We start from the raw sequence: 70,560 nt of genomic DNA, 5'->3' as shown, positions 1-70,560 counted from the left end.
GTGCCAAAAGTCTCCCCATTAATTCAGTGGCTATCACAGGAAATGGTCTGAACTCAAAAAGTTTACAAGGTTTATTAATGCAGATTGTATGGTTTAGTGATAATTGTTGTTATCAAAACGCGCACTTTCGTAAATTTATTATGATTAGAAGTATGATGAACTTCAGTTGAAGATAAGGATATACATAAAATGAAGTATTTCATTATACTGGTAAATATGTTTGACTTTTTTTTCAGAATGTGATCTTCGGCATACCACTCAAGCATTTTCGCCAACAGACTTCTGATTTGGCAGCATTGACGAGAACAATTATTTTCATAATGCGCATCTTCTTGAAAGTTAAATAAGGATTATGCTGTCTTTTTATCACTATGTGTTGCACCACTTTAATTTAAATCAAAAATGTTTATGGAAAGAAAGCATTGAAGACATGCACATTTCACATATATTATTGATTATATTGCAATTTTTTAATTGATGAATATAGAATAAATTCGTATGACCTTTTGATTGTTAACAATACAATTGATAAATATTGAAAACCTCTACAAAAGTAAATTTTAGTTTCTTCATAATATTTGAATTTATTAACGGAAAATTTGAGAAAGGTACTTTATTAATCATGACAGTTTAAATTACAAGTACCGACTATTGAGATGATAAGGTCACAAATACGATGTAAACACCTCCGTACTATTAAGGATGTCTGCTGGTGTCGTTTTTGATACTTTTTACGCACCGTAATTTATAAAGAAAGTCGTAACAATGTAAACAGTGTTTGACAAAACTAAATCAATATCCTGTAAATTATTGAAATAAGCTATGCACCATATAACATTGTAAAAAAACAAAATTCGAAATACTAAGGATTGTCTACCACAGGAGTACATGTAGATTACCTTAGCTGTATTTGACAAAACCATTCGAAAATTTCGGTCCTCAATGCTCTATCATTTGTTCTTTACTTTGTCTATTTAACTTTAATTATTAGAGCGCGTCACTGATGGGTCTTTCGTACACGAAACGCTCAAACTGTTATAGGTAGGTACACAATCTGTGATCACATAGATGTGATAAAAATAATCATTTTCGGTCCCGCGAATTCGAAAATCAGAAGGAATGACAAATTTATAAAAAAAATCTTCAGAGGTTATCAGACAAAATACAAATAAGAAGGTGTTTTATGATTTCCAATGAAACAATTTCCTTCAAGGACCATAACCATACCGCATAGTAAGCTATAAAAGTCCCCGAAATGACAAATGCAAAACAATACAAACCAGAAAAACTAACGACCTGTTTTATGCACAAAATAGTCTGTCAGCCATCGTCATTTATATACATGTATATGTAAATAAAATCTCCGATATTTACATTGTATAAAATTCTTCAATTTAGTTATCGAAACCTGTAATAACTGCTAAAATCGTATCATTTTCAGATCTTGTCTCAAATATTTAAATGTTAGCCGATCCTTTACCAAAAAAGATATTTACTACAAGATGTATTTACAAAGATGTTAATGTGTATTAAATCATTTTTTGGTAAGAGCCTTGTTCATATCCTTCTGGGACACAAATGTGTAAAATTGCCATTGTAGGTTATTTATGTCAATTTCAACATCACTGTGACTTTGCTCTAATACATCCTTTAATATATCTGACATTTGTCTCTAAATGCAACAGAGTGTGAAGGGATCACATTTCTATAACTTATATTTACGGTACTTTTTAGAATTTGTAATATTTACAATATTCGCGTCACGCATTGTTATTTTTGTACAAGCGCATGAAAGTACTGTTACTTAATAACTTTAACAAGGATCAGCTATTCATGTCCTCCTCGAAAATGTTTGTCTACATTGTACAAACTCACTGCGTCATCTTCCTTCTTTGTAGTGTGTATTTGGAATTGTTTGGTGTACCAATTATCATTTAAGAAGAAATACCAAATGTACCACATCACATGACTGTACTTCATCCGCACCTTGCTGTAGAGATGCTAACAATCAAAAACTTCCTCACCAGCTAGGATACTTACGTATGTAACTGCTTTACTGTTGTTGAATTTTTGTTTACAATATCTCTTACTAGTAAGAAGTCACATTTATCAATCTTGGAACGGCAAACATGACCCACACAGTGAGTGGGTATAATGTATTAACGTTAGTGTAAATACTAAAAAAAAGACTACAAACGCATATTATCATTGATTTTAAATACCGGGAGTATTCCAAAAGGAAAGTTAACGTTTTGTTTAAATTTTATGGTTTAAAATCCGATTTAGCCTAGTTATCGGTTACGTAATGATCAGTCAGGGGCGTTACTTTAACAAGTTAATTTTTTTAATTACTTATATTAAGTAATTTTTGTTTTTAAAAATGATAAAATTACTGAATAGAGTTATTTTAATTTTCAATAGAAAAATAGACTAAATGTAGTTTTCATGATTTTAAACAACATTTTATATCATGAAATAAAGAATTTATCAGATTTGAGAGGAGTATAGAGATAAAGGGTTACTTTAAAAATGATGACAAAAATATTACTTGAATAAGTTATTTTATACATTTCTGAAAAAAATAACAATTACACTTATCTGAGGCACATATGTAATTGATTTGGGTTACAAATTATAAATAACTTCAGGTCTTAATTAATTCAGAAGTATCTATCTATTTATATCAGTCTACTTTCAAGATTTTAGAGGGAAATGATAATTTAATAGTCCCAAGAGACCAATCTTTGACCCAAAAGCGTCGGTATGGAAGATAAGTGCGTCAGAAAGTTAATTAGTGTTTCGGAAGAATAAGTTGTTATATATCAAGGGAAAAATAACCAGATGACTGTGAAAATTATCTAAAGCTAGTAAAATCTGTATTATTGGACACCTATAAAAATAATATTAAGAAAAATAACTTATATAAGTTATATTTAAATTAGCCTCGTTTTCAACATTACTTGCATAGGTAATTTTAATTGTTACTTGTTTAAGTAATACCCCTGACTGATGATACAGAGATTTTGACATGTTCTGACAAATTAAGTTTTTAACATTACTTTTAGTATCTCTTATTATTTTTACAATTACACTTTTTCATAATTATTTTGTTTCAAATGCCACGTTTTATATCTGCATATTCCTGAATAATATAATAGTTGTTTTATAAATTTCGAATCATATAAGAAACAGATTCTACAATTTTACCTTCTGATTATGATATTTATGAACTCGATGTGCCTTATATGCAGTAGAGATCTACTAACCCTTCCGGGGTAGCTGCTTTTTGGGGGTTGGGTTCGTTTTGCTTAGTCTTTAGTGTTGTATTTTTAAATGATGAAGGCTGTTGGTTTTCTTTTTCTGTCGTTTTTCGCATTTTGTACGATTGGCAGTCTCTCTTGGACTCTTTAGTTTTTATTCTCCCTTATGTCTCTTTCGATATCTTTCTTTTCTTCAACTTCAAGCTTTAAATTTCAAATGGGAATTCTTGAATGTCTCATTCGTGGAGTATATCTCTTAAAATATGCATTCAAATTGAAATAACATTATGAAAGGTCTACACATTGCCTTCTATAATCTAAAATTAAATATATACCTCATTTACCTATTAGCTGCACCCCTAGATGGTGCAATTGGAACTTGTTCCAGTGTTCTTGGAAAGAAAGGTGATGCGTGTGATTCTTCTTGTGGATGCGAATCAGGTAAGTTTATTTAAAAGAAATGAATGAGGCATACCCATTCTTCCGTCATATTATACATGCGATATTTTTATATGCGTACAACAAAGGAAAGTCGTTACTGAAACAGAATATCATCTGAAGTAAAAATGAAAGGCAGTCTAAAAAAAAGGCCATGTTTTCCTTCTCTGTTTGCATTTCGTCAGAACTCACAGTATTGAAAAATGGAAGTTTTTTTTTCTATTCGTGTAGTTTTTAGGCGTTTTATTTTTATCAACATATTTCAACCTCAATGGACATGATAGATTTTTAATAAATGACTATGTTTTTAAATTTAACAATGACAACGACTAAAAACACTAAAAAGAAGAAAAATCGCCAGTACAAAAAGAAAGCGCGGTCAGGAAGTCTTTCTTACAAAAGGCAAGTAGTTCCTTTTAAGATTCGGCCGATACATGTAATTAAAATAGAGTAGAATCAGAAACAACATTCATCCCGATGCTAGATTTTCTAATTTAAAGTGCATTCGCGCATGTTTATAGTTTAAAAGATCCTGTGCACATGTCAAGAATAAATTATGAACAGTCACACATAAGTACATTTTTATTCAGTCGATGTCACCAGTTTTTGCATCAAATGTTAAAAAATTGACTGGATGTGTTAACATGTTTTCCGTTCTAATGTTTATTTCAAGGTTAAAGTTGTCTTTTTGACCTTGATACACTGTTTTTATTTATATCATTTATATTGTGTCCTAGATCAAACTTATTCGTTCTGTGTATATTTACATGTTTTGTGTCCTTGTTATTTTATTGTATGTCTTAGCTTTTTATGTTATAGTGTTACACCACTGTTTCAGTTTAGGGTGAAGGTTGGCGTCTTTTAAAACGTTTAAACACGCTGCATTGTAATGTACCTGTCCTAAGTCAAGAGCCTATTGCACAGAATTTATCGTTTGTTGGTGTGATTAATCAGTGTTTCTCGTTTCTCGTTGTTTATATCGATTAGACCGATGGTTTTCTTGTTTGAATTGTTCTATTTAGTCATTTTGGGGCATTTAAAGCTTGCTGTTCGGTGTGAGCCAAGACACCGTTTTCAAGGTCGTACTTTGACTTATAATTGTTTACTTTTTCCCATTGTGACTTGGGCTGATGGTTGTCTCATTGGCACTAATACCACATCGTCTTATTTATATGTCACAATTTTCATATCTAACTATGTGTTTAATTGATTGATTAAATGTTGGTGTTAAATAACAACACTTTCAACACTATGGCTATATGATGGTGAAAAGCTTGTACTGGATGGAGGCAACTGGAGATAAGCACAAACCCTCACAGGGAAACTCAAAATACTAGTCATTTAAGATAAGAGTTGAATGCCCTGCCACATGCGGAATTCAAACTCATAACCTCTGTATTGACAGCTGGCTAGTGATTGCTGTAAATGAACTGCTTATACGACTCGGCCACCGTATCCCTTGATGAATGAACTATGCCAAAATAGAGGACATTAATCTTCACAGACCATCTAAATGCTTTAGTACCATCATTTGTATTTCACTCAAATTAAAATCCCAAATAAATACATGTAGCTGTATCTATTTATATCTTTGTATTATTCTATAGGTTATACATGTTATCGAACAGTGTCTGGGAGATGCTGTCCTCTAATGAGATGTTTTAATGCCACGTGGGTATATAGAACAGGAACAACATTACTGGGCTAATTGTAACCCACCAACATATTTTTATCCTCCATAACTCATACCATAACAAAATAAAATTACGAACCCGCGTATGTATAACTTACCACTTTATGGCGGAGAAAAAAATGTAAACTGTTTAAAGCAATCGGTTCTATTTCTTCGAAGCAGATTTTCACTTTTCCTGAACTATTACTTATTTCTTCTTTGTAATCGATCGTTTGATCACAATTTTTCATTGGTCAAAATTTGATTGTGACTTCATTTTGTCTTGCCTTTCTCTGATTTAGTCATTCGTTTTTTGTTGCATACACGCTTCTTTCGCGCTGATTTTGATAAGGAAAATACATACTTTATTTTATTAAATCGTTATGTTCCGGTTGAATACCTTGTAAATATGAAAAATGAGTGGGAAGATACCAAATTAAACGGACATTAAATCCATAAGTGGATAACAAACTTTTAACGTCATGTCAATAACCAAAAATGACTATAAGACAAACAAAAGTATACAAAACACAACGTAGAAAACAATTTTCGTTTTTTTATTTTGTATATGCGAAAATGATTTTCAGAGATGCAGTTTCTCTTGTTTGTCTTTTTTGGCGGCACTTTTGAAAAGTGTCTATGTGAAATGGACAGGGTTTTTTTTATCAAATATACTATATAAACATTAATTTTCGTGGGGTGAACATGTCGTGGTTTTGTATCCAAAAGTAAGATTGTGAGGGTTATTTTTGTGATTTTTAAGTTGAGAAAACAATTATGTTAATGCAACTTTATATTTGACAATACTCAATAAAACTGATCTTAACTTTCTCCGTTGGTAAAATCAGTAAATGCATTTCATAGTAACAGTGAGCACTAATTAATTGTTGTGACCTGCACAGGCTATTTAGCTTTTACAGACCTTTGGTGTGTTATCCCAGGACAATTATTGTGTAATAAATGTATTCCGACTTGAGGGCATTACAGACGCATTTGACTATTAATTGATATTGATTGACAACTCTTGATCATTATTTATTACTGAACAAACAAAAGATTAGGATTATCCTCTGACTTAAAGCAAACGTTTTCATATCGTTGCATATTCAATTAAGCTATTAATTTCAGTCGATGCATCTATGTACATCATTTATATAATTTATATAATGTCATGATTTTTTAGATCATAAACTAATGTAAATCTACAGTTAAATATTCGTTGGGGTTTTAATTTCGTGGATAATTACTATTCACAAAATAAACGAAATTAAATCCCCAACGAAAATTTCTGCTTTTACAGTTTGGAATATGAAGGACCCTTAAGTTAAAACTTGCTATTTATCATAAATGCAAATACTTACTTAACAATAGTCTGTAGAACAAATTACTTTTGAGTGTGTACCTCTAATAACTGACTAACATATAACAAGAATAACATGAATTACCAAAAATACTAGACATTACAACTCCCCACACCAACACCAGACCCCTCCGGAAGAAATAGACGAACATACAAAGATGAATAACACCGAACAAAACATAGTGCAGATAGCATGTCTTGGTACACTATAAGAATAATAATATGTGGTATGAGACAAGTATCCACCAGTACAGTTGGCTATAAAAAAAAACATGAAAAATAAAAAACAACTGAATTGAGAAAACTAACGGCCTAATTTATAGAAAAACAATATACGAAAAACAAATATGTCAGACATGAACTAACGACAACCACTGAACTACAGGCTTCTTATATGGGAATGCCACATAAAGAATGTAGCGGTATTAAACATGTTTTTGAACGTTCAACCATCTCCCTAATCTGCGACAGTGGTGTAACCTCACAACCTAAAAACAAACTATAAAAATCAATTGAAAAAGGATTCACTTATCAAGGCACAAAGCATACTTTGTGGTTGGGTTATACCACATGCAATGTGTTGTGCATAAATACTTAAAATTTGGCTTTCTAACTCTTATGTCGTACATGTTAAGAACGCAATGCAATTTTTGCCCTGTGCAGAGTGCAGCTTTCCATATATTCAATCTATCGTGGACTAAAGGATACCACAGATACAGTTCTCGTAGCTAAACTTACATTTGAAATTTTCAATGAGGGTGTGTTCAGAACACAACATTACCACAAAAGAAAAGATTTCAGGTTCCCAAATGTAAAATTTTCATTTCGATGTAGTAGTGCCTCCATATGGAGTATACATTTTCCTTCTTCTACTTTGTACGATATTCCAGAGCTTACATTACCTATCCCGATTTCCTTGATATAGATTGCTGCTAACAAGGATGATATTGAACGAAAGGTTCCCAGAGGTAAAGTTGGAGTCATCGTTTCAAAGATATGTCCCGATTGTCGTAGTTACAATCTCGTCCTCTTTCACCCGATTTTGACCTTAACTAATTTGTACTTATAATGATCTTCATGAAGGATGCCACTAGTGTAGCAGGATAGTCTTACCCTTCCGGAGTAAATGATATCAGCCCCAGTGTTTGGTAGGGCTCGATACGCCTCAGTCCTATAGTTTAAGACACAGAATTATTCGAGGACTTGTTTGTCTTTTCGACGTCTTTCGATTTTTGTTTTTGCCATAGATTTATCAAATTTCTTCCCCACTGAAAATTGAAAATAAAATGTTCAGTTTATTACTTTGTTGTGTTTTAGCGATTTACTGAATTTACCTCCATCAGGAATGTTAAAATCTTAAAATGGTAAAGCAATGGATGCAAACATATTGAGTATCATTTATCCCTCGGTATATTTCGCCTTTTTGTATCAACATGATGCCCACTTATGTCAAAACTAAGCGCGTTTTATTTTTCATTGGGATGTAACTTATCAAAAACTAAATATAAGTGTTTATCCCTACAAAAAATCGATTGTAAATCAATAATTTACAATTCAATTTTATTTGATATAATTCTAATTGAACGGTTTTTAAATAGAGGGCACTTTTAAAAATTAAAGTACATACACAATAATTGATTAAATTGAGGTGACATTAGTTTATATTTTTTTTTAATTTCATATATCAATAAAAAGAGATTAATCAATGAAGATACCAACAATCGTTGGAATTGGATGTTATCCCAACAGAAGCAAGACCGGATGAGCATACAGTTATTTGATTATTTCAACTTCAACTGTTAAAACATTATCGATACCATTTTTACTGCATCAGATTCGCAATTCGACTATTTACGCATATTCAGTGGTGCAGAAGGTTCTAAAAGAGGGACGAAAGATACCAAAGGGACAGTCAAACTCATAAATCTAAAACAAACTGACAACGCCATGGCTAAAAATGAAAAAGACAAACAATAGTACACTTGACACAACAAAGAAAACCAAAGAACCCCTCCAAAAACTAGGGGTGATTTCAGGTGCTTCGGGAGGGTAAGCAGATCCTGCTCTACATGTGGCACCCGTCGTGTTGCTTATGTGATATCAAAACCGGTAGATAGTCTAATTCGGTAGGTCACATTCATGAAAGGGAAGGGGATTGTAGTAACGACGTACGGAACATGTCCGATATCATTTGTGAAACGGTTATTCCATAACGGTCAACCAACTCGTGATGGCGTCCGTAAAATTTACGAAGGGATGATTTCAACTTCATCATTTGAAACTCTTGGTTTAATAGCTTCCTTGTGAGCAGCAACCCTCTATCAAGAAAATTATGATAGGAAATGCAAGCACGGGAATATCGTATCAATTGGGAGATATATACCCCGCATGCAGGTGCTGCTAGTATGTTGCTACTAAAAAATGGAAAGTTTACAATCGGAAAGCTGAAATCATCTCTTTTGTCGTAAAGTTTTGTTTTCAACCGACACTCATTGTCAATTTCTAGATGTAAGTCAAGATATGAAGCCTACTTAACTGTATCTGTAGTATCCTTTATCTCGAGTTCAATGGGAAAGATGCGTTCCACATAGTCACCAAATTTTGAATTATTTAGTGAAAGAACATCATCTATATAGCGGCAAGTAGAGTTAAAGGATATTGTTAACTTCTTATCTTTCTTCCTAAGAAGTTCCTGTATGAAGTGAGCCTCATACTAATAAAGAAACAAGTCGGCAAGAAGTGGGGCACAATTCGTTCCGATTGGAATGTCGATAGTCTGTTAAAACACGTCCTCCAAACGTTACAAATATGTTGTCAATCAAAAAATGAAGCATCTTGATAATGTCAGTTTCAGAGAATTTTTTGTTTGAATCAGAGTGATGGTTTACAAAGTAGGATGTATCCCTTACTTAGACAAGATACTTGTATCTTCGCTGGCTATTCATTTTAATTAAACAAAGCAATACCAAGTCTTTCAATTTGTCTTTTAGTTTGGAATGTATAGAAAAGACAAAAAGTCATCGTAGCTGATGTGACCACTCGAAATATTTTTTTTACATTTTGGACGACAGTGCCACGACAACTAATTTGTTGATCTTCCACGAAAAAAAATCGTACAATATGTTGTGAATTGGGTTTTAGGGCATATTTCATTGAAACATGGTATCGTCCGGATTGATTCTTGGAAAGAATGACCTATCGTTCTGACAAAACATTACTCCATATAGGTACATAATGCTCTGTAATTAACATAGTTAACGTAAAATACGCGGCACAATCTAATTCTTTTATTATGGTATGAATTAGGGAGGAAAGAAACATGTTGGTGGATGACAGTTATCCCAGTGATCTTTTTGTTGTTGTACCCAAGCGGCATCATAACATCTCATTGGAGGACAGCAAAATCCAGACATTGGTCGATAACATGTATAACCTATAGAATCATAAAAATTAAGATCAAACAATTTCTTTTGGATTTCATTTTGAATGACATAAAGATAATGTTATTGAAGAATGTTACGTGGTATGTGCCGATAAATGAAGATCTTATTATAAATTAATTGCTGATTTGTTTCTGTACTTCTGTTTTTTGCGTAGTTCATTTACCATAAAATACATTTATCATTTAATGAGTATTTGATTTAAAATGTCAGAGTTTTTATCCAGTTTCCAATTAAACAAATTGTAACCTTTGATGCCTGCATGGTTAAAGAAGTTCATCTTCAGCCATCACTAGCCAGCTGTTAAACACATATTATCAGTTTGAATCATCACGTAACAAGTGCGTCTAAATCTTGCTTTTGATTAACTAGAACTGTGAGTTTTCATTTGAAAAGAAAATTGAGAATAGAAATTGGGAATATGTCAAAGAGACAACAACCCAACCATAGAAAAAACAACAGCAGAAGGTCACCAACAGGTCTTCAATGTAGCGAGAAATTCCCGCACTCGGAGGCGTCCCTCAGCTGGCTCTTAAACAAATATATACTAGTTCCGTAATAATGAACGCCATTCTAATTTCCGAATTGTACACAAGAAACTTAAATAAGATAATACAAGACTAACAAAGGCCTGAGGCTCCTGACTTGGGACAGGTGTAAAAACACACTTTCTTTTTGTACCTTTGATGTTTCGTTTTTTTTGTGTGTTTTTAATATGTTTTTATCTTTATCATCGATGAATTTGAAAACAGAGGAAATCATTGTCATCGGGTTTCCTTCATCCAGTTCAAGCTGATCGCCATGGTATAGCAAATAGAACTGCATGTGTTGTTAATCTTAACATCAACAATAAATCAATCAATTAAACACATCGTTATATTAAGCTATATTTGAGACGTTTATACTGTATAAAATAAATATAAACACATCAAGTCGACTTTTTGACATTTGATGCAAAAACAGGTGATATCGACTTAATAAAAAATGTACTGATGCCTGGTTCTTCATCATATACGTTTTGGAGTATTCATGAACTGCTTTACGAAACACACTTTCTTTTTGTACCTTTGATGTTTCGTTTTTTTTAATATGTATTTATCTTTCTCATCGATGAATTTGAAAACAGAGGAAATCATTTTATGATAAAATTTCATGCTGATAAAAAAAAACACTACTGATATACCACTAATAAAACACATAGAAAGGACACATCATTTATTTCTTTAAAAATCTATAAGTTCTGTAAAAATCTTAATAGAGGAACAAAACTTCGCCCTATTATTGGACGGCCTTTTATTTTTACTTTAGGTGTCCTTTGTCAATAACGATCAAATTGAGGTTCTTCTGTTGAACACGTAAGACAACATTACATGCATGCAAAATTTATATTTAATGCATAATTAGTACTTTTTTAGTGTACTTACCAGATTCGCATCCACAAGAAGAATCACATTCTTCATCCTTCTGTCCAAGTACACTGGAACATATTCCACTTGATGTTGAACCTCCTGGATCTTGACCTAATAAACAAATGAGGTTTACATTCATATTTCTAGTTTCGTTAGTTCATTTCAACTTAAATACAGATTCTACGAAATCCCCCAGAATTGAAAATTGTAGAATAAAATAACCCAAACACAAAGGAAAGTTTTAAACGGAAACTCCCGAAATGGTAAAATCGAAATCTCAAACACATCAAACGAATGGATAACAAATATCTTATCCATGACTTCTACAGGCATTTTTTTGTATTTAGAAAATCTCGCATTTCCCTTAAACAACTTTATAACACAATAAAATTTATAATTCATGATGACAAGAGGTCCCAAAATAAAGTGCATATTAGGTAAATGAAATAAAAACTTAATCTTAGCTTAATGCGAGAGCTTGGAATTTAGTAGATTTTTACTAAACATAGTTTTTTTCTTCCTACCTCCTGAAAGTCATCCTAGATTTCAGGCTACATTATAAAGTAACCGATAACCAGCATAGATATGATTTGAAAATAAATCGGCATTTACATACTTCCAGTATATACAAGTATGCTAGTGTATTTATAATGTAAACTGTGCGGGACCAGTTTGCCATTCTAAAATTAGTTTATTTGACTTTTAATGGGTAATAGATATTTTACAACATTTTTTTCTACTACGGTAACATGGGAATGGCAATAACATACCGAATTGGGTTTCCTGTTCAGTAAGTGTATTATTGTTAGCATCTCTACAACATGGTACCGTTGAAGTACAGTCACTAGATATGGTACATTTTGTACTTCTTCTTGATCTTAAATGATAGTTGGAACACCACACAATTCCCAGTATACTCTGCAAAGAAAGGGTTTCCGCGCTATTAGTCATAACGAAGTTAACAAAGAGTTTCGCAATTGTACAAACTCAGATAGCAGATCCTTGTCATATTGATAACATTGTTCCTTTGTCTTGAGAAAATAATAATAATGTATTGATTTAGGGGATTGTTGCCCTATACCTTACAAAACAAGAAGCAAAACGACAGCAAATTGCACTAACTGCGGCATTTTATTTTCATTATGTAAATACATTAGTGTTTTTTTTTTTTTTTTTTAATGAACAATATTTCATAGCTTCAGTCCTTTTTGGGAAATTTTGTGAACGATAGTTTCGGTTTTAAATGGTTCTAAGTATGGAAAAGAAGATACACGTACCTTGTCATAGAATGGGTTAACTCCAACCTTTACTTTACCTTCCGCTATATACTTATACTTCTACTATATAGGTATCAAATCGGTTAAAAATGACATTCCGTAAATTTTACGGACACCATCAGAAATTGTTTTGTCCATACGAAGTGCCCAAACTAACTAAGGACATTAATATTAGTGTTAGATTGTGGTTTGACTTATTCCCGATTATGAATGTTTTTCTGAGTGTGAATCGAATTGCTATAAGTCGTGTCATGATACTTTTTCATCCCAAATTCATGTATTTATTTTTGGTGTTATATTTGTTAATCTCATCGAATGTCTTATCGTTTGTAGCTGTAAATCGTATTTTTTCTGTTGTATTCGTGTGTTATGGTAAAGATAATTAATTATTCAGTTCATTTATTATTTTGATAAGTTTAATCGAAACATTTTAGAATTATTTGTCTTCAGTGCTCTTCAACTTTGAACTTGCTTTGGCTTTCGAACTTTTTTCATCTGAGCGTCACTGGTAAGTATTGTGTGGACGAAACGCACGTCTGGCGTATTTAATGTTAAACCTCATATCTTTTTTTAGCTATTATTCGTGTGGTTTTTTTTCATAATGCACATTCAGTACAAAGCTGATTAAAAAGTATAGCGTTGTATCACTTTTTAATGCATACATGTAGCAATATAAATATTACATAACATAATGTTGTTTTTGTGTGTTGAAAATGCTCCCTGAAATAAGATTAAAATATTCTTACCAGTATAACTAAATACTTCATCTCCCTTATATCCTTATCTTGAGATGATGTTCACTTTCTATTTCTTATCATAAAATACTAAACAGAAGTGGGCGTTCTGATAAACCTAATGAGTCAGCTTGGAGTCAGTATCCTGTAATTCATCTGTTGTGGTTAATTGTTCCGGTTTTTAAACCCTTAACAATTTTAACAATCTATATACGCGCATGTAACTAATATTTCTTACAATTATTTGTACTGTATTCCTGTCATGTAATGTTGTCATTTTAATGTTATGTAATATTTATATTGCTACATGTATGCATTAAAAAGTGATACCACGCTATACTTTTTAATCAGCTTTGTACTGAATGTGCATTATGAAAAAAAATCTCGTAAAAATACTACCAACACATAAGTCTGTTTACGAATGTTGTTCTTGTGTGTTGAAAATGCTCCCTGAAATAAGATTAAACTATTCTTACCAGTATAACTAAATACTTCATCTCCCTTATATCCTTATCTTGAGATGATGTTCACTTTCTATTTCTCATCATAAAATACTAAACAGAAGTGGGCGTTCTGATAAACCGAATGAGTCAGGAAAAACGTATGATCCAAACTAATAAATTTTGTTATCACCATAAGTTCAGATTTTTATTGTGATAGCCACTGAATATTTGGTTGGGCTGTTTATTACAGTAGCGAGTTTATTTTTATCCTTTACATTTTATCATAAAATTACATCATATTACATCATAGCTTGTATTCAGCTATGTTCTTATAAATAAATAAATAAACTATTGATATTGAAAGCGTACAAATGTCCCAGCTTGTATTTCTATTTTTCCTTAGAAATCGAAATTCAGCACAATCCATGAATTTAAAATTAAGAAATATATCTATTAAGTGGCAACATTCTGGTGTATGAAAAAGATGCACAGAAGGTAGATCTCAACATTCTAAACAATCTTTTCATTTCGTATTTTCTATTTATCGATTTTTAATATATCAGACGGTTTTTAGTTTTGAAGTTTTGCCCTTTTTTATTATGTCTAGCCATGACTCTCATGTATGTTGGCGGAATGGGGTCATCGGACAATTATTTGAATATGAGACTCTCGCTGTAATTTGCTCGTTCGCTGTTTGATATGCAATATCTTATATTTCGCTCTTCAATTTCAAGTGATTTAGATTTAATTAATTCTGATATGTATGATGTGAAATTTAATCAAGTTGTAACATAAATATTATTCTCATTAGAACAAATATTGCAACATTTTCAAAACTCCCGTTGCTTTTGCTACGAAGTTGCAAATACCGGTTTATTTTAAAAGTGAATCTTAACTCGTCCGCTATGTCCGTGTCTGTTGTGACATTTTTTATTTCAATGGTATACACGCTAGAACATTTGACTCCAACGAATTAATGATTCTTTTATATTGAATTATCTTCAAAATTTCATTGTGAGTGCCAAAAAAACATAAAAGAGACACCTCGAAATATGTTCCAATATTATTGACTGAGACTAGGGTGAGATACAATACAGTATTAATGTAGAATAATGCTAGAGAGAAATAGAATTCAATGTTGGTGTAAAGTAAGAGTAGGGTGTGATACAATTTCTTCAAAAAACCCAAAATGTTTGATTTGTTCAGCCTGTCGACATTATACACAATGGCTGATATACAATCAAGATAATTTTTGACTCGTCTCTGTTTACTTTTAAGTAAAGGTTGTCGTTAACTAACGTCTTCCAGAATCCCATTATCTCCTGGATTTAGTTGTCAAGGATGCAGATAAAGTCTGGCATCATAATACGCATAACTGAAACAAAGTACAGTACCAACGTTTTACACTGCTTGTTATTGTTACACTTAATAAAATCAACGGTACCAATTTTGTTGCACCAGATGCGCATTTCGACAATATATGTCTCTTCATTGATGCTCGTAATTTTCATTCGTTTGATATGTTTAACTTTTTTTTAACATTTATTAAGGAATTTTCCGTTTTGATTTTTCCTTGGAGTTCATTTTTTGTGTAATTTTACTGTTGTTCTTTTTACTACTGTCAAATGTTGCATAGTGGATTTGGCGCTAGCAGACATATCTGTGCCCGCCACATAATGTAACTGTCAGCTTGAAGTCAGTATCCTGTAATTCATCTGTTGTGGTTAATTGTTCAGGTTTATAAACCCTTAACAATTTTAACAATCTATATACGTGCATGTAACTAATAACAGTATCGTCATGTGGTTGACAATTCATGGCGCGCCTTGCTGCAAGTAATGTATAACAAAATAGGATTGATTGTTCGATCACTGTGTGCGATATATCTGTAGATAAAAAGATACTTTTTTTTTAAATAGATTTTTTTTACAATACAATGATTGAGATTTCTACCGACATAATTTTTTCAAAAAATATATTTACTCATTCTAAACTTCTATCAAAAACGAATTGTTTTCATGTGAATAAATATATAATGTAATGTATTGAGTAGTATCCAGGTCGTTTATTGTCTGTCTATATACTCTATACATTTACTAGAATTATCACAAACATGTTTTGCAAATTGAGAGTAATTCATATTTACACATATAAAAATACCTGTCTTTTTTTACCTGTTTCGATATTTTGTCGTCGGCGCTGCAAACTCTTCGACTTAAAAAATCTACCGTACCTGTGGAATGACATAAAATCACATTTTTCATAGATTAGGCATCTGCCATAAATTTGGAACCTACTATATATTTAGGTTCTACATATATATTATTATACATGTAAGCGATAGCCTAAAATATATTATTACTCCGTTATTCACATAGTTAACATTAGATACGCGGCTCAATATTTTCATTTTATTATGGTTAAATTTTTGGGGGTAAAAAACATGTTGGTGGGTGACAATTAGCCCAGTGATCTTTTTGCTGTTTTACCCAAGCGGCGTCATAACATCTTCTTGGAGGACAGCATACTCCAGACACTGGCCGATAACATGTGTAACCTACAGCATAATAAAAAATAAATTATCATATACTGATATAAGAATTTTTTTTGGATCTAGATTTGAATGAAATATAAATGTCGTAACTGAAAAATGATTTATGGTCTGTACATTTAATGACGATGTTATTTTAAATACTGTGGATTCCTTAATATTCGTTGGATACCAATTTTCGTGGATTTCGTGGGAACAGGAATACCACGAATTCAAATGTTCAACGAATTACAAATTTTGTAAAGGAATGAGTGAAGTCTTTGCCAAAACCACGAAATTAAATATCCACGAATATGTAAGTTTTCCTCAAACCACGAAAATTGGTACCCACGAAAATAAATGAATCCACAGTATATCATTATTTTTCCCCTGTATTTCTGTTTATCGGCGTAGTTCATTCATCAAACAATACATTACTCATTTGATGAGTTTTTATAATTAGACATTTCAGAGTTATGTAGCCGGTTTCTCATTAAACAAATTGTAGGTATATGTGCCTGAGTGGTTAGTGTAGGTCATGTAGTCCATCACTAGCCAGCTGTTAGACAGAGATTATCAGTTGGAATCAGCATGTGACAAGTGCGTCTGATTCGTATTATAGTTTGCCGTTTCAGAATGTAATGCATCCTGGGTAATATTTTTAAAAGTGATCACCACCACGTCCTGATTGGTGAAAAAATGTCATACACAATGGTAATTTAACCAATGACGTCACGTTATTTTTATATATGGGTACGAACAATGAAATTACACATGATGCTTTAGATTCTGAAACGGCCAATTGACTAGGATTGTCAGTTTTCCTTTGTAAATTGTATGTTGTGGCTCGCTCCAGGCTTCATTCATCCAGTACAACCTGATTGTCACGATATAGTCAAAAAACTTAATGCTTTGTTAATTTTAACACCAACAATAAATATATAAAAAAAACACATGATAATCATTAGCTATATGTGAGACTTTTATACTGTATAAAATAAACACATTTTGTTTTTGTACCTTTGGTTTTTTCGGTGTTTTTTGGGGTTTTTTTTTAATATGTTTTTATCTTTATCATCGATGAATTTGAAAACATAGAAAATCCTTTTTATGATTCAATTGCATGCTGATAAAGATAAACCACTGATATACCACTGATAAACCACATAGAACAAAATCTTTTAGTTCTGTAGAAATCCAAACAGACAAACAAAACATCGCAATATTTTCGGATCGTCTTTCATTTTTACTTCAGGTGTTCTGTGTCAATAACAATAAAATTTAGTGTCTTCTGCTGTACACGTAAGACAACATCGCTTGCATGCAAAATTGGAACGCAAAGCTCATTAGTATTGTTTTAATATACTAACCAGATTCGCATCCACAAGAAGAATCACATTCTTCACCTTTCTTTCCAAGATCACTGGAACAAATTCCACTTGGAGTTGAACCTCCTAGAACCGGACCTAATAAATAAAGGAGTAGATATACTAGGAAGATGTGGTTTTAGTTTAGAATATTTTATTGTTCAAAAAGACAAAAGGATCAGACACAAGTTTTACAGCTTAGTAACGTCTTCTCCAAGATGTGGTTTGAGTGCAAATGAGACAACTCTTCATCCAAGTCAAAATTTATAAAAACAAACCGTTATAGGTCAGAGTACGGTCTTCAACAAGGAGCCTAGACTCACACCGAACAGCAAGCTATAAAGTGCCCAAAAACAACTAGTGTAAAACCAATCAAACGGTGCAAACGGTCTAATCTATATAAAAACAAGAATGTGTCCAAATTACACGGATGCCCCACTTGCACTATCATTTTCAATGTTCAATGGACCATGAAATTGGATAAAAAATACAATTAGGCATTAAAATTAAAAAGATAATATCATAGGGAACATGTGTACTAAGTTTCAAGTTGATTGGACTTCAACTTCATCAAAAACTACCTTGACCAAAAACTTTAACCTGAAGCGGGACAGACGACGAACGAACGGACGGACGGACAGACGGACGGACGGAGAGACAGACGAACGGACGCAGAGACCAGAAAACATAATGACCCTCTACTATCGTAGGTGGGGCATAAAAACGAGAAACGAGATGAAGGAAAACACTTATGAACTGAAATTCAGATTCCTGACTTAGAACATGTGCAAACATTCATATCATTAGTTTGGTTAGTTCATTTCAACTTAAATACAGATTCTACGAAATTGCCAGGTAAAAGAAAAATGTAAAATTTAAAAAAAACGAACTCCGAAGAAATTTCTAAACGGAAACCCCCGAAACAAATGGCAAAATCGGAAGCTCGAACACATCAAACGAATGGATACCAACTATCATACTACTTAATTGCTATCGGCATTTTCATGTATGTAGCTTGTGATTAAGATAAAAGATAAATTTTACTGGATATTTGTTGCGTTTTCCTACCTACTGAAAGTCATCGTAGATCTCAGGCTATGTCATAGAGTAACTGATAACTAAGCTAGATTGGATTGTAAAATAAAATGGTTTACTAAATTTCGTTTAACTTAATATTAATAATAATTTGCGTTTACATACTTTCAGTATATACAATTACACTGGTGAATTAATCATACATGCTGTGAGCGACAAATTTGCCATTCAAAAGTTAGTTAATCTGACTTTTTAGTGGTAACAGATCTTGTAACATTTCTTACTACAACAGTAACATACCGAAGTGGTTTTCCTGGTCAGTAATTGTATTATAATAAGCATCCCTACAACATGGTTCAGTTGAAGTGCAGTCACGTGATTTGGTACATGTTGTACTGTTACTTGATCTTAAATGATAATTTGAACACCACACAATTCCTAATATACTCTGCAAAGAAAGGTAATTAGCGCAGTTAGTTATTACGACGTGAACAATGTGTTTCTCCATTGCACAAACTAAGGAAGTCTATCCTTGCTATATCTTACAACATTGTTCCTTTGACTTGTCGTGTATTGATTTAGGGGATTGTTGCTTAAAAGAGGAACAAAAAATACCAAAGGGACAGTCAAAAGTTAAAAAAAATATTACAACACATAAAGCAAAACAACATCAAAAGGCAGGTTACACTAAGTGCAGCATTTTTCTTTAATTATGTCAGCACATTTGTGTTTTTTTTTATTTTTATTTTTTCTTAAATCAATATTCCATAGCTTCAGTTCTTTATTATGATTTTCGTGAAAGATTGTTTCAGTTTCAAATGGTTACAAGAATGGAAACGTGGAGAAAAGTATTTTTTCATAAGGAAAGATAACTCCTACTTTGAAAAAATATCACTCTGATTTGAACAAAAAAATATCTTAAACTGAGATTATGAAGATGCTTGATTACTTAATTGACAACATATTTGTTACGTTTAAGATATGTGCTATTCAACAACTTATTGGCCATCCCATAGGAACCAACTAGGCCACGTTTCTCTTTATTTTTATGATGCAGACTTTACACAGGAAGAAAGAAAACAAGTTATAAGTATCCTCCAACTTTACTTTCCGCTGTATAAATGATGTTCTCTCACTAGATAATTCAAAACTTGATGACTATGTTGAACGCATCAATCCCATTAAACTTAAGATAAAGGATATAACACATACAGTTAAGTTTGCCTCATACTTTGACTCACATATAAAAATTGACAATGCGTCTCAAAATTTTACGACAAGAGAGATAATTTCAGGTTTCCCATTGTAAAATTTTAATTTCTATGTAGCAACATTCCTTCCGTGCCTGTATATGGAGTATATATCTCCTATTTGAGAAAATGTTTCCAAGATGGTTTTTTTCTGTTATGATTTCCTTGATAGAGGGTTGCTGTTCAAAAGGAAACTATCTAACCAAAAGTTCTAAACGGTGCGGTTGAAATCACCACTTCGTAAATGTTACGGATGCCATCACGAGATGGTTGACCGTTATGGAATATCAGTTTCACAGATGATATCGGATATAGATATAGGAAGATGTGGTGTGATTGCCAATGAGACAACTCTCCATCCAAATAACAATTTAAAAAGTAAACCATTATAGGTTAAAGTACGGCCTTCAACACGGAGCCTTGGCTCACACAGAACAACAAGCTATAAAGGGCACCAATATTACTAGTGTAAAACCATTCAAACGGGAAAAACAACGGTCTAATCTATATAAACAAAACGAGAATCGAGAAACGAGAAACACATATATATATTTCATAAACAAACGACAACTACTGTAAATCAGATATGTTCATAATGTCGTACTACAATCTCGTCTCCTTTTCACGAATGTTATCTGCAGAATTATACTTGTTACCATGTGTGTATAAACATGATCAGCACGACTTAAGACAAGATATAAAACTGATACAATTAAATCAGTTTTTCAGGTTTCTGTTAGTTTACCAAAACAAAATAATGTGTTAACCTAATGCACATATGGCAGACTTAATTAAAGAATATGATTAATGAAGTCCGACAGAAATAATGTATGATAACATTTTGCATGTTTTTTGATAGACGAAATTTCTGATTTTCGATGTCTAGTTTCGAATAGGATTCGTTTTTCACATATAGTCATGTTATATTTTGTTAGTTTTTTTCCATTGATAAGTTGAGATATTATAAACATTTTTGAAGGATTAAAATTTTGTTTTCAAAAGATCCTTCAGAAATGGTAATTTATTCCTTGGGTAGTCAATTTTTATTAATTTCATAAATTTTTAAACATGATGTAATATTTGTATAGTTTTTGAAATCAATGATATATGGTGCATAGCTAACAAAGCATTGCGTGCAGTCAATTTTTTACTGGGTATTATTAATGCGGAGCCCGAAGTGTTTACATCGTAGTTGTGACCTTATTGACGTTATCAGTAGTCGGTGCTTACGAACTGACATGAATACTAAAGTGTCTTTCTTACAATCTACGTTGATAAGTTTAAATTGTTGATAAACTATTAGTCTAGCTTATTTATCCCAGACATAGATTGCCTTAGCCGTATTTAGCACAAGCTTTTGGAATTTTGGATCCTCAAGACTCTTCAACTTTTTACTTGTGTGGCTTTATAACTATTTTGATCTGAGCGTCACTTATGGGTCTTATGTAGACGAAACGGGCGTCTGAGGTACTTAATTATAATTCTGGTACCTTTGATAACTATTTGTATCATAAGGTTTTCAAAATACATCATTTTTCACATCCAAAAGGTTAATACGGAGCATTCAATGAAATTATATTTCTATCATTTTAAGAATTTGAATGTGATCAACAAAATACATTAAATGTACATGTTCAGATATAACTTCCTTTATTAATATAAAGTGATACAACGCCATAGTTTTTAATAAAACATCTTATTTTTTATTTATTTCTGTTGATGTTAATGTCCCTTGGTTTTGTGAGTCTTTGTTTACTCCTTGGTTTTGATTGTTATTGTCTTGTACGAAATGTGCATTATGAAAAATTTCTCGCAAAAATGCTGCCAAATGAGAAGTCTGTTTACGAAAATTCTTTAGTGGTGTGTTGAAGATGCTCTCTGAAATAAAAGTAAAATATACATACCAGTATAATTAAATACTTCATATTCCTTATAACCTTATCTTCAAATGATGGTCATTTTCTATTTCTGAACATTATATACTAAACAATAGTGGGCGTTTTGATAACCGCATTAGACAGGAAAGACGTTCGATCTAAACTAATAACTCTTGTAATCACCATAAGTTCAGGACTCACGGTCATAAAACTTTCGAGCATGATTTTTGTACTCAGACTCAAAAATCAACCGATCAAATTGCTGGATTTCATGTTTCGAGCATGATTTTTGTGCTCAGAGCACCGAGCAAAATTGTATGCCTTTAAGGCCAGGACTGAGTTGCACAAACGTCATATAACTTTAAGTATTACTTAAATATATTTTGAACCTCAATTAAAATTAAATGACCGCAATTGCTGTTGCACAAAGGTCTATTAAAGTTAAATGACGTTTAAATGTGACATAACATTACGTTAAGTTAAAAGTGGTAAGGGGGCACTTTTGAATTTTTAAAAAGAGGGTTAAAAATAAAGGAAATGCTGTGGTTTGGATATATATTGCATGATACAAAACGGAACAGTTAAAGAGCTATAAAACAAAAGACCCACAAAAATAGCCATAATCCTTCTCAGGTTAATTTTGCTTGAGGGAGTTGAAACCTTAATTTAAACTCATCAGATCGGTTCTAATCAGACAATATAGAGCTGCCTAGAAAAAAAACAATTAACACGTTGGGTCAAAACGTAGTGATGCACTTCATTGATAGAAGTTGAGAGTTCTATGAAATAAAATAACAAAAACTAAGGATCTACCAGGTAAAATGACACGCGAAGCAAACATTTAAGTGGTCCAAAACTGCAACAAATCTTTTGTGTACATCAATTTTCATGTATAAACTATTCAATAATTTACAGATGTTTATTAAGGGCAGTCTATTTTTCATTCTTTTTTTCTATCTAAGTTTGTAAATATTTTAATATTTCTTTTTTTTTTATTGTGTGTGCACTGCTGGACTTAGAAATAGTAATGTTAAAAACGAAGGAAGGAGAAAATACTCTAGTTCTTCTAATGTATTTTTGTTACTATTGCTATTTTCATTGGTCTATAATATTATCTGTCACGTTATATACTGTGCAATATCTCAAATTTGTTGCTTATACTAAAATAATAGTTAATTGTAGATGGCCCCTGTGGGACCATCATTATGATAAAATATTTGATATGATTTGATGTGAATAATACCCAAATATTGTAAACGTGTTTCCTGTTTACAAAACTTTGAATTTTTCGGAAAACTAAGGATTTTCTTATCCCAGGCATAGATTACATTAGCCGTATTTGGCAAAACTTTTTGGAATTTTGGATCCTCAATGCTCTTCAACTTTGTATTTGTTTGGTTTATAACTATTTCGATATGAGCGTCACTGATGAGTCTTTATGTAGACGAAACGCGCGTCTGGCGTACTAAATTATAATCCTGGTACCTTTGATAACTATTTACACCACTGGGTCGATGCCACTGCTGGTGGACGTTTCGTCCCCGAGGGTATCACCAGCCCAGTAGTCAGCACTTCGGTGTTGACATGAATATCAATTATGTGGTCATTTTTATAAATTTCCTGTTTACAAAACTTTGAATTTTTCGGGAAACTAAGGATTTTCTTATCCCAGGCATAGATTACCTTAGCCGTATTTGACAAAACGTTTTGGAATTTTGGATCGCGCGTCTGGCGTACTAAATTATAATCCTGGTACCTTTGTTAACTATTATCACTCTTTAAAACGTATAACCTAACTCGTCTGTTATGGGCGAGTCTATAGTAACGTTTTGGATTTTAATTTGCTTAACTACAGGTATACACCATAGAATGTTTGACTCCAAAAAAAGAAAAATGGATGTTGTTTCTTGTTTTTATATATTTCATTGCGTCAGGGGTGATCCGTTTAATTTAATCAGAACAATAAACTTCAGTTAGTGCAGGTGTGTATATTATCATTTCCATAAGTCAACAATGTCTCCAAAATCAAAATCAACTTATACACTGTTAAAGCCATTACTGCAAAATAGCATCATCACCACACTGACTGATATACAATAAAAATAAGTCTCAATACTTCTTTTTTGTACGTTAATGTACATGTTGTTCATATAATATGTGCACATTGTTGAAAAGAACTTTCAAATTTCCTGAATCACGTTTTCTCCTAGATTTAGTTGTGAAGGATGGAGATAAAGTCTGACATCATAATGCGTATAACTGAAACAACGTACTGCATTTCAAACAGCCAGTTCTTGTGACACTTGATTTTCATTAGTTTGATGTAATTGAACATTTTTTTGTCATTTATTAAGGGATTTTCGTTTTGAATTATCCTTGAAGTTTTTGGTTTTTTTTTGTAATGTTACTTTTAATCTTGTACTTTAATACTACTGTTTTACATTGCATCGATAATTTGACGATATCTATTCCCGCCACATTATGTAAGTGTCTGTCAGTACCCTGTAATTCAATGGGTTTTTTTTTACAGTATATGATATCTGGTTTTAGTTAATCGATTTGTTCATACATTGGTTCGTTAGTTGTCAGCTCGCTTGAATTGATTTACATGTGTCACTTGATGTCTTTTAAAGTCTGCTATGTGGTAAGGATTTTGCTCATTGTTGAAGCTCATGCGGTAAACTATTGTTGTTAAATTCTATGCCATGCTCGACGACGGAGAGTAATCATTGAACATCATACCATATCTAATTTTTATTTTGAAACATACATGTAGTCTGAACATTTTCACATTAAAAAGTTTGAAATGACTTCTTTTTTGAACAATGGGATAACAGTACATTTTTTGGAGTTTGACCTTCTTCGGGTTTTCAAACAACTTTACAAATCAATATATGCTCATTTGATTAATAACACTATCGTCAGAAAGTTGACTAGTCATCGCGCGCCTTGCTTCAAGTAATGATGTTTAACACATGGGATTGTACGATCAATGTGCGAGATATCTTTGTAGATGTAAAGATACTTTATCTACAAAATTGTTATATTCACAATACAGTGAAAGAGATATTTACAAACAGAACTTTACAAAACATTACATTTACTAATTTTAAACCCTATTAGTATATATTTTATATTTTATATATATTTACTAAAAATTTTCCCCAATATATTTAGCACATTAAAAGTCATTCATATTTACACATATGAAAGGACTAGTCTTCTTTTAACCTGCTTCGATATTTTCTCTTTGGCGCTTTACACTCTTCGACGCCGCAATCATTCCGGTCTTGACCAATGCTTTCACAAGTTCCTTACCATTCTCAACTTGTGTGCTGTAAGCTTGGCCAGTCACACAATATGTTGCCAAGTGTTCACAGTTGTTGCTGAACACACTGTATATAGTTATCCTATCCTCCTCATTGTACCCGATCATTACTTCTGCCATGGTAGCCGTGGCCTCGTGAGGATATCGATCTTTTTCGTCGTACTCTAAAATATAAAACGCTTCATCTAATTGTTTTACTTCCTGTCTAATGAGTGGTGAATCCTTAATTTTATTTCCGGATGATGGCGGTTGAAAATGAACGATCTCATATTCATTATTTTCCGGAAATACATTGGTGACTATTGCATGATGGGAGTAACCAAAAAGTCTTTTATACTTTATATGATCTCCCCTTAATAACTGAGATATTGTCATCACTCTCACTTCTTTTGGAATCTACAATAAACATATATATTTTATATTTTTTTGAAATACAGATACCTATATATGATTTTTAATCTAAATGTTAAACGGAAATAATACAGTACTGTTGTCCTCTATTTTTGTATATGATGTATTGTCAAAAATATAAACTATTTAATGAAATATATATATATGAAGATGTGCTATGAGTGCCAATGAGACAACTCTCTATCCAATTAAAAATCTATGAAAGTAAACCATTTTAGGTCAAGGTACGGCATTCAACACGGAGCTTTGGCTCACTATGAACACTTTATTGTAAAGGACGCAAATAACAAAATGGAGAGTTGTCTCATTGGCACTCACACCACATCTTCCTATGTTCGGGGTGAGCCAAGGCTCCTTGTTGAAGGCCGTACTTTAACCTATGATGGTTTTCTTTTTAAATTGTTATTTGGATGGAGAGTTGTCTCATTGGCACTCACACCACATCTTCCTATATCTACTTGTAGGTAATAGTGACAAGATCGCTTTAGGTCCCTTAAAAGCTTCAAATCGCAAATTCGAAAGTCTGAGATAGAATGAACATTAAGTAAATATTATTTTACAAGAAGTTATTCTGTCAGATATTAGGTAAATTAAACATTTGAAAAAAGTATTTCTGGTACCAATATCCATCAGTGCTGGTAGGTTTAAGTTTACATGACTTACAGGAAATACTGGAGACTGTTCCAATGCTTCTATCTCTTTACTTTCAGAAGTTTTATTTCTCAACCTGGCAGATCTACTTCCCTGTAGAGTATTCATTAGGAATTCACCTACATAAAAGAAGGATGTTTAAAATATGCTATGATATATTATTATTCATAAGAGTAAGTGATATACATAGATTTTCTCTTTGCAGTTCCAATAATGCACTTGTTAAAAAAATCGTTCAGTACAGTATCAATTATATTCTTTCTCTTTTCTGGCTGATTATCATTAGTGATTTATACCTGATGCTAATACCAACAACATGATCGTATACCCTGCCACACATCAATTTCACAATCTGCATGGAACTTCTTATGGTACGGCAAGTCATTCTTACTGTTAATCAAACTATCATACGAATGTTAACTTTTATACATAAATTACCCCTTTTTAACTATTCCAACTTGCTTAATACATGCACCGTTCGGTCTACAGCTAGGGTCATAATTTTATTTTAACAAAACGTGAATTGATGGAGAGAAGAAAACTATTTTTTATTCAAATGCAGGTTTCGAGTTTTGGTTCTTAAAAATACGTGAACATGTACAACATAACCTACAACAAAAGTGTGGGACAATGCTTTGTAGTACTGTTCTTGAATATTATAAACTTTAATGATATCCTGTTTACTCGGGACCAACAATAAAGAAAGACGAATTTTTTTTTTTTACTTTTTACAAAAGAGTAAAGGTGTATCGATGTATCGATTTGTATTCGAGTCTAAAATCAGAAAAACAAAACCATGAATAAAGTAAGAATCAAGGGTGGAATTACTAACCAATTATAGTTTATGCAAAAATTGTAAAACAAGGTACAATTTTCCGAATCAGCTTTAAAAGGATCCAATCAAAGACACCAGGCTTTCACTTCAGTTTGTCAGACTCATCAGTTCGGATGAGAGTTGGTGGAATGAAAAATCATTTCCAAAGCATTTTAACAAAAAAAATGTATACATTATAGGACTAGGTTTTGCGTTATTATCATAATTGGCAGCATCCGTCTAGGTAAATATAATATGCGACATATATAAAAAGGGCAGATCTGGCCAATTTAAAAAGAGGGAGTTCCCAACCCAGAGTAAAGAGGGGGTTTCAACTATATGCTCCAATTCAAATGCATTGATCGGCCAAAAAAAGGGGTTCCAACCCCCGGAACCCCCCCCCCCCCCCCCTTTCCTGGATCCGCCACTGGGTCAAACCCCGTTACACAAAAAATGAATATTAGGAAGAATAACGCCAGACCACTGCTAGAATCAAAAAACCTATTTGCACCAAACTACAATTAACGGTTTGGTCGTGCATGACTAGATACTTATCACGAAAGCGTTGCTTTGAAAGGGAAACAGAAACAAGCGAACGCATCAAACGTGTAGTTTCATTATTATATTTTCATGTATCAAGTGCATGGGTTTCAAAACTTCAATTCTTTCAAGTCTTTAGTCTACTTTTTACATTCATTTTTGCCAATAAAAGTATTATTAAACTATAAATACCTGCCGAGCTGTTGTCCATTATCCCTTTAGAAGCTACAATTACTTTACCCATGGTTGCAGCTGTTAAAATTGATAAAATTCAAATTATAATTGGTTTTTCATTCTTTAAATAACTATTTTTGGATTAAATATTGATTTCAACAACTTGCATACAGGATTAAACTATAAGTTTGTAGACGTTTTGCGTTTGTGCATATTGATGATTCATATACGTTTATAAACTAATAAGGAAAGTAATTGTTGGTTTCAATAATATATTTCTCTGATTAAGTTAACTTGAACTTCATTTATTTGTTTTTACTTATTTTGTATTCGAAATTTTTTGCCTAGTATTCTGTTTATTACAACCCCTTCTTGTACTAACTCCCAACAGATGTATACATATAATAACTTGATTTTATTATGAAAAATAGTTCAGCAATGTATGTATTTGCAATTTAAGAGGTTTTTTCAATACATATTTTGTTTTCATAATTTATTTATATAATCTTATGATGCAGTGACATAGATAAGTCAACCTTTAAATTTTTTGATTTGTCGAAGACATAATCTGTTTATAATGTTTTATAATGTTTCTTTCTAGTAGAGAAGAATTGTTTTCCCTTTCGAGTAAGCAGTTTCTTCTTTCCTTTTTTTGCGATGTACTTGTCTGCCTGTTTTTTACTCTAGCTTTTTAATTGGCCTATGTTTGACTTTTGTCTTTTGACTTTTTATAGATATATTATAGAAAAAATAAAGGATAAATATAACGTGTGATGCCGATTTGAATGCGCATGAATAGCCTTTACTATAATAACGAACAAAGCGAGCTCGAAAGAAGCAAACAAATAAAACACGAGTGAACTTAACCCAAAATAAGTCTACAGACTATTACTGTGAGCTCTGCCTCAAGGGATGGGGAGGGGTGAACTGAAGTTAAGCACGTATACACAACTTGTAAATTAATTTAGCTTTTGTGAACAAACAATTACTTTGGAATAATAAATATAACACTAACTATAATTTTGTTAAAGAACAAATTATAACAATATTGAGGCAGCATTAAACACAACGTTTGTACCTGCATCAGTTGTAGATTCAGTAAAATCTGCAATGGCTGATGTGACTGAATACGATGGCTGAGGAGTATGGGTTTCTTGGTTAACATTTGCTTCTGGAAAAAAATGCCAAACAGCAGTGCAAAAAAACTTCATCAACAGCACATATAAATTGTACTTTTATACATGAGATGTAATCTGCCTATGACTTTGGTATTCTTATTGATCGCTTAAGTTTTATAAATCATTTTTTTGGCAATGCCACTTTTTACCGCGAACTAATAAAGATCAATAATGTATTTTCATTTACTAGTAGTATGTGTAGGAAACTTGTAACCATTTAAGGTAGCACAATACAAAGATTGTATAACTCCAACTCCCAAGTTTGAAAATGATGTAACTTTCTTTAAAATGCTTGAAAATTTATAAAAGGGGTAGTTTTGGATAGCTAACAGATTACTCTTTCAAATAAATGCAATATTAGTATGATGCAATAATTTTGTAACCAATTATTTTGTTAACTATGTCTATAATATTTTCCCTCAAATTTCTACTTTCAATTGAAATTAGCTTCCCCATAGGTATTCCTAGAGGATTGCTTTTGTTATATGTTGTTCCTATGGCCATTATCTACAAAATTTGTGTCTCAGATTTCAGAAAGAATGTATAGAACAAACTTTACAACTTATTTAACATTATCTTCTTTGATGTGGTTAGGATGACCACACTAATTAGAGATTTATGAGAGAATGAAATACCATAGGGACAATTTGGGACACTATTCCGAAGTACATGATGTGTTGATTGAAATTTCGTTAAAATTTTCTGTATAGTTAAAGAGATGAAAGAGCTAAATTCATTCTAATGAACTGACCGAGATTTTGCCACTAATTACATAATAATTGATTACATAATGATTGCATATCAAAAATATTGCATTCATTTAAAAGTTTAATTTTTTATCTATCTATATATACCTCTTTTGTTATTTTGTATGCATTCATAAAAAAGTTAAAGCATTTTAAAGGTTAGTGATTGGGAGTAAAACAATCTTTGTATTATCTTTGTACCTTAAATATAGCAAGGTATTCTTAATTGATTTACCTAATTGAACTGTTCAACATGCAACTTATAAGTTTTTAACGATAACAGAATAAGTTTTATTGTAAAAATTTGAATCCTTCGTTTATAATATGTTCTATCATAGAGTCAGTACAGCTGCTGGTGAATTGTTTTCCCCAATGCTTCGGCACAAACAATGTTGTTGTTAATTTCATGCATATATACTTTACAGTTGTATGTAATTTCCATGTGGAAAAATTACTTTAGTAGCTTAGCTGTTCTGAATAGTGTTCTTATACTTCATATTTCATATATTGACTGGCTAGTGCTGACCCCTGACTTGATACTTATGCTCGATTAGATTTTAGACAGATTTGGCAGACTTGATAAAGCACGTGCCGTGATCCTATATGTATACACTGGTATATATGTAGTATTTATATGAAATATTCGATGAGACATGTCTCTAAGAAAATCGTAATTAGTTAATACGGGTGCTGATTTAGGTATTTGACCACACATACAATTTACAATTGATTTTCGCAGTCACCGAACAAGTTGGCATCCTTTCGGAAAATAGACCTGCATTGTTGAAGGACTGATACATGTAATGGACACTCTATTAACATACCTGATAACACTACTGTAGATTTAGCATGGGACTTGACACACTGTGCATTTGAAATGTTGCTTTTGGAGTCCGATTGTTTTTGTATTTTATAATCAGCTTTTCGGTTATTAGTTTCAGTTTTCACTTTCGATTTTTTCGAAAATGTTTTTTTATTTTCTTGACCTTTGCCTTTGTCTTTGGTTTTGTTCTTTTTTGCCTTGGCCGTTTCTTTAGTCGTCTGTTGATTGTATGCGACTCCTGCGGTGTGTCCGGCAAGACCATCTAACGCTAGTGAAGTAGCCATATCAACCCATTGACCAGCGTCACCGGGTTTTTCTTTTATTTGTTTTATTTGATTTAAATATCCGTATGGCCTATCCTCATCATGGATTAATGTGTCCGCTGTTGTAATGGTTGCATCCATTAATGCTCCTCCTGTTATCCCTCCAGCAATTGCACCAATAGGCCCTAATAATCCAAAGCCAGCAATACCACCTCCTATAGTACCAGTCGTATGTGAGGCAGACTTCATAGCCTCATCGCCTCCCATTTTGTCCCCGGCTATGTAGTGCACCATACCTTTTGCATGCCCTACTATAGGTATACTATTTACTGTGTCATTTATCATGCCGAGAAACTCCATCTGTGTTTCCTTTGCACCTTCCATGTTCCCGTTGAAAGCTTGGTATACAGATACGGTTTGGGAGACAATAGGACATCGTTTGGCGAATGTTTCCTGTGTTTGTTTAGCACCTTCTTCGTCGCCAGCAGATATTTGGACGATCGACTTAACTTGTGCAACCAAGGGAATCCAGTCAGACATCTTTGTCTCAACAAGCTGAAATAGAAGGTATTGTAACTATAAACCGGTGACACAGTGATATGTCTCGCCTGTATGTATTGATAGTAAGATGCAAATTTTTAATTTAGAATAGCAATACTTTAACATGTACATTATGAAAAATCGTCAAACTTAATGAACCATGAATAGAACAGGGCCAAATTAGTTCAGGGGCAAATGGAAATAAGATATGTCTTTACACTAAATTTACTTACGAAAATTATTGGGTTCCCTTTTATAGATCTTATCATACATATATTTAAAGAACACACCACAGTTCCAAATATGAAACAAGCATTCATCTAAGTAGATAAAAAAAAAACTGTTTCGCTTTGAGTCTACATCAGTTTTAAATGAATTTAAGAAAACTTGCCGCTGGATTTGACAAAAACGTAGTCTGAGTTTCAAATGGGGAAATCAATAATATATTAGTGCTGTAGATCGTTTGAATTTTGTGTTTTTTTGTGAAAATATATTGCATGAAATCAACATCAATATATATCTGAATGAAATTAACCAAAAAAATCAAGAGACATAAAAAAAAAAAAAAAAAAAGGGAAAGCAAAACGTATTTATTTCCTGAAAAGAGGGTGACTATAACAGAGACAGACGTTCTATGGAAACTAAAAGAAGCTAAATAAAACGATAAAAAGCGACCGAAGTGGACAGCTAAAATACAAAAGAAAAAAAACTAATTTCATTAAGAACTAGAGGCTCTAAAGAGCCTGTGTCGCTCACCTTGGTCTATGTGAATATTAAACAAAGGAATCAGATGGATTCACGACAAAATTGTGTTTTGTTGATGGTGATGCATTTGTATATCTTACTTTACTAAACATTCTTGCTGCTTACAATTATCTCTATATATAATGAACTTGGCCCAGTAGTTTCAGTGGAAAATGTTAGTGAAAATCTACAAATTTTATGAAAATTGTTAATAATTTACTATGAAGGGCAAAACCTCCTTAGGGGGGCAATTAACCATTTTGATCATGTTGCTTTATTTTCAGGTCTCAGTTTACTGTACATTATTGCTGTTTACAGTCTATCTCTATATATAATAATATTCAAGAAAATAACAAAAAACAGCAAAATTTCCTTAAAATTACCAATGCAGGGGCAGCAACCTAACAACCGGTAATCCGATTCATCTGAAAATTCCAAGGCAGATAAATCTTCACCTGATCAACAATTTCACTAAGATTTGCTCTAAATGCTTTGGTTTTTGAGTTATAAGCCAAAAACTGAATTTTACCCCTATGTTCTATTTTCAGCCATGGCAGCCATCCATCTTGGTTGGTTGGCCGAGTTACTGGACACAATTTTGTATCTACCAATGATGATTGCGGCCAAGTTTGGTTTAATTTGACTGGTAGTTTCAGAGAAGATTTTTCTAAAAGATTACTAAGATTTACGAAAAACGGTTAAAAATTGACCATTAAGGGCAATAACTCCTAAAGGAGTCAACTGACCAACTTAATTGTAAATCTTACTTTGCTAAACATTATTGCTGTGTATGTAGAATTAAATAGTGTCCCTCATGAAATTATGCCCCGTAGACAGATATTCATGAATATGACCTGTAAAATTTTGTCCAGGACAGAATTTTATTATGAAATATTGTCCACTACTGTGTTAAGGTGTCCCTTGAAAAGATAATCTATTTTGACCTTTGTTGGATATTTTTTCATTGTGAAATCATGTCCAAATTGCATAAGAGTCTTGTCTAATACCCTGTTTCAGTTTGTCCTTATAAATAACAATTACGTTTTAATGATTTGTCCTGTGGTTTTTTTTGTCAACATGTATATAAAACATTTCATTGTTTTTTATTTCAAATTGCTTGGCCTTCTTTCGGAATTGTTTTTAGAAAATGTCTATTTTTCGTTTATTTGCAAAAATATGCAAATGAGCTTAGCCCTGTTGCTGTAGCATATTGATTTCTTTAAATCTAATATAGGTGATCACGGGGTAGGGTGGTCGGGGTGAGGAGGCGGAATTTTTTTGACGGGAATTTGCCCCAAAGTGGGTCAACAGGTGCAAAAAACGTCAATTTTGCCGATTTTTCACCCCTTCTCTTGACCCAGAAGACCCAGGGTTGCTGGTTAAGGTATCCAGCTGTAGCCTGCGTGTAGAGTGAACCCTAGTGAACAAATAGACCCCAACAGTTGTTAGGTCGGAGTGAATCTGATCTTGATTCGTCGGTCTACAGAAGGTCATTTGGACCCAAAATACCGAATTTCACGATTTTTGCCGATTTTTGACTTCCAATGGACCCAAAACCGGAAGTAGTTGTTTCCTATGCGTATTTCAATAATAATAATGATCAGTAGTTATACGGCTGTGGGTTTGCACTATCTTTGCCAGTTTTATGCCTCTGAACTTCTTGTGTAAGATACAGATGTGAAGCCTACCCCTCCAGGAAACCGAGTTTTAGCCAATTTGAATTTTCCAAGTCCGTATTTGTGCTCAAAATGCTACTTATACATGAGAAACGTGAATATGGATAGCCTCAGATTGACGGAACATGCATAACTTTTAAAATAAGTATCATAAAGTGGCCTTCTAAAAGTATGGAACGCCATTAGAGCCAAATAACGGTTATTAGGGTCCGCCCGTCAAAAGACGGGTACCGCATGGTAAGGGTTAATAATCTTCTTTCATTATTTTTAAACACTGGAGGGTATTGACCATCACACAAAAAGCCTGTACCAAGTAAGGAATATGACAGTTGTTGTCCATTCGTTTGATGTGTTTTGTCATTGGATTTTGCCATGTGCTTATATTAGGGACTTTCCGATTGAATATTCATCACAGTTCAGTATTTTTGTGATTTAACTTTTTTTCATATAGCTGTTTATATTCACCACTTCCTATTTTTGTTTACATCTGTGTTGTCTTGATTTGAATTTTAATCATCATTTAACTAATTGATTGAAACATTTCAATGATTGCTAAAGTATTTTCCTTTTTTAAGGACAGAAAAAAATAGCTTCACTATGAAAAATTGTCCCTTGCGATATATTATTATAAAACATCCATGAAATTATGTTTAAGTGCTAGGGACAATTTTTCACAACAAGAGACACTTTTTTATGGTTTACAAATGTGATATTCTGTCCCGTGAACGAAATTTCACAGATGAACTGTGAAATATAGTCCAAGAAGTCACAGTTTCATGGGACAATGTTTTGGCTTACATTTACAGTTTATCTCTATTTATAATAAATTTAAGATAATAACAAAAAACAACAAAATTTCCATAAAATTACCAATTCCGGGGCAGCAACCTAACAACGGGTTGTTCGATTCATCTGAAAATTTCAGGGCAGATACATTATGACCTGATAAACATTTTAAACCCCATGTCAGATTTGCTCTAAATGCTTTGGTTTTTTAGTTATAAGCCAAACACTGCATTTTACCCCCAAAGTTCTATTTTTAACCATGGCGGCCATCGTGGCTGATTGGCTGGGTCACCGGACACATTTTTAAACTAGATACCCCAATGATGATTGTGGCCAAGTTTGGTCAAATTTGGCTCAGTAGTTTCGGAGAAGATTTTTGTAAAAGTTAACGACGACGGACGACGACGGACGACGGACGCCAAGTGATGAAAAAAGCTCAACATGAGAAAAATAATAAGTTAAAGCAAAATTGTACAACTAGATCGAAGTTGTAACCACACCTTGTCGCTCATCTCGATCTATGAGCATCTACAACACCGACGATTATCATTGTACACTAGAATATAGTTCATGGTTTTGTTATCTGGTATTGGTGATTTTGTTATCGTATACAGTTTCTCTTTTTCCACTACAGTCCTGTGTTTGTCCAAATTACAAATATTAGTATATTCCACCATTCAAGAACAACAACTGTATTTAGAAGTTTACTGACACTGCATATATGTCATATATATAAATTCAACTGTCTATGTTCCAGTATAGATTGCGCATTTGATGTTGTGTTTTTTATATGAAACATCCTTTTAGAATTATATTTTTCAAAGTGACATTGTGATCATAACAAGCTCGAGGCATGATATCTTGACGGAGGGTTTATGCTGAATTTCAAACATCCCAGTTATACTATATACTCCGATATTACAGCTAAATCAAGATAGGATAGAAATTTATGCGCAATAACTCATATGAAAACTCGGAAACATTTAGTAACAACAGAACAATTTTGTTCTGTCAAATTATTCCCAACTATAACAATGTATAACGGTATTCAAAATATCATAAAAACTTGCATTTTACATCTATGTTGCGTTTTCAGGATGGCAACAATTAAATATATCAATTATGTTACCGATTTAAATAACAAAAAAATGTGAATGTTTAATCTTTTCACTGAGGAATTTATTTTGATAATTTAGAGCTTTTAAAAATGTCTATGCTACTACTACACTGTTGACAAGCGGATGATGTTAAGGTGTAACACCACTAATTCGGGCCCGTCATCAAATCACATACTAGAAAGTAGTACATATTTAACACAAAATAGTTCCTACGCTTGAGTGTAACTTTTAAAATATGAAGAATATCTATGGTGGGTTTTTTTTTGGCATCAAATGAAAGCTGAAGGACTGGTGGTCATTGTAGAACACTTTTGAATATTAAAAGAACTGCACCAAATTCTAAAAATAGGGTACATTTTGTCTGTTTGTCAGATTTGACGTACCCGTTTTTGGTACCTCCGAAGTTCCGGGAACCAGTTCTTTCTTATATGCCATTAACGGTATGTTGATTTTTTCAGTACAAGACACCATAAAGTGTTGCTTTCAAATGCAATGATTTCTTATATGCCATTAAAGGTATGTTGATTTTTTCAGTACAAGACACCATAAAGTGTTGCTTTGGAATGCTGCTACTTTTTTTGAACTTAAAACAAAAGAGGTGTGTCTGTTTGAAACGGAGGAATTTAACATAGAAAGCAACGGGACCATGAATTAGTGGTTGAAGTTACCACGATACCAATATGGCGGAAGGGAATCCCCGTAAGATCTTTCCCTCTTAAATTTCTTTGTTTTTACATAAATGTTGCTAACATTACTCAGCCGTCGTTTGGTTATTAACATTTTCAATGAGTCAGTAAAATATTTACATTAAACAGCTGTCTGTTACTGAAAAAATTGAACACAACAATGAGTCGATAATTATGGTTACTCCAAGACGGGATGGTGGTAACTGTCGATCATAAAAGTTAGGAGATGATGGTAACCTCTATATAACACGAGGTTTCTTTTCAATCATACAGTGTTTAACATCACTATACATGTAATAAAACAAAATAACCGATCTAAACTGAAACAACTATATTGGAGTAAAGACCAATACTATAGCGCAAGAGACAAAAATGTGTCGGGGGAAACAAATTCAAATATTTTGTAAAATGAAACTTTCTTTAATGCTACTCGCTGTTTGGATAGACTTTGATAACGTGCATCGTCCTATTTGGATTTGGCAACATATCAAACTTAACTTTACGCCCGACTGAATACAGGACGACGAAACATTTATTCATACTATATTTTTGGTTTATTTTCACCTTTTCACTTCCTATTAAAAACAGTTTTACTCAGTTACTTAATCTAAAGTACATAGTGTGTCATTGAACCGAAATGATTTTATAATCAATTTGTTGTGCGATTTACCAAAATGTTTGCCATACATGATAGAATGCAAAGTTATACACTTATAATTTATATGATGTTATTAACGGTTCCATACATTTTAATTACTCTTATGTGAAAGAGCAAGTCAGTTTAAGTATTAATGCTAAGCTATTGTGTTACAAACCCATTTGACTTACTTGTTTGGGTAAGGTTGGAGTTATTTCAATTGGTGCAGTGAGCTTGACTGCTTGACCTTATGACCTCTGTGTATGTGCTTTTTCATTATGTTTTATGCAGAGTTCATTGTTTTATGCTATGTCACGAAACTCGTGCTACTTTCGTAAATCTCGTCACGGCAGTTTGGTTTGAGCTTATTATAATTTTGCAAGTTAGCCTAATCGCTATAATTGTTAATATTTAAATTTATGCAAGTGTACCTTGTTTGCTTTATGTGATCGGTATAAAAAGGATATGTCTCTTACCTATATGTTTATCGCAACCCAATGCTTATTTATTACGAACCAATTTACCTGTCTTTGCCTGTTTTGGGTAATGTGGACGATATTTAAATTTTCGCAGAGGGCGTGGTTGCTTGTACTTATGTCCTCTGTGTATTATTTTTCTCAGAGGTTGTGGTAGCTTGGTCTATGACCTCTGTGTATTTACTTTTGCAAATATTGTAGTATGTAGTGGGTATTGTTTTATGCTTCGTCATGAAACTCATGCTGCTTCGGTTTTGCAGAGGTCGTAGTAGCTTGGTCTATGATCTCTGTATTGTTTTATGCTTCGTCATGAAACTCATACTACTTTTTCAGAGGTCGTAGTAGCTTGGTCTATGACCTCTGTGTATTTGCTTTTGTAAAGTTAATATGTAGTGGGTTTTGTTTTATGCTTCGTCATGAAACGCATGTTTTATTTTTGCAGAGGTCGTAGTAGCTTGGTCTATGATCTCTGTATTGTTTTATGCTTCGCCATGAAACTCATGCTAAACTACATTTAATTATTTTTTCGTCATGGTGATTGGTTTGGAATAAATTAATTTTGTAATCAATTCTTTAACTACATACAAAATTGCCAGTATTTTGATACATGTAGTCAGATTTACATGTTTGTCAGTTTGTAATACATGTTTTTTTATTATATTATTTTATTTATCTTTACTAGTATAATTCATGTAAATGATATAGTTTGGGTTGCGATGAACGTAATTGATAATTTTTATGCCGATACTTATGCACTCTAAGGTCGTTTGCTTTTTTTTCTATATACTAGATTTGTTAATAAAAATAACATTGGACAAGCCATATATAGATATATACTGATGATATTTAAAAGTGCATACTCTTCATTTAATACATGATAAAAACATCTTTTCTGTTTAATGGTTGATTATTAAAGAAGAGAAACTTTGTTAATTTAATTATCGCATATTATACCTTAACATGCGTTATGTTTGTGGTCCTTGAGCAAGACCAAATTTGTTTTTAATGAGAATTTAATTTTATCCATTATTTTATATTCTTTTTTTGTTTGTTTATTTTCATGCCTTGACTATGGACGAAGAGCGCTAAGATTGGCATTCATCTACGAAAGAACTTTCCCCATTTAAGGACGTGTGCAATAAAGCGTGATATCAACAACTTCCATATACTTTCTTTTGCCAGCGGTATGCCATAAGGTCGATATTACGAACATACGAATATTGATGGGTTGCTGTTTCACTGACATTAAGGACACATACCTAATTTCGAGATTATAATTTTGATCCAGAAGTGCGAGTCGTATCAACATTGACTAACCAAAGCCTAATTGACTGTTTTATAAATACAAATTTACAAAATACGACTTCGATCAGCATTTTGATACACAACTGGACCCTAGTTACGATGAAAGCTCAAAGCACCTAATGTTATTCCACCATCTCTTTAAAGTTGACTATGTCGTTAATTGTCCAGGACTCTCGTTACTTAAATACAGCACTTAGTTTTAGAGGAAGGAAAATAAAACAAACAAAGACTTCTACCGCAGTTCATGGATGGAATGGTCCTAATAGTATCCGTGATTCAAGGATTGAAGTCAAATACGTTTATAGAATTTAACAGCTAAAAAGAATAAATTTAGTATCAGAACTTTATACTTCAGCTGTTGCGGGTCAGTATTACCTGACAAAACATTATGATCTTTATTTCATACCATCACAACTGTCTTGTTTTGGGTCAGCTTTGCCTGCCAAAACGTTTATTATCTTTATTTCATAAATTACAACTGTCTTGTTTTGGGTCAGCATTGCCTGCCAAAACGTTTATTATCTTTATTTCATATAATTACAACTGTCTTGTTTTGGGTCAGCATTGCCTGCCAAAACAGTTTATGATTTTTATTTCTTATAATTACAACTGTCTTGTTTTGGGTCAGCATTGCCTGCCAAAACGTTTTATGATTTTTATTTCTTATAATTACAACTGTCTTGTTTTGGGCCAGCATAGCCTGTCAAAACGTTTTATGATTTTATTTCATATAATTACAACTGTCTTGTTTTGGGTCAGCATTGCCTGCCAAAACGTTTTATGATTTTATTTCATATAATTACAACTGTCTTGTTTTAGGTCAGCATTGCCTGCCAAAACGTTTTATGATTTTTATTTCATATAGTTACAACTGTCTTGTTTTGGGTCAGCATTGCCTGCCAAAACGGTTTTTATCTTTATTTCACATAATTTCAATGTATCTTGTTTGGGTCTTATAGCCTGCTAAAACGTTTGTGATCTTCATTTCATACAATGTATGTCTTTATTGCCGCCCTCCTCATGCTGTCTTTACACATTGTTCGAATGTCAATGGGATCTTCGGTAGGCTCGGTTTAACTTCCTGTATGTATACATGAATAATTCGTAAATCATGTTATGGCTTTTAATGTTGCCGTGCTTATTCATACTAATTATTCAAATTATATATATAAAACGACTTAATGGTTTATTCCAATGTTGTCTATATGCTATTGTCTTTAGAGATAAATCCATCACAAACCAAAGTTTTTATATTTAACTAAACTGGTTATTAACTAAATTGGTTTTTTTTCTTCTTTTGGTTAAATGTTTATAGTATGTGTCAAAAGCTATAAATATTTATTCGGTTAAAACTTACATCTTTTCACTCTTATCGCAATTTAGGTACAAAAAATTAAATGAAACATCACTTAAAGCTGGAATAATATATTATTCATTTTACAACTTTATTTACTACTATACAATATAAACCTTTTAAATGTATAGCATTGCAATAACAGTTTGTTAAAATAAATTCTGTATCATGACAGGAAGGAAGGAATTTATTTTATGTTAGGTTAATTGAAGTAAGTTTGGTGTATTCCTCCTTTTTTATAGTGGTGTTATCGATATAAATTATTACTATTAATATTGAATGGTGATGTTCACCAGTCATTAAATTTCTAAAAAGCTGTATATTTAAAAAATTGTGACTAAAACTTTTCCTTTTACCGTATCATGAGTTACGAAAATTATTTCTATAGTCTCATATCAATTCGGATCACAACAAAAATAACTGAGAGTTAAAAAAGGTTTACACTAAATACTTATTTACTAATTTCAATTTAAAAATGTTTACCCTATGGAATTCACCCCGCCATATTATGTATGTATGTGCCTTTCCCAAGTTAGGAGCCTGTAGTTCAGTGGTTGTCGTTTGCTTATGTGTTACATTTAAGTTTTTTGCTAATTTTTAAATTTTTAATTTTTTTAAATTTTTTTTTTTTATATAAATACGGCCGTTAGTTTTCTTGTTTGAATTGTTTTACATGGTCATTTTGGGGTCTTTAATAGCTGACTATGCAATATAGGCTTTGCTCATTTAAAGGCAGTGCGATGACCTATAGTCGTTAATTTCCGTGTCATTTTGGTCTCTTGTGGTGAACTGTCTTATTGGCAATCATACCACATATTCTTTTTTATATTTATACATTTTCGATTGAAAAATGTCAAGTGTAGTTTGGGAATCCTTTGCTCATGATCCCTTACAGAAATAGTCAGATATAAAACTTCGTATTTAGGAAGGATCCAGGGCTTTGTAAAAATATACTTTAGTTTTGTTTGAATTTTTAAAATTAAAGATATTGTTTTGGTTAATCAAAGTACTAATTGTCTGTACTAAAATATATAAAGGATTCTATATTTAAATGTCTGGATGTAAGAAGAAATATGAATTCTGAATCATACTTACATTGTTACTGCGATCTATTGCAATTTAATTGCTGTGATCCTGGTCGGAATAAGATTTACACCTTTTATCATTTTTACCAGTAAGAGATTATTTTAAAGTAATATCTTGGTATATGAAAATAGGAACTTTTTCATATTTCTGCTAAATGTGGAAACGTTTTACATAATAAAGTGATATGTGTTTGGTGTACAGGTATGTGAATGTATTTTTTTTTTTCCAAGTCATATATAATTATATTCACGTCGCCAGAGTCCTCGGGTGGGGGATCCACTCTTTTAGCCTTAGAGTGGATTTCAGATCCACTCTTTCAGCCAAAGAGTGGATTTGTGGCAGGTTTTTCTCCCCACCTTTGCTATTCTTTGTCATTTATTCAATTGACATGATATTAGTTGATGTAATTTCGTAGTAATTATGTATTATTATTTCATATTAAATATGAACTTTTATGTCAAATGTTTTATTAGCAAAATGTATTTTTTGCATTTTATGATTTTGAATAAATGACCTTTTTTCGTCAGTTTAGTTTTTATATCATATAGCAAATCAAGCTCAGATTCTGGCTTGTGTATACGTAGTATGTTTATGGTATCTAGCTGTCTGTCTTAAAACCAGTTTTATTTGCTAATTGAAAATTAAGCGGAATAAAATAATTTAAGACAGCAGAGAAGATAATTCTGTTTAATTGGTTATTACTAACCGACTTAAATAAAAGAGTGAGCTTTTATTACTGTAAATGTATAATGTCTCTAGTCTGGTCAAAGGGTCAGAGTGTCCTACTTAATTAAACGATAAATTGTTGAAATTAGATAACTTGTTTTCACGTGCAGAGAAATTTCTTTTATGACCAATGCATGATTGGATATCATCTTTCTTATTGGTCAATGGCCTTGCGGGTCAGCACGAGTTCACGTGTAAGTGCATTGTGGTCACTTCCTTTTATCATCAGCATTTGATGTGTTAACTTGTGATTCTTATCAAACAATTTGTTCAAAATTCCCACCCACAGACCGCCCTTTATATTATCTTTTGAAGTAAATATGTTTATTTATGGGGCAGGTTTTTCTCCCCACCTTTGCTATTCTTTGTCATTTATTCAATTGACATGATATTAGTTGATGTAATTTCGTAGTAATTATGTATTATTATTTCATATTAAATATGAACTTTTATGTCAAATGTTTTATTAGCAAAATGTATTTTTTGCATTTTATGATTTTGAATAAATGACCTTTTTTCGTCAGTTTAGTTTTTATATCATATAGCAAATCAAGCTCAGATTCTGGCTTGTGTATACGTAGTATGTTTATGGTATCTAGCTGTCTGTCTTAAATGTAAATATATCATAATAACATCGCTGTAACAGACCTTACAACATGAAACGTGTATTGATTAATGTTAATACATACACGAAGTTCAATGGTACTTTCTTGGTGCATTTAAAAATAAACATTGCAAAAATATCCTTAGTTCACCTTGACTTTGGAGACGAACATTATACTGCGCATAAGTAGTCACTAAACATAAGTATGTATTGTAGTCGTTCTTTAAAAATTGTTAGGTACGAGGGCTAGTAAGATCTATGTTGTACAATTTGTCAATTATAAGTTTTAAAAGTAAAGGGATAAATAAAGATCCGTTTATTAGACAGTGTTTACTTGTTTATTCACAACGAATGGCTTTAATGATGTTTTGAAGAGACTATAATTATAATATTTCCCAAATTTAATCAAATTTATGTTTACATCCAGTAGCCAGTATCAAAGTACTGTCATTCCCTGCACAACAATTATTGTAACAATTAGAATAAATTGCAAGTGAAAAAAGGGATGAAGCTCTGCTTTGAATGAATTGTCACTCCGACTCTGGTGTCCCTAATAATGCCTAATGAGACCTACATATGTACTTTATATATTAACAACTGTTACAGAATTCGGAAAGTTTAATAACAAACATTTTCTCACAAATGCAAATGTGTATTACCGATGCACATAAATATAGCAAGCCTTAGGACAAAATGAAATTATCAATATAAAACTACACACCTCATATAAAACATATAAACATGGCCAATGTATCAGTTTTCATTTATATTGACATTATGTCTACACACAATTTTTTAAGAGTGTGTAATTTATTTCTTTTTCAAAATAGTATAGTATGATTGCTTCTGTCAGCTGACATCAATATTTTAGTAGTAGTGACAGGAACAAGAGAACACATATTGTATGTACATGTTCTATTAAACACCAACATGACGTTAATTATGAAATATGCGCATTAACATTAATATTTTAATCAACAGTAATGAAGTTTTACCTTGTGTCAAACTAGGTATAATATCCTACTTTCATTTTACACAAACGACACAAAGTGCGTCCATTTTTAAGCAGATGACGTATAAACGTCCTGGTTAAAATGCAAAGTTCTGCAACACTAAATACAGGTGAGACTTTAAAAACAAACAATGCGCATGGTTTACTTTTTTTGTATAGCATGTATGCTAGTCGTTTGTCTGTTTAATATAGACTATTAGTGTTTTGGTGTATAATAATTTAATTTCATTTCCTATACCTTATGATTATTTATCACTAACTTTAAAAAATGATAAGTACTTAGGGATGTGATGCAACAAAAGACTATAATGAAGCTTTTGTGTAGTCAGCACCTTTGCGTTCACTGTTGACTTGATGCATCATTGATATGTTCATAATTATAAATTAACTGTAAACAAAACTTTGAATTTTTTGTGATCGTGTTTAGAGACAACTGTCATTTTTACAAAATTTTCAAAGACCAAAGATCGTAATTTCGACAAAACTAAGGCTTTTCTACCTCAGGAACAGATTACCTCAGCTGTATCTGGCAAAACTTTTATGAATTTTTGGTCCTCAATGCTCTTCAACTTCGGACTCAATTTGGTTTTTAAACATTTTGTGATTCAAGCGTCACTGATGAGTCTTTTAAAGACGAAACGCGCGTCTGGCGTTAACTTTATATTTAAAATTTTAATCCTGGTATATATGATGAGTTTTTTTACAACCTTTCCAAACGTTTGATAAATAAAATAAAGATCTTGAGTTTATAGCAACTTCATCAATTAGTCCGCTATGAACATGATAATGATCGATTAATATGTTGGCCAGTAATATAAATAAGTTTATTTTTTATCATTATCATTAAAGCATGCTTAAAGTTTCAAATTGCAGGAGTATGATATAGCTAAGGTGATGTGCGTATTCCTGTAGTCCCCGAAAATTCCCATTATACTGAAAATTGACATAATAAACAAGAAAGTGTCCAGAGTACAAGGATACCCCAATCGCACTATCTTTTTCTATTTTCAGTGGACCTTGAAATTTGGAGACAAAAAACCTAATTTGGCATTACAGTTAGACAATTTCTAATTCGTTTAAATATACAAATTTGTTGATAAACTACAACGAGACAGGAACAAGACAACAAAAATTGCACTAGGTTCAAACTCGTCCTTGTTTAATGTGTTTTTTTTCTTTTTTTACGTGAAAATCAAATTGAGTAATCACAGAAAGGAGATGAAATAGTTCTACATACAAATATAGACCCGAAGTGTTTACTTATGTATTTAAATGTGGTCGTTCCTTAAAAAAATTACTTCTCACATCAGACAGTTACACCCAAGAAGGCGTTTTTTGGGCAGTGCTTGATGTATAAGTACACATCCACATTCTTTCTGAATGGGAACTTTGAATCGCAAACCTAGTCTAGGTACAGTGTCACTCGATGCGCACATAAAATAATCATTGACACAACCCTTCTCCCTATTGCGGATGTGTCATGAATCCTGTTTAAGGCAACGTTTCTGCCATGCATTATCCAACATGATCTCATTTATGTCAGAAAGATTAAAAATTCAGACATTCGCCCCAATCCATTATGCAGCATGTACATATATGAATGTTTATTTATTTTTAATCATCCTGAATGTGTTTGAAATATATATTTGTCACTGAAAGTTGTACATAAAGATTTATACAGATTTGAATAGAGTAAGGACCGATTTTGGCCTTAAAATTCAGGTCCATCTGATGAAAGGCTTTGGACACTTTTTAAACATGAAAGTGTCTACGTAAGAACATTCAATTAGTTTAAGTGAAAGATTTGAACTGATTTAGTCATTAAAGACGTTCAAATTCATATTAAATACCACCGAGCAAGGGTTGTATAGCCAGTCAAGGTCGTTAAAACTTCCATTCTTTGTTGTCACTTTGTCAGAAATGAATGTGGCTGCATCCTGGTTCTTCCTCAATCCTAAAATACAACTTACATTTAAATATTAAGAATGCAAACAAGAATGTACACGGATGCCCCACTCGCATTGTCACTTTCCATGTTCAATGGACCGTGAAACTTGGGTAAAAAATATAATATAAAACTAGAAAGATCATACCATAGGGAATATGTTAACTAAGTTTCAAGTTGATAGGACATCAACTTCATCATAAACTACCTTGACCAAAACTTTAATCTGAAGCGGGACATATTGACGGAAAAAACGAACGAACGAACGAACAGACAGACAGACGAACGGACACACAGACCAAAGAATATAATGCCCCTATACTATCGTAGGTGGGGCATAAAAAGTATAAATATGTGATAGAAACTATGTTATCTAGAGGATTGGTTTAGCTAAGACCCATTGTTGGCCTTCGGCTGTTGTCTGCTCTATGATCGGGTTGTTGTCTCTTTGACATATTCCCCATTAATTTTCCTTTCTCAATTTTTTCGATCTTATATGTATTACATTGTACATCACTCAAGTTATCAAGTCGCCCAATGTTTAGGGTTAGAACATTTACTTTAGGGAGCTACCATTTGATTTTTATGGGGGGGGGCTAGGATGAAATTTGAAAAAAATATGCAGGACAGGAGTTTTGAGTAAAAAAAAATGCAGGATGAGCATCTTGGCCAAAAAATAGGCAGGATGACAATTTGGGTCAAATAGATTTTTTTTTATTAAACAGTGTATAAGCTTTATATTTTTCCATCTTAAATGCATTTAAAGTACGGAAGTAAAAAAATATGAAACTAAAAGATTGTATTAGGTGTTTTTATTTATATATGGGAGAGTGATGTCCAAATCAGTAGATAGATAATATGCACGTATACAATTTCTTAGACAAAGTATAAATAAACACGTCTATATAATATTGAACTTGGAACTAAATCGACGTCTGTTTAAGAAAACTCATTCTTTAGGTGCCATACAGTAGAAAAATTCACGATGCGTGTTTTCACAATTTTGACTGCAACACTGTGAATCCATTAAACAAGGAATACCAAATCCGGAACACTCTTCCTCTCCACTGCAAAAAAATATTATAAATAATATAAAAGGTATAGTCTTACAACATCGCCGATATACTCCTATAACGTTCGTAGTGAGTCATACTGACAGTTGTTATCCATTCGTTTGATGTGGGTTTTTTTAATTTTTCCATTTGATTAGGGACTTTACGTTTTGAATTTTCTCGGCGCTAATTTTTATATTGTGATTTAACTTTATACTGAACATATTTTCTGTGACACTGTATGGATTCAATAAAGACTTTCCTTGTAGGTTTACATAATGATATATTAGTCTTATCATTGGCCTTTAGTTATTGCAAGTACACTTAGATTGGTTCATTGTCAGGTATTTGATTTGTAGTGCATAATACTGATCTGTAGCGTCAAGTTTTTTTGTTTCATCACTCGCACAGGTTATCTGAGGAACCGTTTGTAGCTCTTAGGTCCGCTAATAGCCAAAACATATCACGGTTCCGCAGGTACTCCCAAAAAGACCGAGGGTTCAGCGATTTTAATGTTTAGCCCCATCATATTCTCTGTGTGCCTGAACCAAACTATGGCACGTAGCGTCGTTAGGAGATATTTCGTTGTTTTTCTCTTTAAATTATTTGACGTTTTGTTAACCCGGGGCTTTTTATAAGGGGAAACTTGATGCAAAGCATTATTTTTTACTGTTTCATTGCATTTGATAGAAAAAGAGGACTTTGTGGCAAATAAATCAAGATTTTTGTAGAAAATCCACAGCCTTTAATACAGAGATTTTTGTTTTGAAATTTGAAACATAGATTACTTACTTGCTTTTCTATGATTTGCTAGTGTTTATTTTTTACAAAAAGTTCTATGTAACCTGTAAATTCCAAAACACCTCGTGCTGATTCACTAAAGTCGAGCGCACCTTAAAAGGTGTGCTTGATTTTGGCCATATTTATATTTGTTTTAACCAATAACTACATTTATGAATTTATTTTAAGGAAATCAATGCTAACACTGCGTGCAATATTCCTATAACTATCAGTCATCAAATTGCCAAATATGAGAGTACAAGGATAAAAATCTTGATTTATTTGCCACAAAGTCCTCTTTTTCTATTAAATGCAATGAAACAGTAAAAGATAATGTTTTGCATCAAGTTTCCCCTTGGAATATGTACAAAATGGTGTATCTCTATTATTCATTATATCTGTAGTTTTAATACAGTGGAAGTTTGAAAAGTTCGTACAAAAATGGCAACATACATGTAACCCTTGAACTGTATGTGGGATTTATGATTATTAAAAGTCGTACAGTAACTTGTAACTTTTCACATCTTTTTTTTTTTTTTTTTTTGGTTCTGATGGATATTTGTCACATGGGCAAACATACCACATTTCCTTATTTTCTATAAATATAAGTCATGCATAAACACACTGTAAACATCCATTTTACTTATTTCATCTGTGTATTTATGCCCATGAAACTTTGATCATAAACCTTTATTACCAAGAATACAAAGTATTGGATAATACCCGGGAATATCCTTCGTTCCAATAAAGGTAAGCTCCGGATTAAGTTTAGAAAAACCAAAACCAATTTCAAATTCTGTAAGCATGAAAATCATACGATGAAAAATAAAAGCAAAACCAAAGATAGGGGCCAGCTGAAGGAGTCCTCCGGTGCGGGAATTTCTCACTGCATTGAAGACCTATTGGTGACCTTTTTCTGTTGTCTGTTCTATGGTTGGGTTGTTGTCTCTTTGACACATTCCAATTTCCATTCTCAATTGTATGTATAGATAGAAACTGAGCTTTACGAAGTTGCAACCCGTCTTTGAAGTACAATTATATGATTCGATAAACTATAACAACATTGAAAATCAATATGAATGAATTGATTGGTGTTCATTGTCCAGTGGCAAATATAAAAATTACATGGAGACACCTCTCTTCCAGATACCTAATGCCATAGAAGTGAAGGTCTATCATAGGTTACATTGGACTTCGACGCTTAACAAAACTCGTACTTCATTGTAAGACATAAAAGGACCCGAAACGAAAATAGTATAAATAATTCAAAAGAGAAAATGTATTTAGACAAGAGCATTATGTTGTAGTTAACTTTGCTTTTTAAGTCTTATAAGCTAAGAGGACTTTAAATGCCATACTTCTCAAGGTCAAATGAAGATACATTTCCCAACCTGGACTCGTTGTTCTGACTTAGAGCCAACAAGTGTTATAAACAAGCAAATGTCCCAGTCTTGATATTATACGGGATATGTTTAGGTGCATACAAAACAGAATCAAGATTTAAATTGTGTTTCTCCTTATAAAATGGAAGAATCCTACCTCCAGTTTTCCATTCGATCAATAAGTATACTCTCCAAAATATTCTTTACTGGCGGATTTGCCTGCTCCTGGACAAATTTAAGGCGTTCATCGATCTCTTCATTGGTAGGTAGACCATTGACCATTGCTGCAACTACAATATTAATTATTATTTTCTTTATTTCGAAACTTTTATCAATTATACAGGTTCTGGCTTTTTAAAAAGACTATGAGCCCGAAAAGTGGTAACATGGTTAAATGTTTCCGTGGTTAAAACAGCTGTTCACGGTGAAAGCATAAGTGGAAAAGTAATAAATGGGGGTCCAGGCTACTTTTAGAGATGTATTATTTCGAAATATTAAATATTTATTGGATTTTTTGATTTTTTTCACAATTCTATTCTTTGGAAGTAGAAACAGTTCAACAGCCGACTGACCAAAAATAATTTTAAAGCTCACTGAATTCCACTGAGTATAAAATACAAAGAAACATTTACCGCCTTATCGCTTACTCAATTCGACTTAACAATGTGCGCTTTTCTTTTTAAACTTTGAAATAATTATATAAGAATTTCGCAGTGTTATCTATACACTAAAAGTGGAAGGGAACCAACTTTTAACTTCCTACTACTTATGTCTTTTCCTTGCTTATGGGGTTCGATTAACCACATTAACTTTAACTTACCGAAGGTTCATTTAAAGACAACAACCAAACAACAACAAAAACACCTAGCTGTCAATACAATATAATGACAAACCCATATAATCCAGACGTTATATTACACTCACTACCTATATCACCACATAACGAAAGGCAAAGAGAATCGGAGACGGTAATGGCTTGTAATTCAAGTTACAGAATGATCCAACAAAAGACAAGTATCTGAACTGTCATGATTGAAATCGTTCCTTGTCTAGAAAATGTGTTCTTATTGAACTAAGGCTATCAATCATTTGCCATTAATGTCGAAACCCCCCTTTTTACACTCTTTAATGAACCAAATGTACAATAATGTTTAAAATAGATATAGGAAGATGTGGGGTGAGTGCCAATGAGACAACACACCATCCAAATAACAATTTTAAACAAGTAAACCATTATAGGTCAATATACGGCCTTCAACACGGAGCCTTGGCCCACACCGAACAACAAGTTATAAAGGGCCCCAAAATTACTAGTGTAAAACCATTCAAACGGGAAAACCAACGGTCTAATCTATATAAAAAAAAAAGAGAAACACGTATAAATTACATAAAAAACGACAACTACTGTACATCAGATTCCTGACTTAGGACAGGTGCAAACATTTGCAGCGGGATTAAACGTTTTTATGGATCCAAACCTTCTCCCTTTTTCTGAAACAATAGTATAACATCACAACATAGAAAAACACACGATAATATATCAATTGGCAGACTTAACTCAATCAAAAAACGTATAGTTATACACTATAAACGAATGATCTGCGATATCTGAATGCAAATGCACAGTTAATAAAATATTAGGGACAAATTGATAAAATGTTTTAATTGATATGCAGTACATGTATATTATCCAGGTAGAAAGCGTGTAATGTTATATCCTGCTGGTGTTTTGCAATTAAATCCAGCGAAGTGATAAATGTTAAACATCTAATATTATAGTTGTAAATAAAGTAGATTTTAGTTATCATAATGAACTCTAAAATCAAGTCCATTAGCAAAATGATGTGATCAAGATATTTTATATACCTTCAACTTTGCCTGAGGAGTTGGAACCTTAATTTCCTAATAATTTCTTTTATTGACCTTTTTTCATCAGATCAAGAAAATTTTGTTGTATATCATGTAAGTACCGAACATTGACCACTGAATACGAATATTATTTTGATTGTACTGGGTGCAAATTATGAGAAAAGCTCAATATGCGACTCTCACTCCACTTCCTCATGTTCCTGTTTCTATAGCTCATACAAATAAATATTATGTTTTTATAAATTGTACAAATATTTATGTAAGTAAACGTTTTAATTTACATATACTTCAGACTATAAGTTTATTCACTTATTGATTGCCACTTCGGGGAACTATAACTGCACTAAGTTAACAAAAGAGTTAAATGACACTTTTTAAGGTACTTCAACGTCTTAACAAAACACATTGTTGACTGTGCCCGTTTTCCTCTATTGTAATAACCCGTGTTTAACCTTTTCTTTCTAATAGATTATTAAACCGTTTAAATCATCGATATTTGAAAGTAAAGTTGTTTAGCATAAATATATATATTAGCAAAACAATCTTTTTAACAAGTTTGATAACCTTTTGTATTGGATTTGTGGTCTACGTATGTTTAATTCAAATACATAATTTTAAAAAGCAATAGATATTTTTAAAGTCTCGTGTGATAAAATGTCTAGTAAATTTGGTTAACTCCTTGGGGTTTAAGGTTCATGATAAAGATGATTCGAAGCAAGAGCTAAAACTCATTAGTTTTTTTCTAATTTATTGTATGTGAATTAAAATTATAAAATTGTCTCGAAGTACAAGAAAATAATGTTTGTACCACAACAACTACAGATTTCCATACAATGATATCATCAACATTATTTTAAGGTTTAGATTGCTTCGAGACTAAATTATTCGGTATGCAGTTCACGAAAAATTCCAGAGATCTGCCTTCCAATTAACTATAAAAAAAAATACATGTGCCATATGTCAACCTCTGATTTGCTTTTGTTATATGTTGACCACCTATCACCAGAGACCAAACGATATAGAAGTATGCATATTCAAGTCAAGAAAATCCCGTACCGTATAGCCGCTTATAAAAGGCCCCGGAATGAAAAATGAGTATCAATTATAACGAGAAAACCAGCACAACAATACAATTTACGAAAAACAAATATGACAAACATAAACCAACGGTAACCACTGAAGCTTCAGAGATTGAATACGTAGAAAATTTCACAGCACTTTTGTATATTGGATACAAGAATACTATTTATTTTAACGGTTATAATCATTTGATCTTCAGGTACATGTATCAAATTTATTTGTAATTATTTGAAGTATGGAATTTGTACAATTACTTCAAGAGGACAAGAATAGCTTTTACCATATGATTTTTAGGTGCATGTATACTGAGAATATCTCTTCACTGTACAATTTTTGTCAATATTAAGTACTAAAACATACGTCTAGTTGAATAACGATGCTTTGAATATATTTTTTAAGATATTGTCTGCAGTTGTAGACCAAGTGATTGTATTACTGAATACATATGTTAATTCATATGATAGTTTATAAGCATTTCGATATATTGCATTGTCGGGCACATAGTTCCTGATATCACTAATTTTGTCAAAACACACTGTTATGAGGTTTTATAATACACCACATCCATTTTTTTTCATTGTTTGAGATTCCGTCTCAAAGGGTTGCCTTCTTGTGTAAAAAGAACACCAAAACATCTTTTGGGAAGAAAGAATAATAATTATCCACAGTTTTGGGATGTCAGCTCTCAATGTGTGTTTCTGTATCTTTTAACGTTAAAAGTTTAGTAATCAACAATAACTCCATAAATCGTATTTATTTTTACTGTTTCGTATATCCTTGTTTATTGTCGTGTTATTGGTTTGAATGTTACAATGTCGTACACAAAGAAATTGTGACAAATATTCTTTAAAGAAAAATTGACGATAACGGCTATGATAAAATAAAGAAAAACGGTTCTAAATAATAAGAATGTCAACATTTTTTTAGATAATAATGATCAAAAAGTAAAAAAAAGGGAAGATGAAATTAAAGACATAAAAATATGCATTAACAGGAAGACGCTACAATTCAAAATATGAAAATTTTGCCTTTTATTCAAGCTTTGATGAAGATCAAATGATTAAGATTTTTAGTCAAACAGGATGAAAAATCACTCACCTATCAACAGGTACAGAAAATACATCTTCAATTTATGTACTTTTTATAAGAATATTCCCATGTATACCGACACAAAGTTTAAACGTATGCGTCTATCATATTTTAAATGTTATTGAATATTAAGTCGTTTCAAATAATAATTCATGCATGATATACCATACAGTGCAATAAAACAAACTATCGGGTACATAGTAATGCTATTGTTATATGTTGACAATAAAACAAAGTGACGTATTTCATTTTACACTAGATAATTTGAAAGGTTCATATTTTTTATTGTTATCATAGTTTTGTTTTTGGTGATTTTTGTTCTGTATGTTATTCTAAAACTATTTATTGACGAGCGCATTATTCATTTTCCTCCTATAGTATTATTTTTTTCATTTTTTTTTCTAAATATTTTTCAAAATATACAGAGATGATTAATAACTAAACTCCTTAATTTAAATCATTTTCTAAACATTTTGAAAAAACAATATATATACTTAATGATTTTCGGGCACAGTTCATAGTTAAAATCTGATTGAGATTTTTTAATTTCTTCAGGTCAAAAAGTTCAAGTAGTTTGAAGTAAAACATATATATATATATATATATATATTATAATATTATTTCTCAGACTAGATAGTTCACACGAGAGGCCCTAGTCGTGCAGATATTATATAGCCAAACAAGTATAAAGTTGAAGAGCATTGAGGACCAATCTTTCTAAAAAGTTGTTCCCAATACTGCTATGGTAATCTATTCCTGAAGGGTGAGTCCTACTTATTTACCTGGAATTTTCGGTTTAATACCTTTTTTGCGAGCAGAAAACATGTATCAATGCAATTATGACATGAAAGAGCGGGAATATCGTTTAATCTGGTAGGTATGTACTCAATGCGCAGACGCTGATGGAATGTATCTACTTTAAAATGTGAAGTTTACAATTGGAAACCTGAAATCAACTCTTTTGTTGTACAGTTTTGTTTGCGATTTAATGAATGAAAAAACTCAATGCCTTGACGATAGTGCTCGTTCTTAAAGTTAAAGGGAAAACTTAATTGGAAACATGCCATAGGCAATAAAAAGAAAAAATGTTTTTTCTTAAAATGTCATGATCCTAGGCAGGAAAATGGCAGTTGTTATCTAATAGTTCGTTTTCGTGTACCGTGTAACATTGTCGTTTGGTTTGGTTTTCAGTGCTTCTGTTGATTCGTTGTTTTTCTTTGACAGTTGATGTGTTTCCTCGGTTCTAGTTTGTAACCCGGATATGTTTTTCTCTCAATCGATATAGGACTTTCGCGGTTTTTACTACTGTTGCCTTTTATATTGCAGTTGTTTTCTTCGTAAGCGTTTGATCTTTTAATTTTAACATTAGTTAAGGGACTTTTTGAATAATTTGGATTTCCCCCTTTTTTTAGGTATTTTACTTTTTAGTAGTATTTTTGCATAATTTTATCTGTGTTTTTTTATGTGTATAATACTTAATGTCGTGTCATATTTCTAACTCGATCGCAACTGGTGTTAAAGGTGTATCAGGAACTTGTGCGTGGCAAAACAAAGGAAAAGCCTGGCATATTTGATGAGTTTATCTTTTTTTTCTTAAAGACTCGTGTACCAAGTCGTAAATCTGTCAGTTGTTATCAAGTGGTTTATGATTGCGTTGGGTTTTTGTTGCACTTCAGTGTTCCTGTTGTTCCGTTGTTTTCCTCTTGTAGATGATGTGTTTCCTTCGGTATTAGTTGATAACCTGGATTAGTTTTCTCTAAATCAATGGCTTTTGAACATCGGTAAACTACTGTTGCCTTTATTGATTATAGCCACAGGGTTTATACCACTACTGATAGATTTTCATTCCAAAGGCTAACATTAGCCTTGAAGGCACCATTTTTCTGTTTACAAAAAATAAATCGTGAATAAAAAATATAAAGAAAGCACTACCTCTAACCAAAGTTTGCCTAAATTGTATTTGACACAAATAGTCGAATTTTTTTCCGTTGTCAATGCTATTCTTCTTCGCATTTGCCTTGCCTTTAAAACTGTTTGTGAGTCCTTTTTGAACGATATATTCGTCTAACGAAATAACGTATGAGACTACGGAAGCGTATTAGCGCCACACATTTTTTTTTTTTTTTCTTCCTATGTTTGCGTTATAACGCAAACCTTTGCGTTATAACGCAAACCTTTGCGATATAACGCAAACCTTTGCGATATAACGCAAACCTTTGCGTTATAACGCAAATCTTTTGCGTTATAACGCAAACCTTTGCGATATAACGCAAACCTTTGCGTTATAACGCAAACCTTTGCGTTATAACGCAAACCTTTGCGATATAACGCAAACCTTTGCGATATAACGCAAACCTTTGCGATATAACGCAAACCTTTGCGTTATAACGCAAACCTTTTGCGTTATAACGCAAACCTTTGCGTTATAACGCAAACCTTTGCGTTATAACGCAAACATCTTTATTTCAATTATTCATTAAGTTTTGTATATATGTCCGTCTGTCATTCATTTCGGATGTGATTTACTAGTAGATAAAAAAAGAAACATACATACAAGGCCAAATCATTATAATAAATATGCATAGGAATAATGGAATAATTGAAGTGCAATTATACATAAATTAAGACTGATTTGTGCATCAGAAAAGTATATAATTTAACAAGAAAATAGATATAGTATATAGTCATATTAAAATTGAAAGATCAAAAATAATGTCATACAATTGTGAAACCTCCAAGTCAAATAGACAAAAATGATCTTTCTGCTTTAAAATGAATTATTAATAAGGAAACATTTTTTTTTAAATCTCAGAATATGATCAAGATTCTTTGATAGAAAGTCATTGAATTTTCATTTCAATATAATGAAGTATTTTTAAGATGCTTGGGTAGCAATTTGAATAGAGAGAACATAATTTTATTAATGAAACATCTTCATTCTATACATTAATTGCCAACGGGTAGCTTGTTTGAATGTAACCTACTTTACACAGTTCTCAAACGAGAGCTTACTTTGGAAGTATATTTATATTCGGTTATAGCTATATTAGCAGGGTTGATTTTTTTCTTAGGTATAACCTCAATTTACTCAATTTTCTTTGTAATATATATACTAGTAGTAACTTGGATATCGTTTTTGGGGACCTTATAGTTTGTTGTTTAGTGTGAGCCAATGCTCCGTGTTGAAGACCGTAATTCGGCCTATGATGGTTTACTTTTACGAATAGTGACTTAGATGGAGAGTTTTCTTATTGGCACTCATACCACATCTTCTTATATTATTATGCTCATTATTAGTCATTGATATGATCTAATTATTCAAGTAGTTTACTTTGCAATTACTACAAAGGTGATAAATTTTATTATATCCAGCCTCCTCCATTAATAACTACTGTTTCCTTTTAATCTTAAATAAGAAATAAGATAAAACAAATGTTTGCGTTATATCGCAAAGGTTTGCGTTATAACGCAAAGGTTTGCGTTATATCGCAAAGGTTTGCGTTATATCGCAAAGGTTGCGTTAAACGCAAAGGTTTGCGTTATATCGCAAAGGTTTGCGTTATAACGCAAAGGTTTGCGTTATAACGCAAAAGGTTTGCGTTATAACGCAAAGGTTTGCGTTATAACGCAAAGGTTTGCGTTATAACGCAAAGGTTTGCGTTATAACGCAAACATAAGAAGAAAAATAAAAAAATAAAATGTGTGGCGCTAATACGCTTCCGTATGAGACTGTTATCTTTGGTGAGATTTTTTTAACAACTTGGTCGATCCACTTCTGGGAGTAGTATCGTCTCCGATGTGATCACAATTCGAGTGGGCAGCACTATTTTGTCGACATGCCATATGTTTATACTAAAAGTATTAAAACAAATGAAACCTGTTTTGTGTGATCTTTCTTTAATCAGACCATAACATGTACATTCCATATGGCTCTCTTTCCTTAAGTTAATATGCAAACTGTAGTTTGTACTCTCCCTATTGATTTCTTACTTTAGATTGGGAATGATTCGGAAACTAAAATGAATTGTGCATGTGTATTCTGTCATTAACGTCGGTTTCGGGGTTTTAACATACTATTATTTACTTTTTTTTTTCTTATTTTTTAAACAGTTACGAATTTGCACAAAAATAATCACAGTTTGAAATACAGTGTACAGAGCCTTCACCGTGCTTTACTCTGACACCCGTCCAACAGTTCGAAAATTAAAAAAGACTAAGTAATAAAACACAAGGATTGTTCAGATATCAATCTATTCCCAGCGGAGAAAACTCTGTACCTCAATCACTATGTGACTTCGAAATCAGCAGATGACAATACGAATATCTAAATAGACATTCTTATATTTAATGTTTGGGGACTGTGGTGGAATCAAGACAGTTTGTATCGTTAGAAATCAAACAACATCTCCTATATTTATATAACTATTATGTAATTAAGTTTTTTGTAAATTTTGTGCTGACATTGGATTCGGACTTAAATTGAGTTTTTACTGTGTGTATTGCTGCGTTTTTCTTTTTTCTCCTTTAGCTAAAGGTATAGGAGAGGGTTGAGATCTCACAAAACATGCTTAACCCCGCCGTATTTTTTAGCCTGTCCCATATGATCCTCTGGCCTTTGTTGGTTTTGTATGTTTTTCAATTTTAGTTGAATTCATTTATATGTTTTAGTAGTTAAGAATTGAGACCATTTTTATTGAACTAGTACTTATATGGGGAAATCTGAGGCTCACCATCGGGTGCGCGATATTTTCGCAGCGAAGGAGACTCATCGGTGGTCTTCGACTGTTATCTGCTCTTCGGTTGGGTTTTTGTCTATTTTACATATTCCCCATTTTCATTCTCAATTTTATTCATACAAACAAAATCTTTTCATTAGTTAGATGTCATTCAAAGTTATATTAATAGTACAAACGACGGTATCAAATTTACTGCCACAATTACGCATGTTGAACGAGCAAACAGTAATTATGCATTTTAATTAAGATCTTGAACGTAATTCCTAGAAATATCAATAAAAAAAACAGTGTATGCATTTTTATATTGCGTGATTACATTGTAACAACTGTAATGTGGTTACTCCTATATCAAATTTCAAGTACATGTATATATAATGCACAGATGTGAAAAATAAAAACAACTTCTCTATTTCTGAAGAGTCAAACTTGGTAACTATGTTATATTTTGTTATCGTATCTCTTATTATGGTGGTATATGTGGACAGCGAGGAATGTACAAGAAAAGTTACAGAGTTGAAACGGAGTGAAAGGAAATTGAGAAACGATATGGTCCATCTACAGAATGTTTTTCTAGAACGTCTTTCCAGAACAGATAAATCTAGTAAGTAGAATGATGTCATCGGTTAGAACTATATAAAGACTATTTCGAAACAATAACGCAATAACATAGATTAACGAGATAAATTAACTTGTCTTGTGTTTGCCCACCCGATTTCTGCAAATTAAAGGTTGATATGGACTTTTATTAGAGTAAAACTACCTATTATAAAGTAAAACTACATTATATAAAGTAAAACTACATTATATAAATTAAAACTACATTATATAAAGTAAAACTACATTATATAAAGTAAAACGACATTATATAAAGTAAAACTACATATTATCGTGACTTCATTGATACGTTCCAACGTGTTTTTAAACTTGTGTTTTCTTGATCTTTAAGTCTGTTTGATCATAAAGCTTTTTAATTGTTTTAGTTCGTATACATCTTTAGCTTTACGCCTTCCAGAGAAACATAGATCCGAGAAAAGCGCTTAAGATTTATAAAATTATTTTATAGTTTAAAAAAAATTTGCTCTTTATACATTGCAATTTATGTTTTATGACTGACCACATAACTCATAAAGTCAATCGAAAACAATGCATTTAGAATTTTCATTATCGAACTTATCACAGTGTAAAATCACTAAATTATTATCATCTATTCTTTTTCAGATTCGGAGTATAAAAATAGTAAAGCGTTTGTCGGATTTTCGGCATATTTGTCTGAAGGTTTCGCGAGTGGTCATAGTAAATCTTTGTCACAGGGAAAATCTCTGATCTTTGACCAGACAGAAACAAACACAGCTGGTGTCTACAACACCAAAACAGGTATATTCAAAGCACCATCTAGCGGGATGTATGCCTTTACTTGGACACTCTGTGTAGATTCCAGAATAAATCACGGTGGTATTGGAGAATTTGGTACAGAGCTAGTTGTGGATGGAAAGGCTTGTGGAAAATTACATGCAGACACAGAACACGCCGGCGATGATGCATGTTCTACTGGATTTGTAATCAAATACGTCAGTGAAGGCAGGACTGTGTATTTGAAAAATATATATAACCATCAAGGTATTCTTTTAAGCAAGGAAATTCAAACACGTACAACATTTTCAGGATGGAAACTAAATTGATTAAATTTGAATAAAGCTTAATAAAGTTTACAACATTAATACTGTTAAGTGTGTGTTATTATGTCATAATTATTAGAGATTTCCAATAAAATGACATACGTACCTAACTCGACGTACGCACGTAACGGGACCGGTTATTGCTAACCAATTAATTTTGTTAAATGCGTTACTCAAGTTTTAACTAAGTATTCATAAACTATGAAACCCTTTCATAATAAATTTTATCAATATCAAATATTTCTAAGATGATGAAAAACGAAAGAAATCATGATTTATATATATCACGTGATTATTGAGATTCCCGCCTAAACTTCACTGACATAAGACCACATATATAAACGTATCTTTACCTATCATACGATTCATTTGAGTTGTCTTTCGTGGTTTTGACAATAACTTGGATTTTCATCTATACTTTGCAAAATTTAATGAAACTATTATTCGATATTTGTATTGATTTTGTTTGTCGTTATCAGATAGATTCTTCTTTTCGATTTCTAATGTTTTATAATATTTAATTTCCATCGGTTTTAATTTATATAGATTTTGTCGTAATTGCAGGAAAAATGAACTCAAAATGTTCATCAGAACGTATCTCAGTTCAAGTTGAAAACTGGGATTGCATCAAACTTTATTGAGTATCATTTCAAACGTTCTCTTCTTCTGCACTTAATCTCATCAATTTACAAGATAATAATGCGTGTAAATAAATGTGTACACCAATTTGTTATACAGATCGTAATTTAGAAGGTGTACTTAATTATCAAATGATGACCAATAACCTGCATTGACCACTGTGGATAGTAAACTATCAACTTATTATAGTACATAGTAATTGGCTAAAATATCCTGTCCTCAAGTATTTCTGATTAAAAGTGGATGGTATGTCAATTAACATAGTTGTTACATTTTTGAGACAACTATAATGTCACTTCAGTCTTTACGTGCATTTTCTTTTACTCGTATTTATTCAATTAGAAGTAGATTCTAAAGCTATCGCATATATTGATTGAGTTAGCGAAAATTTTAAGTTTCAACTTATTTCTCGCTATGGAGGTATATACATGTATATATATAAACGTGACAACTATGCGACAGATCCAATGACAGGATCACCAGTGAAGGTGTTACACGACTGAAAAAATACATTTTATATTCATATTTATATACTTGTATATGGGATTGACTGGTAGCAGGCTAGCCTCGAATAACACCTTAACTAAAATTTATTTGGCTCGTTTAATTCTCTTACAATGTTGACAAAGTATTAACCTTGACCCTTTGATAATAAAAGTATAAAAAGTTCAAAAAAATTTGAACCAACCGTTTAATCAGAAAAAAATACACTGGTTATATAGCAGTGTGACAAACACTTATTTTGATGATTAAGAAGCTTGATATTTCCTTAACAACACAACGTCATTAAAACGTTCTGCTGATTTTACCACCTTGAAGCAACAAAACATTTTTTTTTATATTTGAACCGTGTTTAAAGTAGAAAACAGTACGAAGTTGAAGACATACTCACAGTGGAAGTCTATTATTTTAAGACATTAGATAGAAAGGAATTTTTCCATAAATGTATTTACCAACAACGTCATATTTTTTTTTATGTGTTTGAGCTTTGGATTTTATTTTGCCTTTTGGTAAGGGACTTTTTGATTTGAATTTTCCTTGGAGTTCGATAGTTTTGCTATTATACTTTTAGCAGGGTCGTCCAAGTGATCTATGAAATCTGTTTCAAAATAATCAACATCGATTTTTAAGGTCAATCAAAGACGGTCTTTAAAAATGGAAGATTGAAGATGAAACTACCTACACTAGAGGTGGTGTGAATCGGATGTTAATACTAAAAAAATAAAGATCTGTCACATTACATGTTTTATAGGTATATTTCCTCTTACAATACAATTAAAATATTTGACTTCTCTACCCTATACAAAAGTATTCGACATTCCAATCTAATAGACACTATATTGAACTAATTGATCCTGTTCTGCTTCATAAAAAAAATAGCCAACGTAAATACAAGTATCTTGGTTGGGGGAGGGTTTAATTGTACTTACGAAAGTAAGAAACAAAACCTCCGATGAAAGTTTTTAAAAATCTATGAAATTCCTGATTGACATCATATGTGTTACTCACGTTTTAAGGACATGTTTTTTCAACACACAATTGACAATCCACGGAAGGGAACCAACTGTGCTCCATTTTTAAATGACTTGTAACTTCATTGATTTGAGGCAGCCTTCAATTAGGAACTTCAAAGTTTGTAGACTTTGTTGAAAGCATATATAACATCGTACTTGAAATAAATTAAAGGACACAACAGATACAATACAAATGCGTCATACTCTGACTTTAGAAAATGTTAGAGTCGGTTGAGAACAAACTTCACGAAAAAAGAAACGATTTCAGCTTTGCGCCTGCATAAAGAGTATATATAAACAAGTTGTTACAATGTTACAAACCTTGTATTCCCAATCATGACTTCTTTGTTAAAGGGTTGCTACAAACAAGAAAGCTTTTAAACCAATAGTTTCATGTGGTGAAGTTAAAGTCATCCTATACGGACATTTTACAGACGCCATCACGAGTTGGTTGATTGTAATGTAATATCTGTTAAAAGATGACGACTGAAAATTTGAAACCACAAACCCGTCTTTTTTCCTCAAATATGACCTATACCAAATGAATGCTTGTTTTAAAGCGGAATTTGCAACATTATAAAAATAAATTTGCTGAAGGCATCATGTTTGAAATACTAACCACCTGTAAGTTAGATACCCATTAAATGTTACCAATAAATAAACTCATCATAGAAACCAGGTAGTAATACGCCAGGCGCGTGCTTCGTCTACAAAAGACCCATCAGTGACGCCCGAATTCAAAAAAGTGAGAAAAGCATTCAGAACCAAAATTCCCAAAAGTCTTGCCAAATACAGCTAAGGTAATCTGTGCCTGAGGTATGAAAGCCTTAGTTTTTCAATAAAAACAAAACTTTGTAAACAGTAAATTTATAAATATATCTTTTGGGAGTTAATACTGTAAAGAACTTTGTCACCTTGGTATTTTCTACTTCTTTTTTAACCATAAATCAAGTTTCATTTTTTAGGAGTATTATTCCCCCTTTTAAATATGATTTTAATGTTAATGATACGTAACGCGAGTGTATGTTTTCTTTATGTGGATAGAGTGCGTCAGGCTCAAAAGTGATATAATCTAATAAAAGTACAATAACAACTGAATTCGACACAATATAAGTTTACTGGTCACTTTCGTCAGTCTATTGAATAAACTGTTATAACTTTGTTTCAACTCACTAAAGGCATACTTTTGCAGTGTATTATGGTTTTATTCCTGATCAATGCAATTCTAATTAAATGATGATTCAGATGTTAGATAGTTCATGCATAGCATAACAATGTCGACCCACTCAGTCTCGTAGGTTGTGTAGGACTTTGAGAAAGACCTGTGGAAACGTGATTCAAGGACTGTAAAATGTATGAAATTTAAAGCACCAAATAAAACCTAGAATAACGATCTAGTCTATGATAAATAAAGTACTGGTGTTTTAACGGCACAAAGAACAGAAACATTAATTCACTGGTTATTCTAACTGATCTATTTATCATTACATATCTTCGTTTTTATCTGGCAACAATATTCATTTACGAATGGCGATACGCCTTTTTGATGACAAACAACACAGCAACTAAACTAAACTAGCACAACATGCACAATTGTCGTCATACAACATCTTTGGAATTTCAACCAAAGATGAAGAACTGGATCTTTCATCACTGTAATGGATACATAAACTACATACGTGTTCTTACAAACGACTGTATATTGCTTGGTCTTTTATTTGCTTCACGAAACGTCTTTCCAAATAATCAATATCAATTTTATAAGCAACCACAGCCAGGCTTCAAAGTTCTTGTAAAACTACCTATTCTAGAGGTGGCGTGAATCAGATGAGGATAGTAAAACATTCCAAAGATTTTAATTTCAAAGATTTTGAATAGTACATTCAATCTAAGACTTGCAATAGCATTGACACTTTTGACTTTTCTACACTTTCCACCGATATTTCCCATATCAAACTAAAAGACAAATTGTAAGAATTTGGTCCTGCTTTGTTTCGTTAAAAAGAATGGAAAACGTAGATACAAGTATCTTGCCATAGGGCGGGATAAATCCTATTTGTAAAAAAAACACTCTGATTCTTACCAAAAAAATCTCTGAAAATGCCATTATCAAGTTGCTTGATTTCCTGATTGCCAACATATGTTACGTTTGAAGGACTTGTTTTTTGAATGAACTATCGGCATTCTAATATGAACCAACTGTGCCACTCTTTTTGTCGACTTTTATCAGGATATGAGGCTGAATTCATACAGGAAGAAAAGAATGAAGTTAGAAATATCATTTAACTTTACTTTCCACTAAATAGGTGAGGTTATGATGTAATTCAAAAATGGTGACTATCTTGAACGCATATATACCATCAAACTTGAGATAAGGATACAACAAATACAGTTAAGCTACATCTAGAAATTGACAATGAGCTCGAAGGTCGGTTGGAAACTAAACTCATGACAAAGGACATGATTTCAGCATCCCAATTATAAACTCTCCCTTCAATGTAGCAACATTCCAGCAGGACCTGCATATGGAGTAAATATCTACCAGTTGATACGATTTTCCAGGGCTTGTATTCCCTATCATGATTTTTTATATAGAGGGTTGCTGCTCACTCGGAGACTTTTAAACCAAGAGTTCTCAGTAGTGAAGGTGAAATCATTCCAAATATTTTACGGACGCCATCACGAGTTGGTTCACCGTTACATACACATGATAGCGGATACAATCATGTCCCTTTTTCCGAAATGTGACCTACCGAATTAGACTTATTAACAGTTCTGTTTTGTGACCAGGATTTGTTTTTTTCTATCAACTTATGAGTTTTGAACATCAATATACTACTGTTGCCTTTATTTTGTACCAACGTGAGCTACACGACGTGTGCCACAGAAACAGGATCTCTGTTTACCGTTCCGGTGTATATGAGATCACCCCAGTTTTAAGTGGGTTCTTGTTTCTCAGTGTTTAGTTTTCTGTGTTGTGTTTTGAGCAATATTGTATATCTGTTTGTCTTTTTCTCTTTTAGCTTTGGCGGTGTCAAATTATTTCTGTCTTATGAGTTTGAGTGTCTCTTTGGTGTACTTTGCCTCTCATTTTCAATATATTTAATTCATTGACAAACTTGGGTACACTTTGCACTAAAAAGTGCGTTATGATACAGTACATAGTATAACAAACCTAAATTTACACATAACTGTCTTATTCCGCTAAACAGCATATCAAAAACAGAACTTTAAACCCCTGTCCAACAAGTATACATCTCCAATGGCACTATCTTTTTTGTGCAACACTTTAAGAATGCACCAAAATCAAGGCACTAGTTTTATAATACTAATAATAGATTTTGAAGTTGTTAAATTTTACTACAATTTTAAATCTTATGGCATATTTTAATCATAATTTCTAAATAGAATACTATTTTGATATGCATGTTTTGCTTATATATATTTTTATCAAAGAAGACATACGTTTGAGACATTTCTTATTTACATGTTGAAGTGGGTTTTCTACATTTCTTTCAAGTCGTAACAAGTCTTAAAATCTGAATAAAGACCGTCAATTTATTTTTTTGTGTGTTTGTATTTTGTTTAAGTTTTCTGTTAAATGATGTATAAGATAAACATTGGGGTAGGTGCTCCGGAAGGGTAAGCAGATCCTGTTCCTCATGTGGCACCCGTCGTGTTATTCCTGTTAATATAAATCCAGTAAATAGTCTTATTCGGTGGGTCATATTCATGAAAAGAGAAGGGGATTATATTTACCACGTAAGAAACATATCCGATATCATCTGTGAAACGGGTAATCATGGTCAATCAACTCGTGATGGCGTCCGTAAAATTTACGAAGGGATGATTTCAACTTCACCATTAGAAACTCTTGGTTTAATAGCTTCCTTGTGAGTCGCAACCCTCTATCAAGATAATAGTGAAAGGAAATACAAGCGCGGGAATATCGTATCAATTGGGAGATATATACTCCGTCTGCAGGCGCTGCTGTAATGTTGCTTAATAGAAATGGAAAGTTCACAATTGGGAAGCTGAAATCATCTCACTTGTCGTAAAGTTTCGTTTTCAACCGATTATCATTGTCAATTGCTAGATGTTAGTCAATATATGAGGCAGACTTAACTGTATCTGTTGTATCCTTTATCTCTAGTTCGATGGAATAGATGCGTTTAACAGAGCCACCACATTTTGAATTATTTAGTATGAGAACATCCTCTATATAGCAGAAAGTAAAGTTAAAGGATACTGTACACTTCTTATTTTTCATCTTAGAAGTTCCTGTATAAACTCAAACTCATAATGATAATAAAAAAAACAAGTCAGCAAGTAGAGTGGCACAATAAGTTCCCATTGGAATGCAGACAGTCTGTTGGAAAAACGTCCTCCAATTATAAAAAAAATATGTAGTCAATCAAGAAATCAAGCATCTTAATAATGTCAGTTTCAGATATTTTTTTTGTTTGAATAAGAGTGATTCTTTACAGATTAGGATGTATTCCTCCCTTAGATAAGATACTTGTCTCTACGTTGGCCATTATTTTTTATGAATCAAAGCGATACCAACTCTGTCTATTTGTCCTTTAGTTCGGAATGGGGAATACTTGTGTAAAGTGTAGAAAAGTTAAATATTTAAATAATATTGCAAGATGAAAGCGTCTAAGGTTGTATCTACACTAAAAGATCTTTGGAATGTTTTAGTATCCCCATCTGATTCATGCCACCTTTAGAATAGGACGTTTCACAATAACTTTGAAGCCAAGCTTTGATTGGGGATAATATAGATGTTCATAATTTAGAAAGAGGTTTCGTGGAACATTTGAAAGACCCATCAATATACCGATTTTTAATGACATTTCTGTTGATTGGGTATCCAGTACAGTGATGGAATAATAAGTTCTTCATATTTGGTTGAAATTCCAAAGGAACATAGAACAGACCTATGATTATCCAGGATTTCCTCTTTGGTAAGTGTCGTGAGGTTATATGTTGAGTTTCAAAGTGAATTGTCAATACCGAATTTATTTATCAAGCAGTGTATGTAATGAGTTGTACACACATAAACGATGGTGTTTACGGCTTAATCTGCGGAAACAACAACATATTTGACATGGAGGTAGGAAAAGTGTTTTGCAACATTAAAATATTACATATATATGTGAATGATGCTTATAACTCAGACCTTCAATTTTTTTGTAGATGTTAATTTCATAATTGGCATATACACAAGTATACAAAACAACAAGTTATAACACAATTTCAAATTATAATGAAAACCAACGAAAAGCTATATTAAAAAACTTTAATTTGAACTTAAATACTACAGCAGAGTTTAAAACTAAAAAAAGGGATAACATGGTGCAAGCAAACGTGAAAATTAAAACAAAAACATATATTAATACATACTTAAACAAGCAGTTAGTTTCTTTTTAACACTGTATTACACATAAGCCATTTTTATAAACGGTATTTCTATACATAAACTATTGACATAGAAATATGTCTATCCTGCATGTTTTTCCGATAGTACAATGCAAATGCAACAAATTAAATGAAATACTTTAACTCTAAAAAAAAATGTCAATGGAATAATGATTTAGCGGATTAGGTCAAACATCTCTATATAAAAAAAAAAAGTGTCAATGCTTAAATAACTGGCTTATTTGAACCACGTGGATTTTCTTCGAAAAAGGGACAAAATGAGATATTCTTATGCTTATTTACATGCATCAAAATTCTTATGACCTACCATTCTTACATACCTTTAAACAATTCACTAATAACAAACTTTAGAAAGCTAATGAATTATAAAATGACGGCGTTGACGGAAGCAGCACGCATGCTGCTTGCTTCTGTTGCAAAGAAAAAATATATAAAAAAAAAAAGTGCACGACACTGTTTTGGTTTTGATGTATTACTGGTTGTATCCTGCACGATATGGGTCCTGTGTAGTGGTTTGTTGCTGGTGTATCAATAGTGTAGCTGAAAAATAAACATATTTTATATCTTATTTCATGTTTCCATTACATGTATTTATTCCTTTGATAAAAATAAACGATCTGTTATACTATATTCGGTCAAAGGTTTTACTTGGGTTTCTGATGTCACAACGTATGTTTCTCATAGGACGTTCCTATGAATTTGACATAGAGCCACATTTGAAGCAGGATATGTTTACCCTTTCAAATATTTAGAATTTACACCATCCTAAATCCCACCACGTTTTAAGTTTTTCTATGTACTGTTTTTGTACGGTTGTTTGTGTTTTTGTCTTTTTTTTGCAATGATATTGTCAGTTTTCATTCGGCTTATTAGTTATAAATATCCTTTTCGTACCTTTCGTCTCATTTATGGTAAAATAATGAAGGTACTTTTGTTTTAATATACAGGATCAATTTTCAAATATAAATGAATTGAACCTTTCGTATATGTCAATGAAACAGCAACTCAGCGACATAAAAAGGATTTGGTCAATATCTGTAGCTCTTCATCGACCCGAGAAGTAAAAAAATTATTAATAATCCAATAACGTACGTGTATCACTAAAATAAGCTGAATTTAAAGTTGAATCGAGCGCCACTAATGATTCTCATGAAGACGACAAACGCAGGTTTGGCATACCGGCAAATCATGCGCCGGTATTTTTTTACATTTAAAAAGAACACAGTTTGGGGATTTATTTTGTGTGTGTTACAACAAAACTTAAGATTGCGGACAAAGAAACAAACAGAAAGCCTCAATTACTTCTAGTATGTTCTATTCTGTTTCTGTATCTTCGATAATTAAAACTTGCAGTGAAAATTGTTATTCTTTATTATATCGAATCAAATTCTTTTAATGCAATTTAAGTTTTATCAATTTTGCATGAAGAATTCCTGAAGCAAAAATTAACTTTTATCCCTTTTATTAAGTGTATCCTATAAATGAATATGAATTAACATTAACTATAAATTTTCAAAGTATTACAATACCTGGTTGTTGTGTTTGGATTATAACCCCTTGGCGACGTCTGCGGCATGCACAACAGCAACAGGTCACTAAAGCAATGATCAATACAACAACAATAATTGGGACGTAGCTGCAAAAGACAATTTTTTTTACACTTTACTGATATGCCAGTGTTGGTTTAAAAATATCAAGATAAAATAAACATCTTTAATAATTCTTTTTTAAAATATTCTTAAAGTATTGTGGCCTTTCATGTCAACAGACATTACTTTTATTTTACATTCCAAAATTTTAATTACCGGTTTCGAAATAGAGTGTTAAAATTTCTAACAAATTATGTTGTGCAATTTTAGTTTTACGTCATTTTTCGTGTACCTCGTGACATTATAGTCAACTAACTTAAAAATATAATGGTAAATACTTACAAGTGATTTCCAAACCAGTCCATACAGAAGTCGTCTCTGTTATCTTCCCCTGTTCGTAAAGCTTCATTACTACAGCAGAAAAGCTTTGCCAGCCGGGTACCACAACAATAATCAGGGCAGTACTGTGCTGGATGCTCATTGAACAGTACATCATCGTATGAATTGCAACATTCTCCTGCTTCAACACTTGGTACTGAAATTATAAAAATACACACACGCGTATTAAAGTTTTCAATCATGTTTCAATAAATGGTGCCCATAATAATTCTTCGATTTAGATTTGTCTCATCGTTCTCCATCATCAGATAAAAAAGAATTAAGATCGCAGCGTTCAAAAACTCTACAATTACAAATCCAGTTTATGGCGTGACACATAGCATACATCAATTTATTCTTAAAGGATGTTAAGTGTCCAGCCCTTCGCGTGAGGGTTAACTGAAAAATAAATTATTTTAAAATTGATTTTGCAAGATTTAAACATCAGCAAAAGAAAACGCGAAATACAATTAAGGTTGATTCACTCTCATCAGTCAAATATAACTGACAACGTCATGAATGAAAAAGAAAAATAAACCAAAAGACAAACATTGACTGTTGTCTTTTATGACATCATTTTTCAGTCAAACTTAAGGAACTCCGTGCTTTCATTCAAAGGGTATTATCATTCTATACTTTTTCGTTTTCCCTGTATATTAATATCCTACGAACCGATCCAATGAGAAAACATTCCATTTTGAGGCCACACCTACGATAGTTTAAAGAGTATTCTGGGTTTTTTTTCAGTCTGTGTATTTATTCGCTCGTCTGTCCCGCTTAGGTTATGTGCTTTTGTTCAAGAAAGTTTATGATAAGGTTGTAGTTCAATCAACTTGAAACTTAGTACAAATTAGAATTTTGACCCCAATGTCACGGCCCACTTAGCATAGATAATGTTAGTGCAAGTAGGACAAACATGTTCTATAGACACACTCTGGTTTTACAATATGCTAAGTTCAGTTGTTTAAATAGACTATGCATAGTCCTAGGTAATATAACTAGCAAGTGTTTTGACTGCGCAAATAGTCCGGTTGTGGTATAAACATTCAGTGACCATTTGTTTTTGTAATTTCGAAAGTTTGTGTATTGTAATAAGTTAGGCTGAAACACTGTACTAATAAGGTATTTTAATTTTGCTTTATTTGAATTCATTGACCAGTAAAACTTTATTGCAGTGGTTAGATATTTGTTTCTTACGACACCTCAAAGGGGATACAAAACAAAACAACCCTTATATTGTTATGACAGTGAAATGGATATATTAATCAATCTTTTTTGAACCTATCAGATCATGATTTGCAAAAATATAAGCTGTAAACTTTTGTCCTTTTCTATCTTATTGACATCCAGCTTATGACATGATCTATCTTATTGAATCATTTGACAAAAAAACTATTCTAAGAAGTTGTTGTTGACATCGGATTTTGTCAAATGTTTCAACGTTTGTAGTTGTAAATCGTATTTTTGTCTGTTGTTTTATGTGTTGAGTTGGGGATAACTACTCATCCCGCTCATTTGGTTGATTTAACTTTTGACCAGAAGAAACACCAACAAAGCTAGATAATACAATTAATTATCTAATTACTACTACAATTTAATATTAATTAGTATTATAATTT

At 32.2% G+C, this 70,560-nt stretch overlaps 5 protein-coding genes and 1 long non-coding RNA gene across 7 annotated transcripts in view; 2 read left to right on the top strand and 4 right to left on the bottom strand.

Annotated features, from left to right (window-relative positions):
• The first annotated feature begins 134 nt into the window (after positions 1-134).
• LOC134696786 (uncharacterized) lies at positions 135-3,703 on the top strand. Its single transcript, XR_010103016.1, has 3 exons — positions 135-210; positions 1,899-2,040; positions 3,612-3,703. It is a non-coding gene; the product is annotated as an uncharacterized LOC134696786 (long non-coding RNA).
• Positions 3,704-10,003: 6,300 nt separating this feature from the next.
• LOC134696314 (uncharacterized) lies at positions 10,004-13,762 on the bottom strand. The gene is made up of 4 exons (XM_063558038.1): positions 13,603-13,762; positions 12,350-12,497; positions 11,595-11,690; positions 10,004-10,163 (listed from the first exon to the last, which is right to left on the bottom strand). Exons 1-4 carry the CDS (start codon positions 13,621-13,623, stop codon positions 10,033-10,035), a joined length of 396 nt encoding a protein of 131 aa, XP_063414108.1. The 5' UTR covers positions 13,624-13,762; the 3' UTR covers positions 10,004-10,032.
• Positions 13,763-16,453: 2,691 nt separating this feature from the next.
• LOC134697679 (uncharacterized) lies at positions 16,454-22,237 on the bottom strand. The gene is made up of 4 exons (XM_063559961.1): positions 22,120-22,237; positions 19,266-19,413; positions 17,934-18,029; positions 16,454-16,590 (listed from the first exon to the last, which is right to left on the bottom strand). The coding sequence occupies exons 1-4, from the start codon at positions 22,138-22,140 to the stop codon at positions 16,454-16,456; spliced, it is 402 nt and encodes a 133-aa protein (XP_063416031.1). The 5' UTR covers positions 22,141-22,237.
• A 2,645-nt stretch (positions 22,238-24,882) lies between these two features.
• Positions 24,883-43,835, bottom strand: LOC134695647 (uncharacterized). The gene is made up of 6 exons (XM_063556964.1): positions 43,754-43,835; positions 30,759-31,575; positions 29,089-29,181; positions 28,029-28,088; positions 26,495-26,601; positions 24,883-25,816 (listed from the first exon to the last, which is right to left on the bottom strand). The coding sequence occupies exons 2-6, from the start codon at positions 31,558-31,560 to the stop codon at positions 25,319-25,321; spliced, it is 1,560 nt and encodes a 519-aa protein (XP_063413034.1). The 5' UTR covers positions 31,561-31,575; positions 43,754-43,835; the 3' UTR covers positions 24,883-25,318.
• Positions 43,836-56,665: 12,830 nt separating this feature from the next.
• LOC134697677 (uncharacterized) lies at positions 56,666-59,400 on the top strand. Its single transcript, XM_063559960.1, has 3 exons — positions 56,666-56,708; positions 58,086-58,304; positions 58,922-59,400. Exons 1-3 carry the CDS (start codon positions 56,666-56,668, stop codon positions 59,380-59,382), a joined length of 723 nt encoding a protein of 240 aa, XP_063416030.1. The 3' UTR covers positions 59,383-59,400.
• Positions 59,401-66,820: 7,420 nt separating this feature from the next.
• Positions 66,821-70,560, bottom strand: part of LOC134696267 (uncharacterized) — a 10,050-nt gene continuing 6,310 nt past the window's right edge. For both annotated transcript variants that reach the window (XM_063557964.1, XM_063557965.1), the window contains exons 2-4: positions 68,906-69,098; positions 68,504-68,610; positions 66,821-67,514 (exon numbers count right to left, since the gene is read on the bottom strand). In XM_063557964.1, the coding sequence (XP_063414034.1) occupies positions 67,447-67,514; positions 68,504-68,610; positions 68,906-69,098 (368 nt within the window). In that variant the 3' untranslated portion in view covers positions 66,821-67,446. The remainder of the gene's footprint in view (positions 67,515-68,503; positions 68,611-68,905; positions 69,099-70,560) is intronic.

The sequence above is a fragment of the Mytilus trossulus genome, chromosome 14 (genome assembly GCF_036588685.1).
Source record: "Mytilus trossulus isolate FHL-02 chromosome 14, PNRI_Mtr1.1.1.hap1, whole genome shotgun sequence".
NCBI lineage: Eukaryota > Metazoa > Mollusca > Bivalvia > Mytilida > Mytilidae > Mytilus > Mytilus trossulus.
This window is presented reverse-complemented; position numbering and strand designations above follow the sequence as displayed.

Excerpts from the sequence above, each read along its gene's own strand:
- LOC134697677 (XM_063559960.1), top strand. The coding sequence starts at position 56,666 with ATGTGTGGCGCTAATACGCTTCCGTATGAGACTGTTATCTTTG. Across the intron at positions 56,709-58,085 it reads GTATGAGACTGTTATCTTTG|ATGTGAAAAATAAAAACAAC; the intron begins GTGAGATTTTTT and ends TATAATGCACAG. Across the intron at positions 58,305-58,921 it reads TTCCAGAACAGATAAATCTA|ATTCGGAGTATAAAAATAGT; the intron begins GTAAGTAGAATG and ends ATTCTTTTTCAG.
- LOC134696314 (XM_063558038.1), bottom strand. The coding sequence starts at position 13,623 with ATGAAGTATTTAGTTATACTG. Across the intron at positions 11,691-12,349 it reads TGAACAGGAAACCCAATTCG|GTCAAGATCCAGGAGGTTCA; the intron begins GTATGTTATTGC and ends TTTGTTTATTAG. Across the intron at positions 10,164-11,594 it reads TTCTTGTGGATGCGAATCTG|GTTATACATGTTATCGACCA; the intron begins GTAAGTACACTA and ends ATGATTCTATAG.
- LOC134697679 (XM_063559961.1), bottom strand. The coding sequence starts at position 22,140 with ATGAAGTATTTAATTATACTG. Across the intron at positions 19,414-22,119 it reads TGAAGTATTTAATTATACTG|AGTATATTAGGAATTGTGTG; the intron begins GTATGTATATTT and ends CTTTCTTTGCAG. Across the intron at positions 16,591-17,933 it reads TTCTTGTGGATGCGAATCTG|GTTACACATGTTATCGGCCA; the intron begins GTTAGTATATTA and ends ATTATGCTGTAG.
- LOC134695647 (XM_063556964.1), bottom strand. The coding sequence starts at position 31,560 with ATGTCTGACTGGATTCCCTTGGTTGCACAAGTTAAGTCGATCGTCCAA. Across the intron at positions 29,182-30,758 it reads ATCTACAGTAGTGTTATCAG|AAGCAAATGTTAACCAAGAA; the intron begins GTATGTTAATAG and ends ATTTTTTTCCAG. Across the intron at positions 28,089-29,088 it reads TGAATCTACAACTGATGCAG|CTGCAACCATGGGTAAAGTA; the intron begins GTACAAACGTTG and ends CAATTTTAACAG.